This window comes from Chionomys nivalis, chromosome 10 (assembly GCF_950005125.1).
Source record: "Chionomys nivalis chromosome 10, mChiNiv1.1, whole genome shotgun sequence".
Classification (NCBI taxonomy): Eukaryota; Metazoa; Chordata; class Mammalia; order Rodentia; family Cricetidae; genus Chionomys; species Chionomys nivalis.
Genome location: NC_080095.1, coordinates 38617710 through 38689442, shown reverse-complemented (window position 1 = coordinate 38689442; position 71733 = coordinate 38617710). Strand labels below are relative to the sequence as shown.

The following is a 71733-nucleotide window of genomic DNA, read 5'->3' as shown; positions in this document are numbered from 1 at the left end:
AAATGAAAATATAAAGACTTTTTCAGAGAAATCAGATCTTAATGAATTATCACCAACATTCCAGAATAACAGAAAACATTCAAGAAAATATTACAAACAGAGCAACATTATAGATCTAGTAGATTCAAGTCTATATAAGGGAATAAAAATCACCAAAACTGATAATTGTGTGATTATAAAAATGTTTTATTTAAAATATTTAGGCCATAACATAAAGTGACTAAAGGTAAAAAACACCAATATATTGTGGGGATTCTGTCATGTGAAGAAATGAAACGTATGACAACCGACGGGTCCAGGACATACCGCTTGAAAATATGACCCTGTCCATAGAGGAAAGAGCAGCAGCTGCAGCGTGGACTCTACAAGTCCTCCACCTCTTCTTCCCTGATGGGCTGTATAACATAGCCGAGATTCTGCTGAAAGTAGATCCAAAGATTCCCTCCCATTGCAGAGGAATCTGCTCCTACCCCACACCAAGGGAAAGGCTATCCTTGTCGTACAAGGTTGACAAGAAGAATCTGGACAAATAACTCTTGCCGGGTTACTGATGATTGTCACCATTTGATTATATTCTTCAACCTCTGTTCATGCTTTCATATGTCCGACCATAAACACAAAGTTCCCTGTTTGTTTTATTAAAATTTGATTTTATATGTGTGGGTGTTTGTCTGTGCACCACATGTAAGTGGTGCCTGAGGAGGTCAGAAGAGGCCACTGAACCCCTTTGGGACTAGAGTTACAGATGGTTGTGACTGCCACTGTGTGGATGCTGGGAATCGAACCAGGGTCCTCTCCAAGAGCAGCCAGTGCTCTTAACCACAGAGCCATCTCTCAGTCCCCTACTCTGATCCTTTCCTTCATTTATGTAGACTCTGGGTCATGTCAAACTGGTTTTAAATAACTTCCCAAGTTTTGCTCTGACTATTCCCTGCGCTGGTTACTTTTATGAAGAAAAGTCAGTTATTCTGCTGGCAGAATAACTTAAGGGAGAGAGTATTTGTTTTGGCTTATGGTTTTGGTAGTTTTTTTCCATGGTGACACAAAACATCATGATGGTGGGAGCATGTGACAGAAGATGTTTACTCTTAGGTGAACAGGAAACAGGGACAATGTACCAAGAGTCATCTTTGGTCATCTGCTTCCTCCAGCTAGGTCCTACCTCTTACAGTCTCCAGAATGTTCTCAAGATCACATTGCCAGCTGGGGATCAAATAGGCTTTCAACATATGAATGTTGGGGCATTTCACTCTCAAATCATAACATCTCCATCACAGCAGGAAGTAGTGGGATACTGTGATAAGCTTCTTATGCTAAGTACTAAGAGGAGTATTACTTGAAGGCAGGCTGTTAACATGTGTTTTTTAAATCTTAAAGCAACCACTAAACATATAAAATGGAGGGATACATAGTAAACTAACAAAGGTTACATCTAAGTTCAACTGTTATGGGTTGGAGTGTATTTTCTGTCCCTTAAATTAGTCTGTTGAAGCCCTAACTCTCATTTCCAAGGCTGTGTAAGGATCACTTAGATCAGCGGTTCTCAACATGAGGGGAGAGACCTTTGGGGAGGAACAAACGATTCTCTCACAGGATCATATATCAGATGTTCTGTAGATCTGATATTTACATTACTATTTATAATAGTAGCAAAATTACAGTTAGGAAGTAGCAACAAAAATAATTTTAGGGTTGGGGGGGCCACCACCTCATGAAGAATTGTATTAAAGGGTCACAGCATTAGGAAGGTTGAGAACCACTGACTTAGATTATAGGGCTATTTTGAGGACTAATGGAGCAATCTTATTAATTAATAAAAGAGATACGGTTTCACAGTATATGTCTAATAGTTAATATATTTATATATGTTGTGCTGTATATCTGGGAAGATGTTAGCTGCTGAGGTTGTGGACCTGAATTTGATCTCTGGAACCTCTAAGGTGGAAGGAGAGAACCAAATCTCTCAAGTTGTCCTCTGACCTAGACACACAGAGTAAGTATATAAATGTGATAAATTAGAGAATAGTACTACCCACATATATGATTTTCTTGAGGATTATACCTTAGAGGATTGAGTTAATCCATATTAATATTTAAGTACTGAGTGCCCAAAAGATGATAATGATCATTACAGTCACATCTCTCTCCACCCAAAATGTAAATGGAGACTGCTCGTTCATTTCCTGGCTGCCCAGACCCAAATAATCACACAGAAGCTATATTAATTACAACACTGCTTGACCAATGACACAGGTGTATTACTAGCCATTCTGTTAATCTATGTATCACCACAACATCCTTCTCCTTTAGCAGCTACATGGAGTCTTCTTGACTCCACATACTCTCTCTCTGTATCTCTTCCAACCTAGCTATGTTCTGCCCTGCCATAGGCCAAAGAAGCTTTATTTATTAACCAATAAAAGCAACACATATACAGAAGGACATCCCACATCATTTCCTCTTTTCATTTTAATTAAAAAGGAAGGTTTTAACTTTAAAATAATGAAATTGCATATACAAAAGTTATCAAGCAAGAATTATAGTTACAATATTTAATCCATTTACATTTGGCAAATTAAGGGAAATAGTCTATCATCTATCCTATCTTTGTGAGTCTAAAGTTTTATACCTAATTTATCTTTTATCGTAACTAAGGAAAACTATAACTATTTGTTTTCAAATCTTCAAAGACCTCAGAAGGATATAATATTACCTAAGTAAACAGGAAGTTCATTGTAAGTAACTCCCAAAGTTCTAGAATTAACAGAGACATCTTGCTGCCTGGACAGTCATTCAAATTTCTTCTGTAATATTGGGGCATCCATCTTCAGCCTACAGGCCCATAGTATCTGGCAGATTTTTCCATGAAGCAGGAAATTTGAAGATCAGTTTTTCCTTGTAATGGCAAAGCTCATCAGTTGTTTTCTTCTGTGTCCTACAGAATGTCTTGACAGTTTCTTCTGTGAATCAGGAATCCTAAAGGACCATCCTGTCTTTCAAACGTTTAGCAGTGACTTTTCTGTGGGTCCTGCATGTTCAATTGATACAGTATACCACAAAACAGTCCAGGCAAGAGCAGTTTCTTGCCCAGATAGCTAGGCTTGTCACTTTGAAGGTAAATTCCATAATTAGTTTCTTTAATGCCCACTAACCTCTCTGAAGTAATTGGTACTGCCGGAAACAGGCATGTCTTACTGTTGAGAAAAGTCTAAGTTCTTAAAAATATTTAAATACCATATTCTGTAGGTCTTTGAAAGATTTGAATACCTATCCATCTGAAATACATCTCTATACATCTAGAAAACCTAACTAACACAACTACGAGTTTGACTATTATAGGTAACTATCTATTAATCCAAAAAGTTTAATAGTACATTACATTTTTTTGTTTTGTTTCTCAAGACAGCCTTTCACTGTAGCTTTGTAACCTGTCCTAGAACTAGCTCTTGTAGACCAGGCTGGCCTTGAACTCACAGAGATCCACCTGCCTCTCCCTCCCGAGTGCTGGGATTAAAGGTGTGTTCCACCAATGCTTAGCAATATGTTACCTTTTTTAATGAGCTGTATAAGCATAATACCTTAAACAAAAGTAGAAATATACATAAAACAATATTGATTTTAAATTTGTGTCAATAAACCCAGCCCATACCAATGTTAAGTATTCATTTCTATATCATATCCCCCTTTAAATGAGAACAGACATTTCTAAACAATCATTTTTGGAATTTGGTCATAGTTTTCTCCAAACTGCTTCTGGGTGTTTGTTGGATGAAGTATATTTAGGTTTCTTAAGCAATTCTTTCCTCTTAGAAGAACAGGTCGATGTAAAGCAATGTACAGTGTTACACCAGCAGCGGCTTCCTACAGCTCATGTCTGCTGCATCTCTTGACTGTCAGGAGGCCACCACAAGTGAGTGCACAAACCGGCCAGGTTTGTGTAAGCAAGCTCTACAATATTTGCAAACGGTGGAACTGCTGCAGGACACGTTTCTCAGAACATATCCTTGATGCTAAGTGATGTGTGACTGTGTTTTTAGTTGTCTAACTTAGTCTATGTATTTCTGGGGCAGTTCCTGACATACCGGAGCTCACTGAATGCTGGTTTCCCTTCCCTTATCTCCTTCTGGCTCATCTAAAAAGTCAGGTCCAGCTAACCTTTCATTACTTCTTCCATGCACCCACAGAGTTCCATCTTAGACGGCTTTGGCCCATACAGCTGAGGGTTCCTGCTATCTGCCCTTATGAGTGGTGTGGAGCTGTGTGAGAACAAGCCCCACCCAACAGAGAAGGTGAGTCATCTGTGTTTGGTACTTTAGCTCCTCCCCACCTGTCCAGATGCCTCCAGCACCACTGGAGAGTACTTCCAAGCAGAGCTTCAGAGTTATATTTCCATGCCAAGTTTCAATGGCAGAACAACTTGTATGTCTCCATGGGTAGAAAGTCAGGTATACATTTTACTGCCATTTCTAAAAAGACATCAAGAGAGGGACCTTCGTAGAGGGGTTGTGGGATTTTGTCCAAGTAAGTGGCAGCATTGCTTTTCAGTCCTGAGGAAGGGTAAGAAAGAAGGTGGAGGTAGATATGAGAGAACAGCTTGAGCGATGGACAGGTGGGAAAGCTATGACCTTTGGCTGCATGTAACAGAAAGCGACAACTCAGAGCTGTTTAAATACGAATGTTAGTGTGTGACAGAACAGAAGATTCTGGAAGGGATCTATCAGGATTGGTTGATACAGTGTTCAGGGATATCATGAGAGATCTAGGTTGTCCCTCCATTCTGCTTACTTTGCGGTTGGCAAGAGGATGCAGGGTTGTCAAATGTCATACTTAGTCTAATTCCTGGAAAAAGAATGAGAGATGGTTTCCTGCTGTGATTCGTTTTTCTTTTTATTTATTCTTCTCTCATACATTACACCCAGACTGCAGCCTCCCCTTCCCCCACTCCTCCCAGTTCTCCTCTCCCCCACATCACTGTTCCTTGTTTCTCTTCAGAAAAGAGCAGGCCTCCCAAGGCAACCAACCAAACACAGCATAACAAGATGCAATAAGACTAGGCACAAATCCTCATGTCAAGGCTGGACAAGGCAAGCTAGTAGGAGGGTAAGGGTCCCAAGTGCAGGCAAAAGAGTCAGAGTCACCCCCAATCCCACTGTTGGGAGTCCCACAAAAACTCCACAGGACGCAACCACAGCTTGTATGCAGAGGACCTAGTGCAGACCCATGCAGGCTCCATGATTGCTGCTTCAGTTTCGGTGAACCCCTCCCTTTACACCTTATACCCCATTACTGGTTGTTGTTGTGTGCCCAATATTGAAGCAATCTCACAGATACTGGGACTTGAGGTATTATGGGATGGATTGGATCCCTCTAATACCTCAGAATGTAGTTGTGCTTGGGGGAAAACAGGGCCTTTACAGAGGTGACTAACTTCCGGTGAAGCTGTGAGGATGGACGCTAATCCAACTTCACGGGTGACTTGGTAAAAAAGAAACTTGCACACACAGACACCAGGGGAGTACACACCCAGAAGGGTGCCCTTCTGAAGAGGCAGCAGAAGATAGCCATCTGCAAGCTAGGGCATGAGGTCTGAGCTCAGGCGTGGCGCAGAGGCAGCATGCTTGATGACGTGTGGGATGCTCGGGACCACAGGCAGTAAAACGACAACACAGGGGGAAAGGCCTCTGTGGAAAGGAAGCCTGTGATTTCTGGTCTCTGGAAATGAAGGACATGAATTTGCATTGGGTAAGCTGCTCAGTGTTTATCACGACAGCATTAGCAAAGCAACGCGAGGAAATGCCGTTGGGAAGAAGGAAGGGAACCGCGGGTGTTGTCCAGAGCATATGTGACAGGGAGGGTGGAGTAGGAATACGTAAATGTAGTTTATATTACGTCAGGGAGTCAGACGGATCTAGATGTCAATCCTGGTCTATCATTTGCCAGCTGTGTGGATTCAGGCAACTTTAGCGTTTTCCATAGTTGTAGTTTTTTCCATCTGTAACATCGATATTAAATAATGTATTAGGGAGAATCCGTGGCAGAAGGGATTTTTATTAACATCATCTAAGTTAAGGACCTTGAGCTGGGTGTGATCGCATATGTTTGTAATCTCCAGGATTTGTGAGACAGAAGCAGCAGATCTCTGTGAGATCAAGGCCAGACCCATCTACAGAGAGAGTTGCAGGCCAGCCTGAGCTACGTAGGGAGAGCCTGTCTCAAACAAACAAACAAACCATCCATCCTCCACCCCCAGTCCGACCAGTCAAGGACTTGGGAGGACAACAGCGTAGTTTATCTGAGTGGGCCCAGTCTAGGCTCATGAGCTCCTAAAACCAGAGAACCCCTGGTAGTTACACTTAGAGAGAAGCATGAACAGAACACAGTCCAGAGTTCCTATGTCTTTGCCTTTGAAGCTGGCAGAAGAAGCCACAAGTCAAAGATGGTAGGTGGTGTTTAGATGATGATGGAAGGGAGCAGGCAAAAACGCTTTGGCCCGAGTAACTGCCATTTTGGCTTCAGACTTCATTTTATCTGCAGGGTGAAATAAAGTTCAGGTTCCCAAGCCCTAGGGGAGCTGAGGACTTCCCAGTGGCTGACTACCCTCCTCCCTAAACCACAGACACAGTCATTGTGCTTCTCTAGTTCTCTAGAAACGTTCCGGCTCTTCCTTTTTTTTTTTTTTCGAGACAGGGTTTCTCAGTGGCTTTGGAGCCTGTCCTGGAACTTGCTCTGTAGACCAGGCTGGTCTCGAACTCACAGAGATCCGCCTGCCTCTGCCTCCCGAGTGCTGGGATTAAAGGCGTGCGCCACCACCACCCGGCTTGTTTAATTTTGTTGTTTTTCTTTTTTTTAATATTTATTTATTTATTTATTTATTTATTTATTTATTTATTTATTTATTTAGTATGCAATATTCTGTCTGTGTGTATGCCTGCGGGCCAGCAGAGGGCACCAGACCCCATTACAGATGGTTGTGAGCCATCATGTGGTTGCTGGGAATTGAACTCAGGACGTTTGGGAGAGCAGGCAATGCTCTTATCCTCTGAGCTTCCTAACCACAGCAGGAGCAAATGAATCTGATTGGTTCGACGAACAGGCTTGCATTGTATGTTGGCTGACAATGGTGGAGCACACCAGATGAGTTCCTAATCTTTGGTTTCTGATCGGTGAAAATACAGCTGTAACTTGGCAACAAATGTTGGCGAATTGCGTACTTATAAACCCCGCTTCTGCCCCTCCTCGGGGCTGTCAGGAGAAACAAGACTCCCCAGTTTTTGTCCTGCAGCGCTGATAGATCGATCAGTGACCTGCTTATGTGGTGGATTACTGAAATCTTTGGAGCCCATAGTGTCGTCTCTTTCCTCCCTCATGGCTCATACCGAGCCTGGTGTAGCAGTGATAAAGTCCAGGATATGGACTCTTCTTTAGAGTCTCGAAAAAGGAATTTAGTTTATCAGATGCCTTGAGTTCAGCCCAGAAGGGCCTGCATCCAATTTCATATGGAACCGTAAGGATGTGAACGGCTGTCTTGAGCCACTCCATGCATGGTGACTCATTACAGCGGTCATAGGAAATGGAAAGCGACTGATAGCAGATGGTTGTTGAGAGACATGGTGTGAGTGCTTTTCTACTTGGGGAGATGAGAGCAAAGGTCTGTGCCTATTTACTTCAGGTAGAGCACAGTTGACAGACCAAAGAAATGATCCCATCCAAGTCTAGATTAGTGGGTACTATGGCTACTTACAGGAGGCTACTTACAGGAATGATGTGGATGACCCAAAGGCAGCTGCTTTGTCAAAAAAGGAAGAAAGAAAGAAAGAAAGAAAGAAAGAAAGAAAGAAAGAAAGAAAGAAAGAAAGAAAGAAAGGAAGGAAGGAAAAAGAAAGGAAGGAAGGAAAAAGAAAGAAAGAAAGAAAGAAAGAAAGAAAGAAAGAAAGAAAGAAAGTCTACGTCTGCATGGGCAACAGTTAGAGAGAGGGAGATAAAATGAGTGATGTGGCATAGGAGGATATGGAGAGCCTCTGTCATCATGGACCACAACACAGACGTCTCCTGACATTCTTTAAGGCAATTCTGTGTCTATCACCACTGCTTCCAAGAACTGATCAGTGCACCACCCCCCTCCAGTTTCTAAGTCCCTGCCTCCAGGGAGGCTTCTCATATAGAGAGACAATGTCAGAGTTCTGGGGCCAGGGGAGGAGGGTGCATTGCTGGGAATCACTTGTTTTCTAAGTAAACACTAATACTCTTAGCCTCTTTGATTGCCGGAAACAAGAATAACAACCACAAACTTCTGGAAAATTTCCAGGGTATCTAGGATTAGTTTAGAGAAGATCTGAGCTGGAAATGGGGGACAGGAAAGAGAGTGGTGGAGATGAGAGGATGGAGAATTCGGCCATCCACTGTTTACTGAGCCGGATGTGTGCTGACACAGCTGAGAGCTGGGATTGTGACCCGCTTGGGAGGCAGGGAGACAGTCTCTTCTCTCTTCCCCTCCCTGCTCCTCTCTTCCCCCTCCCTGCTTCTGTTCTCTACTCTCTCTCCCCCTTGGTCTCCCCTCTCTCCCCTTTATCTTTCGTTCCTTAGAGATGGGGTCTCTTATATTCCAGGCTTGCCTCTGTGTAGCCAAGGGTGACTGTGAACTTCCTCTACGTCCTGAGTGTGGGGACTTCAGTCGGGTGCTACCAGACCAGTTTTATGCAGTTCTAGAGACAGAACCTGGGACTTCAAGCGTGCTAGGCAACAATTGTATCAAATCAGCTGCCTCCTTAGCTCTTTTATCTTGAATCTCTGCTCATGACGTCCATCTTTCCACAAAGATGGAGTTTTTGTTAGTCATAACAATTTATCTGAGGATTGTGGCAAGTGCTTCTAATTTCTTGGTTTAGCGTTTAGTAAACAAATACTTATTTGATTTTTGAATCTATCAAGCACCTGCCCTGTACACAGCTCTGGGTCACACCTGTATGATGTAAAGGGCTGGGCTTTAGGGCCGTGGAGTGGGCTTTGTTTTGCTTACATAGTCACATCTCCAGGGCTTAGCCAGGGGCCAGGGAAGATGAAGGGACTCAGTAAATATTTGCTTGCCTAGTGATTTAGTTGGGGGAGGCAAACTTGCTCCTAGTTGCCTCTAATTCAAGGTTGAATGAAGAAAGAGCCATTAATAAAGATTCTGGTAAGCTGAGAGTTGGACAGAGGAGTGGAGAAGTCTTCATGGAGGTGACTTTGGCTCTGAGCCTTCAAATTACCCCCAAGTCCCCAGGGTGTTCTGGAAGCAGCAAGTGGCTTGCTGTGCTCAAGCGTGATGCAAGAGGCAGTAGACCATGGATGAAGTGACTCGATCCAAATTATGTCTTAGGAAGTTCATTGTGGAGCCAGCCAAAGACGGCTTTTCTGGAGGGTGACAAGTGCTAGGACCGTAGGGCAGTGGGTCGTTGTGCATTCAGCAGAGTGACTCCCTGTCCATGGCAGAGAGCAAACAAAGAAGGATGGCTGGGGTGCGAACCCTGGGAGAGTGGCAGGCACCGTGAGGCTTAGCATTAACTGAATATCAGGCTTGACAGAAGGAAGAAGAGGAAGAGAGGAGGAAGCAAGAACTGGAAATACTTTGAAGCTTTGGGCCTTGGTGGCAGTGACATTTCCCCAAACAGGGACAGATTTGAAAGGAACTGAGGAAGAAACTAAGCTACATTTTGACATCTTAAATTATAGATGCGGGTGGAGTGTGCACACACGGCATCCAACCGAAAGCAGACACTGAAGCTGAATTGAAGGCATTTGGGAGCTTTCCGTGTAGATGGAGGGAACTGACACCACAGGAACAGATGAGACCCGTGAGAGAGAATTGTCACTGGAGCAGAACAGCCGTCTGATGGCTGTGCATACCTGGTGAGGATTTCCACATCTCCTACCCTGTGAGAGTCACACATTCATCAAGTTCAAAATGGAGCGAATCATTTCCCCATTCATCGGCCCAGTTCTCTTTTTGACTTCTCTTGTTACTCAGTCTCTGTGTCACTCTGGCTCCAAATTTGTTACCTTTGTCATCTCCCCCAACTCTTGGTGGGCAATCTGGTGTGTGTGTGTGTGTGTGTACGTGTGCACGCAGAAGCAAGCTCCGAGGTATTTGTGAGTTGCACTGAGAGTGCAGGAGCAGCCCACTACACTTGTTTTTGTTTTTTGTTTTTTTTTTATATGAAGATTGAGGATCTGAACACATATTGTGCAGCAAGCACTTCAACCACTCAGCCATTTCTCTAGCTCCCATTCTTCTAATTCTTTACACAAACAGTTTATCAACAGGCAATTCTGGAAATCCATAAAACAACAAAGTGGAGCTGGGCGGTGGTGGTGCATGCCTGTAATTCTAGCACTTAGGAGGCAGGAACAAGTGGATCTCAGTGAGTTCGAGGCCAGCCTGGTTTATAAAGCAAATTCCAGGACAGTAAGGACTTACACAGAGAAACCTTGTCTCGAAAAACTAACCAGCCAACCAACCAACCAAACAAACAAAGACAAAACAACCCCAACAGATCGGAGATACAGGTATTTATACAAAACTATTTTTATTTATTTATTTTTTGAGACAGGGTCTCACCATTTAGCCTTGGCTAACTCTGGCTAGTCTACATAGAAACTCTTTATGTAGACCAGACTTGCCTCAAACTTCCAGAGATCTGCCTGCCTCTGCCTATTGAATATTGAGATTAAAAGCATGTGCTATGATATCCAGCATTTGGAAAGTTACATAGTGTAACATTCTGGTCCTATTCCTATGTAAGCATAGTCCCAACTTCTTTCATGTATGAATAGTCAAATTCTACCCTTTAAAGGGTTATTTTTTATTGAAATGTAATATATAGAAATGTAGACAATTATAAATCAGTAACTTTTTTTTTTCTTGAGACTGGGTCTTTTTATGTAGTCCTGGCAATCCTGGAACTCTCTATGTAGATCATGCTGGCCTTGAACTCACAGAAATCTGCTTTCTCTGCTTTTTCAGTGCTGGAATTAAAGTCATGTGTCACCATGCCTGGCTTAAATCAGTAACTTTTCATGTCATCAAATAATCTCCTGCAACATCAATTTTTATCTATATTGCTGGGATGGAACTCAGGGCATTGTGCATGCTAAGCTCATGCTTTACCATTGAGGACAACGCAGTGCCATGACTTCAGTTCTGAGAGGCTGCAAGGAATTCTGTTTCATAGATGCTCCAGGATTCCATTAACTAACCCCTATAACATACTTCTTCTTCTTTTTTTTTTTTTTTTTTTTTTGGTTTTTCGAGACAAGGTTTCTCTGTGGTTTTGGAGCCTGTCCTGGAACTAGCTCTTGTAGACCAGGCTGGTCTCAAACTCACAGAGATCCGCCTGCCTCTGCCTCCCAAGTGCTGGGATTAAAGGCGTGCGCCACCACCGCCTGGCTTATAATATACTTCTATTTCTAGCCAGCAGCATTGTCCTTCTTATGCAGCAAATGCTACAGATATGAATAGACATATTTAGCATTTTTAAAAGTTCATTTTAATTTTTCCTTAGAATAATTTTGTAGCCAAAATTTATAAATATATTTTAAATACCTTTTAATTTCAGGATAATTTTAGGTTTGTGGAAAAATTATGGAGAGTCTACAATTTTTATATAAACCACACACACCCAGTTTTCCTTTGTTTATATCTTAGATAGTACATCTATCTATCTATCTATCTATCTATCTATCTATCTATCTATCTATCTATTTACACAGGTGTATTGCTCTGCTGGTTGGAACTTGCTATGTAGTTCAGATTAGCTCCAAACTGGCAATTCTTCCTTGACCTTCCAAATTCTGGGATCATAGGCATCTTCCACCATACCCACTGTTCTAGTTAGGGGTTCCATTGTTGTGATGGAACACCATGACCAAAAGCAGCGTGGGGAGGAAAGGATTTATTTGGCTTACTCTTTTACAGCACTGCAAACTACTGAAGGAAGTCAGGACAGGAACTCAACAGGAGTGGAGTTCAGGAATCAGGAGTTGATGCAGAGGCTGTGGAGGGTGCTACTTACTGGCCTGCTCCGAATGGCTCACTCAGACTGCTTTCTTTTAGAACCCAGGACCACCAGCCCAGGGATGACACCACCCACAATGGGCTGGGCCCTTCCCCATCAATCACTAGTTAAGAAAGTGCCCTACAGACCTGCCTACAGCCTGTTCTGACCGAGGCACTTTATCAGCTGAGGCTTTCCCCTCTCAGATGACTTTGTTAGGAGTGCAAACCTCCCAATCAAGCCAAATCACAAGAAGCCAAATTAAAGAACATCCAGGTTTAATGGGATTCCTGCACTCTTGGGTGGCCTCAAGGGGTACCGGGAAGCTGCAAATGCGACCACTGGGGGAGTGGTCAAGATTTTGGCAGCTGCTTTGACCCTACTCAGGGGAGGGGTCAAGTTTTTGGCAGGCTGCGTTGACCCTCCTCATAGGGGGTCAAGATTTGGTGGGTTCAGGGACCGGGCTTCCAAAGATGGAGTCCAGAGACCGCCACTTACAGACTTTGGCTGTGTCAAGTTGACATAAAACTATCCAGAAGACAGTATCTGCCCTCTTTCCCTTGTTCCCTTCCCCTTCTCCCCTGTTCTCTATCTCCTGTCTTTGTCTCTCTGTTTTTGTGTTTTCAAGACAGGGTTTCGCTGTAGCTTTGGAGTCTGTCCTGGAACTAGCTCTTGCAGACCAGGCTGGCCTACAACTCACAGAGATCCACCTGTCTCTGCCTCCCGAGTGCTGGGATTAAAGGTGTGCACCACCACCGCCAGGCGTCTTTGTCTCTTATTTTGTCTTTCTGGGACAAAAAAATCTCGTTGGTGCTGAGAACTTGGTCTTTGGGGTCCTGTGCTGATACTTTTTCTTTTACTGGTTTCCTCTCTCTCTCCCTCCCTCCCACCCCCCCCCCCCCCCTCTCCCCTCCTTTCTTTCTAGAGATTAGACTGGGGTTATGGGTTTTGGAAGGAAAGCACCATAACGTGTCATTCACATTAGACATCAAGCTCATGCGCTACCAACAGAACTGTTGATGTTAACTGTGATCCTAGCCAGGGTAATGCTTGCCAGGCTCCCCGCCATAAAGCTGCTTCCTTTTGGGCTCCTTTCAGTACTGCGTTATTTGGAAAGGAGCTGCTATGCACAGCTAGAGAGGAAACAGGGGTTCTGCGTCAAGAGAGCATATGTCTTCTACAGGAAATTTATCTTTCTTTACTTGCTAACTTTTTCGTTCACTTAGGATGAGAGTATTAGTATTTCTTTTATGCTTTGAGTGATAATGCAGTATGGCTTGTTTTTTGTTCAAGCCACGTACGCTTTTATACGTCTTGAGTAACAATGCGAAGGCAGGTGACCTACTTCGCCTTAATGTCAGCAGCAACCTAAGAGAGATGTGTGGTCTCTGTCCTCCTTTCCCTCCTACCCCAATTCCTAGTTTCCCGGTGGCCCGCCCACCGCAGAGCGGAAGTGGGCGCTCCGCGGGGCGGAAGTGCAGGGAGGGCGTGTGTCCTCTCTTAGAGCCCGCCCCTCCTTACCGTTGCAGCCCCACCTCACCGGCCCAGACCGGAAATGAGGTCAGAGAGGGAAACCCGGACTAGAAGCTTCAGCCCCGAAGGAGGCGCCGGGTGCGAGCGGCTGCGGCAGCCGGTGAGGGGAAGGATGTCCGTGAGGCTGGGCCGCGCCTGGCGGGCTCCGGGCTCCGGGTTGCAGCGGGGTGGCCCAGGGCACTGCGGGTTTGCGGCGAGTGACCGAGGGTGGCGGGGCCTTGCTGCCCTAGACGCGGCTTCTCAGCCTGGGCGCTGAGGGTCGGGCCGCCTCCGCGGCTACAGTCCCCTCCGCTCTCGCTGGGTCTTTGGTGGGCGACAGCGAAAGCTCAGGCTTGGTATCCCGAGCAGGGGTCTCCCTGGCTCTTGGGGACGTGCTGGGCATGGTGGAGAGTCCTCCGAAACACGGCTTTTCTCACCTCGGTGGCGGTACCGTGACACCCCCTCCCCTCCACCCCTTCGCTTGTGGGAACCCAGTCGCTAGGACCAGATTTGAGACAGTTTCTGCCCTAGACAGCTGACCCCCTGTCTTGGGTGAGTCCAAATGAGAAGTTGCCTCTTGCCTCCCCTCCTCCCGTCACTGATGGGAGACTAAGCTGGTCTTGGCTGCTTGTGGCCCACCAGCGTCCCGAGTGACTCAGACCAGGGTGTTTCAGGATAGGCTCCTGAAAGTAAGCCTGGAGGTGTGCCAGGGCTCGCTTTTCTCTGTCCCCCGTGAGACGCAAGACTTCTGCGCCAGCATCTGAGGACACTTCCTTTAGTACACTTGTCCCACGTTAAAGTTTGTGCAGTTCTGCCTGAGTTTCAAAGCCGTAGTTCTTTGTTAGAGACTTAGATTTGCTGCTGTTCCTCGTGTTTCTCTACTTTGGGTTTAGGGACACTTGTTTTCCAAATCCCATTCCTAGCGTTTTAAGCTACTACCGATTGCTGAACGGAAATGGTCTTCTTATGTGCAAGGCTTTTGACACTTGAGGAAGTGTGTTTGGGTGATAGTTTTTGGAGCTAGGTGGCCCCATTGCTCTTGCAGACGTGACCCATAAACCGGGAAACTTTCCCTGCCTCTGAATTTGTTGACATAGGGACCCCGTGGGAACCGTTTTTAGAAAGTCCTTTGCAAAATGTAAATCGCATGAAGGGATATTTGGTCTGAGCTCAGCTTTAAACTCTGATTATGGCCGAGATGTACTCTGGGCTTAACAAGAGCTGGGGAGAAAGAGCTGTTTTAGTATACAAAATTTAGGTGTTGTACAGATGGTATTAGACGTTCCTTTTGAAAATGAAAATTTGAAAATTGCCTCTACCACTCATGCCTTGAAAGTGTTGCTTCTGCTGGCCAGAAGTCTTAGAGACGTCACCCTGCATACCCGTTTTAGTTTCATTCCTGTCCTTCTTTAGTGTGATTGGCTCTAAGGCGCATAATTGGGGTGACCGGGATGAGTAGTCTTAAGTACTATGCTAAAATAATAATCATAATAAAAAATCAGTGCCATATTCTATGGTGTTCTGTATCTGGTAACTTCCAGGTGGCAGTTGGTACCATGGTAGTATCAGACGTAGGCTTTCTTTTTCCCGCCTCTTTCTGAGTACCTATGTGGGTAACCACAGATTCTTTATGAACCCTGCAAAGCCTTCCTGATAGCCGCCACTCAGGTCTTTGTCCCTTCCCTCCCGCAAGCATCTTTTGCGGGTATCCCAGACCACTGCCTGGCCTTCCATTGTGACTGATTCTGTCCAATGCTCCCTTAGCTCTCCCTACCATAGTGTTGAAGTTGTGTGATGAGCTGCCCCTCTCTGGTGAGACACTTTCTCGTGTTCAGGCAATCAAGGCACACATTTAATTGGAGGAAAGAAGCAGCTTTGTTTGTTTTTGTTAATGTCCCAGTTATCATCTGGTGAGCCATTGAATATGTCGATTTCAGGTATGTGACGAGGGCCAGACGCCTCATGTTTGTGGCTTTCTGGTGCATGGATGTTGGAAACAGTGGTGATTGCAGTGGATGAAAGAAGTCTATTTCCCATAGCCTGGCAGGGAGCCACAGTGCCATTATGTGCTTTATAAAATTACTGGAAAACACCAGGCTCTTCAAGCTTTTCTTCTTCTTTTTTCTGGCAGATGTGGCCTCATGGATGAGCTGGTACATGACTTAGCCTCAGCCTTGGAGCAGACATCTGAGCAAAGTAAGCTTGGTGAGCTGTGGGAGGAGATGGCCCTGAGCCCCAGGCAGCAGAGACGGCAGCTTCGGAAGCGCAGAGGCCGGAAGCGCAGGTCTGACTTTTCTCACCTGGCAGAGCATGCCTGCTGCTTCAGTGAAGCCTCGGAGTCAAGTCTGGATGAAGCCACCAAGGACTGCCGAGAAGTGGCTCCGCTCACCAATTTTAGTGACTCTGATGACACAGTGGTGAGCAAACGGCACCCAGCTCTCAGTGCCATCGTTAGGAGTAAGCCACATTCTTGGCATGAATCTGACTCCTTTACAGAAAATGCGCCTTGCCGGCCACTCAGGCGCCGGCGGAAGGTGAAGAGAGTGACGTCAGAGGTGGCCGCCAGCCTTCAGCAGAAGCTGAAAGTATCAGATTGGAGCTACGAGAGAGGCTGCAGGTTCAAGTCTGCCAAGAAGCAGCGTTTGTCCCGCTGGAAGGAGAACACTCCCTGGACCTCATCAGGGCATGGGCTGTGTGAGGCTGCAGAAAACAGGACTTTCCTAAGCAGAACAGGAAGGAAAGAAAGGATGGAGTGTGAAGCGGAGGAAGCGAAGCAGGGCTCTGACGAGAACATGTCAGAATGGTGAGATCGCCCCTCCTAAAGCAAAGGTCTCCCTGGTGAATTCTCCCTGGAGTGCAATCCCAGGCCTGCAATGAGTTCCACTCTCTTCTAAGCAGGCCATGCTAGTGTTGCCTTTGTAGGCTGGCTGCCTGGAGTCAGCTGGTTTGCAAAGTGCCATTCGCAAATCTGTTTCTCTATGTCAAGAAGGCTGTGTGTAACAAACAGTTTAAGCCTAAAAATAATTTCAAACATGTATTTTAAACTAGGAATTTGTCTTAAAAAATAATTTGCTGTTTTTTATACCATTCAGTTCATACAAAGCTGCTGCTATTTAGAATCAAAGTATCAGTGAGGGCTGGTGTTGACAGCTATGACAGAGAAAGCACGGGGTGCCAGGTCTAGGCAGTTTGTAAACAGATGCAAGCTAGGTTTGCTCTTTAAGAATCGGCCCACACCGTTAATCCCGGCACTCAGGAGGCAAAGGCAGATGGATCTCTGTGAATTCCAGGCCTACAAAGTAAGTTTCAGGACTGTTAAGAGAATCCCTATCTCAAAAGAGAGAGAGAGAGAATGAGAATCATGACTTTCTATACTTTGGGGCTGTAATTCTGTTTTCTGCTAGTTATAGTTTGACTGTATTGCATGCAATTCTTAGTTTGTGTGTCTGTTTGTGTACATGTGTTCTTGTGCCTGTGGAGGCCCAAAGTGAATGGTTATGTTTTCCTCTTACTTTTCACCTTATTTGTGGAAATTGTCACTAACCCAGAGCTCGCCAAGTGGCTTGACTGGGTGGTCAGCAAGCCCTGGGAATCCACCTGTCTCAGCTCTCACAGTAAGATTATAGACATGCTTACTCAGAGAGCACTTTACCCACTGAGCCATCTCATGAACTTCTTTAGTGCCTGTCTCTGAGTGGGTGGGTGAGTGACCGAGTGAGTTTGTGTATGTATCTGTCTAATCAAACTCAGGTCATCAGCCTTGCCAACAGGTGCATTAACCTACTCACTGAGCTATCTTGATCAGTCCTTGAGTGTTTCCCGATGGCAGACATTTAAGCTGTGTGCATATATAGTGTGTGTATAACACCGTGAGTCCTTTTAATCTTGTATCACATGATAAAGTACTCTGGTGGTTGCATGTTTAAAATGTCAGTGTAGTTTTGGTAACTCACTTCTCTCCATGTCAGATCACCCTGCAAACATGAATACTTGGCAGCCTGATACCTGAATATTATTACTAGAGTTAAAATGTGACCTCTCCGTGAGGATGCCTTTGGTGTCTGGGGCAGTTCTTTGTGACACACTGCAGGATGTTTAGCAGCTCTGCCGTGTTGCTACCCTTCTTCCTGTGTCCACTTGGATGCTGTCAGAGGTGGCCGTTAGGTGGGTGAGCACTGCGGGTTTGTTAAATACTCTGTATGGTAGGCACTGTACTGCGTGTCTGCTGAATAGTTTTATTTATTCCTTACAATTATGGTAGAACCTCAATTGTATTTTTAGAAGAGAAAACTAGGTTTAGAATTTGAGTAATTTGCCAGGGTCACCTAGTGCTCAGACAGAGTCAAACTGATTTCCAAGCTCATATTTCACCAGGTTTGGCTACCTGTTATGTTTTACAGTGTAGCACAAATAACCTTTTTTATGACCTTGTTCTTCTGAAGTTCCCACCCTCAAAGGCAGAAATAAAGCTTAGGTCCACCAACGCAAGGCTGTGTTGGTAACAATACAAGCCATGGAGGTCTGTGTGCTTCCTCCTTTTCTAAATGCCTTTTAATTTAACTTTGAAACTTTTTCTTACTAACTCTATTTTGCCAGTGTGTTCAGCTGTTTTGAGGTAGGTTTACAATTTGACTCTTGTAATTTTCTTCTAAGTTTGATTCTGAGTCCTGCTTATCTAATTTACATGTAGTTTTTGGATTATAAAGGTATTCTTCCCTCATACTCATACTATTTTTAATCAAACAAGAATTGCTTAGCCAACATGTAGCCTTTTATGATTCTGAAACCTGTTTCTGCATTCAAGGTACTGTAAGATCAGGCATTGACATCTTAGACTCTTAGAACTGAGAATGCAGACTTAAGATGGCCCTTTAGATTGTTGCTTGTGTCTTTTTCTTCCCCGGAATTTCTTGTTAAACTTGAAGATACTGTGTGTGCTAGAGACTGTCAACTGTCTTCTCTAAGCACAGCTCCCAGCACAGGGCCTGGGCCTGTGGTCCAGCAGTGATGCGTCTGTCTTCTGTCTCTTCCTATCCCAGGCTGTCAGGCTCTAGGTTCTAATCCGAGAACCAGGAGAAACTGAAGTCAACAGGGGTTCTCATGAAATTCTTCTTTTCACACTGGAGAGACCTGACTCTCCCCCTGGGCTTTCCCCCCGGCCAGGACTTCAGACCCTTGCAGAGATAGGGATGCCAAAGTTGTTATCACTGAAGAAATAGTGGGTGAAGTGGCAATGTGACATTGATCCTATGTGAACAGTGACTGGAGGGGGGCTTCTAAAAGGAGACCCTCTTGGAGGCTAGATAAAGGGCTCAGTAGTTAAGAGTACTTGTCAAAAAGCCTTGAGATCAGTTCTTAGCACCCACATTGGGTTACGTACCTGTAATTCCAGCTCTAAGGAGATCCAATACTCTTTTCTGGACACACACACTCACACACCTTAAAAGGCTCCCTTGTGCTCTCACTGCCCACTGTTAAGATTATTGAAACAATGGACCCAAAAGTTTAAACTTTTCCCAGGAATCCCATGCTGGAGCAGGGAGAGGCTGAAATCCTAGTAGTGACCAGAAGAGGTACTTGTCTTACAGGAAGGTATCTCACAGTCTGTGATACCTCAACTTACCTCACTGTTAAGTTAGCAAGGTGACGCTGTTACAGGAGGGTGTGGAAACCCTAGGAGATTTCTCTCCCTGATTCCAGCCAAACTAAATAATTCCACCTTCATTTATTCATTTATATTTCCAAATTTCTTTTAAAGTACAGGGAAACTAGGTGGTGGGTTTATGGTAATAGTAATGGACACACATAGAGAAAAAGTCTTTGAAATGTGTAATTGAATTATAAGGCATGGTTGCGCATTCTTTAGTCCCAGTATTTGGGAAGTAGAGACAGGAAGACCAGGAGTTCAAGACCAGTCTCAGCTACTTAATGAGTTCAAGACCAGCCTGGGCTATACGATACTCTGTTTTTAAAAATGAATAAAGAGAATCAAATTTTTAAAGGAATGTAAATCACTTCTTGACTTGTCTCCATTTATCTGTAGTTACAAATAGAAATGCCCTTGTATTTTTTCCCCTAAACACATTCTGTCGAGAGACAGGTGCTTCTTATTTTCTGGCATCAGAATATGTCCAAACTTTCCTCATCATTGAAGTAGAATAAAAGTTTTCAATTTTCAAGCTGCTCTTAATTATTACTTATTTTTACTCATTATTACTATATTATTTAAGATAGGGTCTTTACCTCAGGATGACTTGCATCTTGCAGTCTTCCTGCCTCAGCTTCCTAAATGTTAGAATTACAGGCTTGTGGCTTCTAATTTGTTTCACTTTAGTGTTGGGGGTTGAACTCAGAGCTTTGTACATGGTGGGCGGGTACTCTGAAACTGAGCCTCACCCAAGCCCCATTTTATAAGCAGGGCTAACATTAGACTGCAAATAGAAAATAGTTATGATTTGTGTATTACTCCTTGTTGGCAAGTTGATTATGTCAAAATTATTCTACCTTCTGCTTTAAAAGAAGTCCTTTCAAGAATCCCTGTGGCTGTTATTTAATGAAGCTGCCCGGCTGTGCCATTTTTCAGTCACATAGAGATCAAAGTGTTGAACTTTACTTCCTGTCAGTCATGTTGAGGGTTCTCACAATCAGCCCTGTAAACTTACTAACCTTGATCCACCTTGTAAAATTACTGAGATAAGAAGTTGATTATTAACCTTAGCCTAGTCTGTGGGTAGTGTTTTAAGAAACCATGTATTAAGTGCTTTGGATTTGGTAACGTGTATGTTAATTGGCTTTATTTCTAGTTTACTTAAAGTTGCTTATTGCTAGCAACTAAAAATTGCTAACACTTTAAAACCTTGCTGCTGTTTCTTTCTGTTTTTCTTTCTCGGTTCTGTTCTTCAGTTGTGTTCCAGCCAAGAATTGTGAGGGTTTAGAAATGGGTGTTACATAATAACTTTATTCATGCTTTGTAAAGATCAAGTTATTACTGTAATGTCTTCTGTGTATTTATGGGAGTAAATACTGTGAGATTTTACAAATCTTGTAAAATTAGTTCCTTCAAATATCATTACTTCGTTCAGATTTTCGAATATCACTTGTCCCTAAGTGATGAGCTTAGCTGGTGCTCTGTGCTCTCTGCTCTCGGGCAGTGCAGTGTATATGTAGCTCTTACATACAGTGTAGTTCTCTTATGAGCAGATCGGTCTCATCAAGAGCCTTCCTCAGGTGATGGATTAGAGGCCAGTCTCACAGAAAGAAAATAGTCCCTTTTCTTGGAAGGCAAGTGACAGATGGAGTGCTAGACCTGTCCCCTCCTTCCCCAGCCCAAGCTGACCTTCTGCAGCCCCTTGGTGCCTCTTGTTTTCTTATTTTTATAGAAAATCAATATCCTTTCTGACACAAACAATAGCTCAGAAGCGAGAATAAATGGGAGGAAGCTGAGATCTCTGTCCATCACCTCTCCCTTGAACTGCCCCAAACTCTTTAATTATGAGTGTGCTTTCCTCCAGGTGTTTGTGACAGTGAAATTGCTAAATGAGGATCATTTTAACCAAAGATTGGGTGATCAATAACATTCTATAGCAGTAGCTTGTTGGATCAATAGCATTCATTATTTCATGGTTAAGGTAAGTAGTCTCCTTTGCAAGTGGGGGTCATTAATCAGGGGTTACTGGGGCAGTGGAAAGAATATATGTAGTGTTGGAAGTTCTGTTTTTCTTTTCTGTAAACAGAGATGCCGACCAAGTAAATACTTACCTTTGCAGCTATTGACAGCGTTCACTGAAAGGACCTGGAGGACTAGCACAAACTGCTATATAGACTTAGTCTGTTCTGATATTGCGTCCTCAGAAACAGTCCCAAGACACTTAGGGAGGCACACGTGATATGACTGTATTTGAAGGTCTGTCTCTTAGAGCCTTCCAAAAAGAGCTTTGCTAGAAAATACAGATCTAAACAGTAAATATATAATATTAAAGAGCAGAAAATGAAAATGAAGTGGATCATTTCACTGAGTCCCGAGTTCTAGGTTTCTGCAACAATTAGGGCTTCCAGCATGGGCTTGATGTCCATTACCATTATCCCAAAGCTGAGAGAAATAAGCTGGAGCACTTCTTTAAGAGCCTGTGCTTCTTAGTCTGCCTGCTGTTTGGAATTCTGTGAATTTGTATTTTTTTTTTTTCTTTTTTTGGTTTTTCGAGACAGGGTTTCTCTGTAGCTTTAGAGCCTGTCCTGGAACTAGCTCTGTAGACCAGGCTGGTCTCGAACTCACAGAGATCCGCCTGCTTCTGCCTCCCAAGTGCTGGGATTAAAGGCGTGTGCCACCACCGCCCGGCAGTGAATTTGTATTTTAAAAGGCATCTAATAAACAACTTCAACTACCTACTGGAATACTTAGGAAAAATCAGACATTTGTACTAGTGAGAAGCCTCAGTGTGTGAAGCTGCTTGCCATCAAGCCTGAGAACGTGAGTTGGATCTCCAGGACTCATGTGGTGGAAGGAAAGAACCAGTTCCCCACAAGTTGTCCTCTGACATCCATACATGCACTGTGACACTCATACCCCACCATCAGTCATCAAGCAAATGTAATAGAAGCTGAAAATAACAAGAAAAAATGAAACATTTGCACACTCACATTACCTGAAACCAGGATTTGAGAGTTGACTTATCAGCCAGGTTTCCTCTGCTGCAGGCTGGTATATTGTGAAATGTAATCTCGTCTGCCCCCAAAATGCAAGACCTTGTGTGCATTCTCCCCAGGCAACCCTGGGTTCAGAAATGCAAATATGGCCAGAACATCTCAGGTGGTGTGTTAATAACTTCCTCCTTCACTTCCAACCTATATCTTTCAGTTTTCAGTCGATTGGGAAGTCTGGTTCTCTTAGTGGGTTTGGTGTTTGTGTGTAGGAGGCAGTCAGGGGAAGTTGAGCCTTCAAGCATACAGTTTAGTATTGCATGGCCAGAAAAGGAGAAAGTTCCTCTTTGTAATGCATTCTAGACTATCGTGTTTCATATGCCTCAGTTTGTTACAAATTGCTGGTGTGGGTTGGGGTAAGAGTCAGGTAGTGAGGGTAGGGAGGTGATCCAGTGTCAGTCTAGGAGACCTGTGTGAGTTGAAAACCCAGTAGCCCTGGGAATTATGTCAAGGCCTCCTTGTGCCTATTGGTGAGGGGTGGGTCTGGCAAAGGAGAATGGGCCTGAGGGCGTATATGTATATTTTCTTGGACAGATAGTAACCAGTGACCTTGGATAACTGGAAATAATCCCCAATTTGACAAATAAGATGACATGAAATTAAAAATCTGCACAGCAAAAGCAGTGATTATCAGAATAAAGAGAGCCTCCAGGATGGGGGAGATCTGCTAGCTGTTCTTCCCAGTAGTACCCAGAGTCTACAGAGAACTCAGAAAAGTAAACACCAAAACAAATAATCCCGGCAGTCAATGGGCATATTGTTTGAGCAGACAGTTCTCAAAAGAAGTACAAACTCTCAATAAATGAAAAAATGTTCATTATCCTTAGCCATCAGGCAAATGCAAATCAAAACTACATTGACATTCACTCAGTTTTTACCTCAGTCAGGGGTTGGGGGACACTTATACTGTCTTGGAATGTAAATTAATGCAGACACAATGGAAATCAGTATGGAGGCTTCTAAGAAAATTAATGAACAGCTATGCTATTCCTGCTTATCTACCTGAAGGAATTCATGCCAGCCCAGGACAGAGATACTTTATGCCCATGTTTGTTGTGACACTTTTCACAGTAGTCAAGTTGCAGACTCAGCCTAGCTGTAAAGAAAATACTGTTTGCAGACACAATGGAATATTATTTAGCTATTAAGAATAATGAAATCATATCATTGCAGGAAAATGACTGGTACCAGAGATCATGCTGAATGAAGTCAGCTAGGCTCAGAAAAACAAATATCATATGTATTCTCTCTTATATGTAATCTAGACATTTTAAAAAAGGACTTGAGCCAGGTGGCGGTGGTACACGCCTTTAATCCCAGCACTCGGGGAGGCAGGCGGATCTCTGTGAGTTCAAGACCAGCCTGGTCTACAGGAGCTAGTTTCAGGACAGGCTCCAAAGCTACAGAGAAACCCTGTCTCAACAAACAAACAAACCAAAACAAAACAAAGAAACAAACAAAAGGACTTGAAAGCTGTGGGGCAGCCATTTGGGAAGAGGAAAGGGCAGGGGCCCAGCATGGGAGGAAAAGCCTCTGGGAGGGATGATTAGGAGCTCGGTATGTGGTATACAATTATAAAGATATCATAATGAAATGTGGAATTTTATACAGTGATTTATGACTAAAAGCATGCTAAAACATGAAGTCAGAGGAATTGAATTAAATTCTGTCCAGTTTCATTTATTTAAAGGAGAAATATTACAAATAATTTGGGACATGTTCACTAAAAGAAAAAGAGGCTTTTGAACACATTCTGTAGAATGATAGAAAGGGGAACATTGGGCTGGAGAGATGGCTCAGAGGTTAAGAGCATTGCCTGCTCTTCCAAAGGTCCTGAGTTCAATTCCCAGCAACCACATGGTGGCTCATAACCATCTGTAATGAGGTCTGGTGCCCTCTTCTGGCCTGCAGGCATATACACAGACAGACTATTGTATACATAATAAATAAATAAATAAATATTTTAAAAAAAAAAGAAAGGGGAACATTGTTCTCAAAGTTCAGGGGAGGAACAAACCTTTGAAGACTGCAGTGACAATTAGAAGAATATTTTAGGAAGTATTCAGCAGGATACAAATAGAATCATTTTGAAGTAGGAAACAGAATTGGAAGGTGAGTATTCAGACAACCAGTATTTGGGAGAAAAACATACAAGGAAATTTAAGGTATAATTGTAATTACAAACTGAAGGACAGAATTGATGATATGGAAAACTTTGGAGTCTTCTCAGAATGCAGATGGAGGAGATAATGGTGAGAGAGAACATCAGGTCTGGAGGGTAAGAAATCAGCCCAGTCAGTGCATGTACTCTCCCAGTGAAGAACCAAGACATTGGCAAAGAAGGGCTTAAGAGATACAACTGATGGGGGAAAAAAATTACTGAATGGAAAAAAAAATTAAACCTGAGTTTAAAATTGATAACTAAAGAAAACAATTCTCTCCCCATACATGTCCTGGCAGTGCGTTTTAAGTTCTGCATTGGCAGTCTGGATGGGCCAGGTATGAAGACAGATCCTAAAAGGGATGAAAATACCATTGCATTCATCCCCAGTGATAAATGTGAGGGGCTGTTTTTGCTGGCAAAATTTAGAGGAGAAAAGCTTTATTTTCTTCTTACATATAGAAAAGATAAATTTTATGTGGAAAGGCAACAAAAGGCTTCAGAAATAGGGGCTGGAGAGAGGCTCATTGGTTAAAAACACTGCTGCTCTTTGAGAGGACCCAGGTTTGATTCCCAGCACCAACATGCTAGCTCACAACCACCTGTAACTCCAATACCAGGAACATCTGACACCCACTACTGGCCTCTACATACACCAGCATATGCATCATACACAGACATACATACAGGCAAAACACTCATACACATAAAAAGTAAGATTTGTTTAAAAAGGAAGTTTCAGAAATGTAGGTCCCTTAAAAATGAACCCTTACCCAACTAAAGGTGAATTGCTGTTAATGCTACAAATAGGTAGACAATGTTTTAAAAGGATGGGTGGGCTTCTCTGAGCTCAGCCACCAGCCTAGTGTACCCAGCAAACTACACAATTTCCTAGTCCCTTTCACGTGAACTGGCTAGGTTGCTGGCTGCATTTGTGATACCATCTAGATGGATTCAGGCTCATGATGACCTGTAGTTGCATAGTCTCCACCTCTACCCAGAAGCTTGGCAAGAAATAGAGGGGAAAAGTAGGGGTGTCTTGGGTCAGTGCATGTAGAAGTGACACTTTACTTTCTTCTCCTGGATTCTAAAATATTTTTAAAGTTTTTGTTAAATACATTATTGTGAAATTTGAAAAATTAACCTAAAAGCTTTTGTTATTGTAATACTCATAAGAGCCATAAATTTCTGTTTAGTTTTAAAATTATAAAAATTATATGTAAGAGATAATGTCTTAAGCTTCTTGCCTAATAAATGGGGACAACAAACCTGCATGATAACTTTATAGTTCAAGTGTGTGTGTGTGTGTGTGTGTGTGGTGTATTGTGTGAATGTGTGCACTCAGATGTGCACAGCTGGGTGTGGAGCCCAGAGGACGACATTGGTATCTTCCTTTATCGTTGCCCTCCTTAGCCTTTGGTCTGTCACTGACACTGGTGTTCAGTTAGGCTGTCTGGTCAGCAAGCACCAGTGTACTTCTCTCTCTCCACTCAGATGCCATTATTATGAAAAATGCTTCCAAGGACTGCAGTGGTGTATGTACATTTAGTGGTGAGGCCCAGGCTTCTGTCCCCGGTATAGGAGGGAGAAAATTGGAGGCGTTGCTAAATGACCCTGAGAGGGATGCTAAATTGTCTCTAGTTGAGAATGACTGCTGAAGATGTTTCTCTACTGAAATTGGGTTTTCACTTCATTGGCTCAGCTTTCTCTAATAAGCATGGATTTCAAATTGAGAAAATAAAAAAAACAAACAATTGATTTTTCCTATAAAATAAAGATACCATAGTTTTAAAACTGAGACTTTAGACTCACTTATAATTATAACCTTTAGTCTTGTAAAAGTACATACAATTCATTTTTGGAATTTGGAGAGAACACTTTAGAGACAGAAGCCATTGAGTCACTTCTGAGGATATAATGCTGGACTGTTAAGTGATGACCTGAGATGGTTATAGTAGACGAAGTGTGGGGGCAGTTTATGGGGCTCATTCCTGTGATCCATGCTTATGTGGATGTGAATATGTGCCTAATCATCTGCTCCACTGAGAGAGCCTCTAATTACAAAGAAGTTCCGGTGGGAAGCTTGGGTGTGTGTGTTGGATGATGTGTGATAAAGCAAAGTGCTACTTGTAAGTGATGTGTGTGCACCAACCACCTTCCTTTCATTCTAATAGGTGGGAGGCGCTGGCTCCGCTGGCTTTCTCTACACTTGTGTTATTTCGTTTGGTTGTGCTTCAGTTGCTTTTCCAATAATGCTGTAGTAATTAGATAATACAGCTGGTGGTCCAAACGCCAGGCTCTAATTTTGTGTCTCATTTAAAATGGTGATCATGCTGCTCAGTGAAATATGGAAATGTTTTTTAAGTGGAAAGCATTGTAGAGAAGTATGGGGTCAGTTAGACCGTTCAGTGGGTGAAAGTGCTTGTTGCTAAGCCTATGATCTGAGTTCTATCCCTGGATCACACAGAGTGAAAGGAGACAACCCATACGGCCAGCTAGATGGTTCAGTGGGGAGGGGTGCTTGCTACCAAGGTTGACAACCTGAATTCAATCTCTGGGTCCCACATGGTGGAAGACAAGAAGCAACTCCCAGAAGTTGTCCTCCTGACCACCATATAAGTGTATGCACACACATACGCAAATAAGTGAACCAGAGAACTCACCTTCTCCAAGTTGTTCTTAGATTCCACCAATTTCTTTTTACCCCCACCCCCACCCCCGCGACTCTTTTTTGACATTTTCCCGCTGTTAAAAGGGGATGCTTTTCCTAGTGTTGTAAGGCTAAACTCTAGACGTAGACTGTCCCTTATTAAATGAAACATATTTGTCTTTTGGAAAGCGCTCTCCTAATTCTTTATATTCCTCTCCTATTATTTTGACCCTGAGGATTTATCAAGTACATCATTTAAATTGCCATTGAGATGATTCTTGCTAGGCTTGGTGCAGGTACCAGCAGGGTCTGGTAAACATACAACTGGGCTAATGGGGGGAGAGTCTTTTACTTTCCTGTTAGAAACTTTTTTGTTTTCCTACTTTAGGATTGGATTGAGGGATTTTTGTGCAAAGTAATGTAGTTCTCTCCATTATTTTAGAGCGAGTCTAGGAAGAGTTTGTGTGTACATTGGTAGGTTTGGATCTCATAAGCCCATGAGAGAGGGGAGGACAGCAAAAACCAGGAGGCACAGAGGCTGCTCGAGCTGCTGTCTCTTTAATCGGTTGGCATTGCATTATCTGCTCTTTGTAGGCTAATTTTCCTTTTTATCTGAAGATTCAGAGACTAGATTCTGTCTTCCTATTGAGCTTCAGAGGACCACACATGAGATGGATGCTACAGAGGTGTGATCAGTTTCTCTGAGCAGGAAAGAGAAACAGCTTTTTTTTCCTTGTCCAGTCAGAAGGCTCCTGACAAAGTTAGAAAAACATTTGAGGGCTTGGCAGTGGGAAAGAATATGCAGGAGCCTAACATCTTGCATTCTTGAGCTTGTCTACAAAGGTGCTAAAAGAAAATTGTTTTTACTGAAAGGTATCAGCCATAGTCAGGCGTGGTGGTGAACGTCTTTAACCCAGCACTAGGGAGGCAGAGGCAGGAGGATCTCTTTGAGTTCCATGACAGCCTGGTCTATAGAGCGAGTTCAGGACAGGGCTGTGTAGAGAGACCCTGTCTCAAAAACAAAACAAAACAAAAGCTATCAGCTGGGCAGCCTGCCTACCTGTTGGTCTGTCTGCCTACCAGTGCCTTCCCTCCCTCACCCCTTGTTTCTTACTGTTTTTTTGTTTGTTTCAGATAGGGTGTTTTGAACTCAGCTATCTAAGAGGATGACTTTGAATTTCTGGTCCTCCTCCCTGCACTTCCAAGTGCTGAGATTGTGCATGTACATTCCTTCACCTGGTCTGTGCAGGGCTGGGGATTGAACCCAGGGTTTTATGTATGCTAGACAAGCTTTCTCCCTATTCAGCTACATCTCTAGCCTCTTATGAGTTAGTTTCCAATGAGTGTTAATTTAACATTTTATAGTTGATTAAATTATTCAGAAATCTTACAGTCTTGATTTGTTAGGAGTCATAATCTCAGAGATGGAGAGATGGCTCAACAGTTAAGAACACTTTGTCTTGCAAGAGGACCAGAGTTTGGTTCCCAACGCCCACAGGGTGACTTAACAACCATCTGTAACTGCGGTTCCAGAGAATCTGACACACTCTGCTAATCTCTGAGGGTTTCAGGCACATACATGCAGGCACAACATTCATATACATAAGATAAAATAAATCTTAATTTTTAAAAAAACAATCTCTGATCAAGAAATGAGTGAGAAGAGCTGCAGGACTGGACACCTTTGGCCCTCGTTCAGAAGGGACATAGCTGCCTCTCTAGCAAAGACTTCATTCTTGTTCTTGTGTGCAAGCATGCTTTGCAGCTCCCACTTTTTTTTCCTTCTTAGCAAATTGTACTAGCAGTTTTCTTTTTGAGTCCTGGAGAGATAGCTGAGTAGTTAAGAACACTGTCTTCTTCTTCTAAAGGACCCAAGTTCATTTCCCAGCAACCATACGGTTGCTCACAACCATCTGTAATAAGATCTGGTGCCCTCTTCTGGTTTGCAGTCATATATGCAGGCAAGCAGAACATTGTACACATGATAAATAAAATAAATCTTTAGGAAATAATTTCTTTCTTTTCTATTTGGTTTTTCAAGACAGGGTTTCTCTGTGTAGCCCGGCTGGCCTCAAACTCACTGAAATCTGCCTGCCTCTGCTCCCCGAGTGCTGGGATTAAAGAGACATGCTGCTGCCACCACCCAGCTAACAACGTTTTGTTTTCTTTTTTAACATGTACTTACTGTTTCATAACGCAAATTACTCTTGAGAGAATACACAGAATTAGAAAATGCTGTCATAATATACTGGTTTCCACATTGGTAGAATAATGATAGTTTCATGGAATAACTGTTCTATAGACAAAATGTTTTAAATCAAGAATATACATACCTCCCTTGGTCATAGTTTTAGAGTCCTGATGATGTTTTTATGACATCATTGTCATTACAAACTGCATATGGGAAACTCTTAGATAAGTTCAGTCCAAGTTTTTTCAAGAATATTCTCTTAAAATGCTGTTGACACAGTAGGAGAAAATGTTTATCATATTTTTTGATCAACAGATATTTTTAGAGCCTGCCCTTTTAATTTAGAATATAAGGATAAAATAGATTCCATGTAAAAATAATCATAGAAGCATTGTATGTTGTAGTGTTGCTGGTGACTTGAATTAATAGAATCTTGATAGACCTTATGATAAAACACCTCTTAATTTTTTTTGACATTAAAACAATGGGAACATACTTACCTTAGGGTAGAACTCATAGTACAGGGATCCACATGCTTTTTCTTTAATGAGCCACACAGGCAGTATCTGAGGACTTTGTAGGCTCTCCATTCTCTGGTGCAACTGCTTACGTTTGCAGACAGTAAGCCCCAGGTGATACATAAATGAATGAGCATGGCTGCATTCCAGTAAAACTTTATTTATATACATTGAAATTTGAATTTTGTATAATTTCTAAATGTCAGAATATACTCATTTTTGGAGTTTTTTTTTTTTTTCCCCAGCCACTTTAAACTGTAGAAACCATTTGAGGGCTTCTGCACTCATCTACATACCTCATAGGTCATACCAGAAGAAGAAAGAAAAGGAGAATAAGCTATTGATGCTGCTTCCTATGACCTTTTATAACAGTAACTCTAAGTGTATTGAAACTAGTTTAATATGCGAGAGTTTTAGCATTCTTCTCTTACCTTTGGAGGGGAAATGAGTAAACTTTACCTGTGTCTTCTATGTGAAATTTACATACCAGATTGACGAATGGGCTGAAGTGAAGTTAGAGAGACGATTGGGATGTTTCCATTTGAAAATGGTTTTTGACTGGAATAGCTGAGTTCTCTTGTGTTTTTTTTCCTAGTGAAACTAGCAGTGTATGCAGCAGCAGCGACACAGGGCTCTTCACCAATGATGAAGGACAGCAAGGTAATCTTGGTAAAACTTTAGAAGTGTTTTTAAAGACTTAGTGTTTTTTAATTTAAATTATGTGTATACATGTGTGTCTGAATGTGGGTATGTGCAAGTAAGCGCAGTCACCCATGGAGCCCAGAAGAGGGTGCCAGATCCCCTTAGAGCTGGAGTTACAGGTTGTGAGCTGTCTGATATGGGTATTGGAAACCAAACTCTGGTCCTTCGGAAGAGCAGTACACATTCTTAACTCTGAGCTTTTTCCCCAGTTCTGGCACAGTAATCTTGGTTCCAGCTTTGGGACTTTGTCTCAGTGATTGATTCACTGAGTGACTGTGAGTGACTGTTCAGTAACTGTGGAGTGACTTATTGATGGTGTGTGAGACCGGGAACTGTGGACAGTTCAGATTTCCTGAGCTGCTCGAAGTCAGATGGGTTTGGAGTTGGTCCCTGGAGTCTGTAGTTTTTACAGGCCCTGAAGTGATTCTTAAGGCTGGAACTTGTGAAAGTTTCTCTTACTTTTAACCAGTACTATTCTCATACATAATTCTTATGGGAAGGGTTGGTATGTTCTTTTTACTGAGGAATAACTTTTGCCTTATTTAAGTTTGAATGCCTGAAGACTATGATAGAGTCATATGGATAACCCTGTAGTGTCCTGGAAGAATATTTAATAAGTGTCTTAAAAAGTCACCAAGTATCCCACTTAAATGTGCATATTTTTTTTCCTGAAGGTACCCTGACTGATAGCCTTTACCTGTGTGTGTGTGTGTTGCCTTTTGATTTTGTTTGTTTTAGATGTTTTTAAATTTTAGTAAATGAGTGTTTTTGCCTGCATGTATGTAATGTGTACCACATGTATGCCTGGTAATCTCTTAGGTCAGAAGAAAGGCATTGAATCCTGGAAACTGGTGTTATGGATGGTCATGTGTCCCCATGTGGGTATTGGCAACTGACCCCAGGTCCTCTGCAAGAGCATCAAGTGCTCCAAACTAATAAGCATCTCTCCAGCCTCTTTTTTTTAAAATCACCTATTGTGTTATGTGCTTTCCATTGAAGCATTCCACAGCTGGGGATTAATATTCTTAAATATTTTTTATGTTTTGCGTATGTGTGTGTCTGAGCGTATGTATGTGCACCATGAGGGCTCGTGATCCTGAATGCGTCAGAAAACTCTTAAGATCCCCTGGAACTAGAATAGTGGATGGTTGTGAGCTGCCATGTAGGTGCTTGGAACCGAACCTAGGTACTGATCACAGTAAGTCATCCTAAAACTGAGCCATATTCTTAGCCCCAGGAATTATTTCTAACCATGGCCCCTTATACATTGCCTGGAATACAAGAGCCCCAATTAAGTTGATAAACCTAGGTAAGTGTAAGAGAGGGTGCAGTGAAGCCCCCAAACTAGACTACTCTGCGTAGACAAAAAGGTTTATCCGGGGATCAACAGCCAAGGCTGCCTCTAGGAGAGGGTGGCAGAGAGAAGCAAGATGGCAGGATTTTATCTGACAGTCTCACAAAACCTCTTCTACCTCAGCCAGTCCCCCCTCCCTCCCTTCCTCCCTCCCTCCCTCTCTCCTTCCTCTCTCTCCCATCCATCCATCCATCCATCCATCCATCCATCCATCCATCCATCCATCCATCCATCCATTTACTCATTCCATCCATCCATCCATCCATCCATCCATCCATCCACCCACCCACCCACCCACCCACCCACCCACCCACCCACCCACCCATCCATCCATCCATCCATCCATCCATCCATCCATCCATCCATCCATCCATCCATATTTCTATCTATCTATTTGGTTTTTAGGCTTGATCTCTCTGTATAGTCCTGGCTGTCTTGGAACTAACTATGTAAACCAGGCTGTCCTCAAACTCGCAAAAGATATTCCTGCTTCTGCCTTATGAGTGCTGGGATTAAAGGAGTGTGGCACCATGCCCAGCTACAAGTCCTTTTTTTAAAAATTTACTATTGGAACATGAGTGAATTCCCATACTGCATTAATTCATTGTCGGAAAACATAATCTAATGAGTTTATCTGTTGCAGTCATGTCCTGCGGAATGCTTCTTGATGGGAATGGAACGAGCATGTCATAGTGCGTAGAAACTGGCCATGTTTACCAGTGCCTGTCCTGAGTCCACCTGTGTCTCTGCCTGGTGAGGCACATTGTTCTCAGATTGTGCTCCCCAGACCTGCTCAGCTTCACGAGGGAACTTACTAGTATTTGGTTCAGATCAGAAACTTTGGTAGATAGGGCCCAGCAGTCTGGATGTCACCTGATGTGTATCTTCCTTCCCATCTTTTGTCATCTCCTCACTTCCCCAACATCCTGGTTTTCACAAGCCCCTCTGGTACTTCTGATGCTTGCTGGAGTTTGAGAACCCCTGTTTCCAAGTCAACTGTTTGCAGAGAGACACCAGTATATAACAAAGAGCATCTCCTTTGGTACTTGGTGGTAATAGCTATTATTTGCAGAATGTAGGGTCCATTGACCACCTTGGGATTTCCACATTAATTTTAATTAATTTTTTAATTAATTGATTAATTTTAAGAGTCGTTATTATTCTCTGTGTTAGTGGCTTCATGTGTTTGGCATGTGGAACCTGGTGTGTGTGTGTGTGTGTTTGTGTGTATACATATACATATGTTGGAGGTTGAAGGCCTCATGAACCTTAGATGCTGTTGTAATCGTTTACTTTATTCTTGTGGTTTGGAAAGGGGATGAGGTAGCAGACATGAAGATGCCTCTTTATTCCTGTCTTGTTGGCAGGAGTACACTCTAGTAGAAACTGAGCTGTTGTTATGGTAGGTAATTGGAAGTTCAAACCAAGAGGTTTGATATATGGGTTAGTTGGGACCTTACCATTAATGAGCAATGTGGCCTTTTTGAAAAGTCTTAGAGAGCTTTATTGTTTGTTTCTCTGGTTAGTTTTTTCCTGGTAGCTTGGATTTCTAGTTCAAAATGATTTTCTGTCCTATCAAAGAGATAGCAACCAAAACAAAGTGTGGGCATAATTTTTTAAAATTGAGCTATACATTTTTCCCCCTCTCCCCTTCCTTCAGGCATAAATTCTTTACTGATCTATTATGATAAAATATAAATATATAAAAATTCCCCAGCAATTTTTTAATTGAGAAACATTGCTTTGAACTCTTTTTATCTAAATGGTGGATAATGGTAAGGAAGGCAATTTGTTTTTTATGGAAAACACTTGGCCTTTGTCAGGTTCTGAGTTCACATTCTGTTCATTTGCTAGCTTCACCCTGACTTTTGGGTGTGAGTTGCCTTGCTGTAAGTTAGAGCTTGGGGTTTTCTGGAGAGAAAATATACTTTTGAGTTTTCCACATGGATTCTGAAGGGCTGGAAGGCTAGATCTTAGATTTTACTATTTAAGTGGTGAAAAACAGTCCAGCATTCATGTGGAAGTAGGTTGATGCCTTAGTTTTTATCTTAATGTGTGTCAAGAGGGACTGGACAGGTTCTTTTGTGGTTTGGTTTATTTGACACTATCATAACTATAGCATTAAGAAACCCTCCTGCTGTTTGGATTTTAACATGACAGCTCAGGACATGATCTGTTTCCTTTAGGGGATGATGAGCAAAGTGATTGGTTTTATGAAGGAGAATGTGTCCCTGGATTCACTGTCCATAACCTTCTGCCCAAGTGGGCTTCTGATCACTGCACTGAAGTAGAAAGAATGGACTCTGGACTGGATAAATTCTCAGATCCCACATTCCTTTTACCTTCCCGGCCAGCTCAAAGAGGTGAGTTTGGAGAGATGAAAGTCAAGGTCATGACTTTATGGTTCTCTTTGTGAAGACTCAACATGCCCTGCTCAATCACTTGCATACCTCTGACAGTGCATTGCTCTCTGAATTGAAGAGTTGGCTCAGGATTCTAGAGGATTCAAGGGTGAGTCTCAAAGCTCAGGGTTCTCCCACCAAGTCAAACCATGTAGACTCTGGGGACACATTTAGGATGCCTGGCATCAGTCACGTCACACAGCATATCCTGCTCTAAAGCTGACACAATACTTCCTGAATGCTCGTTGGAAGTTTGAAAGATCAGTTCTTATAAGGAGCATTCACATGCAAGAAATTATGGCATTTTTAAGTGGATGGCTTTAAAATACTTCTTTAAATGTATTTGTTTTAATGATCCTATTATTGTGTACTTTGACACAAATGCGTGTCTATTCCTTTGCTTCATTTAAGTTCTAAAGGAGCAGAACAGGGTGGAAAGGGCCCATAACAGGAGACAGAAGTGTGGTGATGGTGACACTTCTCTCTACTTAGCTCCATATGGTGACCAAGTCATTTCACTTTTTGGAATGTCTGGGCCATTGCCTAAGATGTGTGACAATGAACAAGACTGTTTTGTAATTTATTTAGCTCTGTAAATGTAGGACTCTCAGGAAGTAGCACTCAATCATTTATCCAGTTATCTGGTATTTGTTGATGTTTGTTGCTCTCAGTGGTACATCTGTGATCATACTGCTCAGGACAAAGATATGGGCACAGTAAGCCTTGTGAAGATGCTGGGGTAAGGGCTCCAGTGTGTTAGAATATCGTGCTTATGGATCTTGTACGTTCAACAACTGAGGCCCTTTTCTTTCCACAGGATACCATGCTCGTCTGAATCGGTTGCCAGGAGCTGCAGCTCGGTGCCTCAGGAAGGGGCGGAGAAGGCTGGCAGGGAAGGTGACAGATCTCATGGTTTCTCCAGTGCTGTGGGAAGGTGGTAGTCCCCATGGGATTTGCGTGCCCTACTGACATTGAAGGCATCACAGGACTCTCTGGAGTTAATGAAACCAACTGAAATGTTCTGGGAGTTAAGAAGGGTGAATGAACGTTATGTGGGATTTGAATGGATACAAACATGAAAGATAAACACTTTATCCTCATAAAAGTTCTGACCAAGCACTTGCTGCTGCCTCTATTGCGTATAGACCGCTGATTTGATCTCTCTCTTCTGCACTTGTGATTAACCCTATATTATTGTATAAGTTTTGAAAATCTCTTTTGGCTTTTTTATAACTCCTGAATTCAGGAATGTATTTTTCCTCCTAATTTGACTTTTTATTCTAGAATTGATTTAAAAGGAGAAAGCTAAACAATAACAAACAGAACCAAATGAGTACATCTACTCCCTTACACATCAAATAGCACTAAGCCTGCTTCACAGTAGTCTAAGAGCTCTTCCCTGGCCCCCAGGGACATCTACTTTTCTTCATTTCTGTCTTTTCCAGGGCCATTGATTCTTCCTAACTGTTGCTTTAGCCCACAAAGAAAGCTAAGGTTCAAAGAAGTAAGAAATGTGTGGCATTTTTTTTTTTTTTTTGCATCCAAGTAGCAGAATAGAGACTTGAACCTATGGTAACTTTATTCTTTTTGAACTAAATTTATTTTTATTTTTTAACCTTTTGGAGACAGGTTCTCCATATGAAGTCCAGACTGTCCTGGTACTTGCTTTGTGTCCCAGATTGGCCTTCAACTTGAAAGTGTTCTGTCTAACTTCTTGAATTCTAGTATTATAGGCATGCACCTAGCTCTTGATTCAAATTGTATTCCAGAGATTGAGAAATAGGCTAAGGCAAAGGTTCCCTAGCCAGGCAGGGAAGATGCTAATAAGGAAGAGTTGGTCAAACATTTAGAATGCCTGCTGCAATGTTTGTCAAGCCATGTGTGTGGTTGTCGGTCACAATCATCTGGCTACTGCTTTGTATTGTATTCTACCCAGAGAGCTATTTTCTGAAGTTTTTGGCATGGGGTGGTCCAAGAGGTGAGGTTAATGACTTTGTGTGTGTTTACCTCAGAAGACAGTTTGCAGGAATCACTTCTCTCCTTCAGTCATGTGGATCCTGGGGATTGAACTCAGGTCATCAGACTTGGTAGCAAGCGCCTTTACCTACTGAGCTATCTCTCCACCCAGATTCTTATTTCTTACCTTTAAGTTCCAATTCCAGTCTCTAACTAGAGAGACATTTGATCACTGGAAGAATACCACTATGTCCTTTTGGCTTACTCCATGTATAGACCATGGACCAATACCCTTGTAGGATTGGGGAGCTCACTCTTGACAGGGAGCTTCTGTGTAGATGGGGTTAAGGAAGGCAGAGGCTTGAGAGTAGACAGTGAGGTTTTACTTTCCCCTCCTATTGATAGGTAAAGTAATGGTCTCCCCACCATCTGCTGCCTTTCTTTAAGCTCAACAAAGGAAGCGCTTTCTGCTTCTGTGGATGTGCGTTAGTTCATCTTGAAGGCTCTCTTCAGTGTGCTTGAGAGGAATCTAGGGTTTATTAGACAAGAGCTAATGATCTCAAGTGAATAGGCTGAGGTGTACTTTTTAAATTGGTCCTCATCACCTTAAAGGTGATGTCATTTCTAGCAGAGGTCATTGCTCTCTTCTCCATGCTCCCCTCTCCAGTCCCTCTCTTCTCTTCTAAACAATGATCATAAATAATGAGTTTCATTCGCAGCTCCTTGCCAGCGAGCTGCTAATTACACAAAGTACTGCTTGTAATTTACACAGTAATAAACTATAAATTTAAATATTACGGCATTTTAAGTTAATAATTTTTCTGCTATAACAAATAGCTCATTATTCACCCATCTTTTCCCTTGGCCTCTCTACATTCTGTGTCTGATCTGGAGGCATAGCCAGAGAGGTGAAAAATACGAAGAAGGTAATGTGTGACCTTCTCCTTAGCGCCACCCATGTTTAGAATCTGACCTCAGATTAATTTTTCTAAAGCTGGTGGTTCTGTTCAGGTGTGTTTCCTATTCTTCAGGCTAACTCATACACATAGTCAAGTACAAATGCCAGGATACAGATGTGTTTGAGTATCACCGACACTCATGCCTGTGACTTGTGTCCTCTCGCCTTAGCACTTCCTCTTGTGTGTGACTCTTGTTTCTGTGCAGGTTGCTATGACAGATATCATTGTATATGCTCCTTAGGGAAGGGTGAGTGCCTTCTGCCACCCTCCAGTGGAGATGTCTGGTTTGCTGTGGTGTTCCTGGTATGCTTTCACAATGCAGTCCTGAGAGCCCTGGATTTAAGAATCAGTTTATACAGCCTTCTGCTTTTACTTTAAAATAATGTTCAAGGGACAGAACACAGTGCTAATCTTTGTGATTTTTGTTTGTTGTGGTGCTTTGTGGTGCTCGTAGCCTCGTGCACGCTAGGCAAACCCTCTACCACTGAACTGTATGTATCTAGCCAGGCTGCTTCTTTTGTTTGTAGCACAAGTTCTTTAACACATAGACATGCATTCAGCAGATATTCAGTGAGGGTTCAGTCAGTGTTTGTTCTTGGTGCTTGTTGAGCCTCTGTCAAATACTTCATGGAGCTTAGTGTGCTCTTTTGCTAAAACTGGTCCTGTTGCTGAGTGTGGTGACACACACTTCCAATCTCAACACTCGGAAAGCTGGAGCAGGAATTGGAGACCAACATTAGCCATACAGTGAAACTGTGCCTCATAGATAAATAAATAAATAAATGGTGCTGAATCTTCCAAAAAGGTTTTTCTGCTTCTTTATACTCTAGTACTCTAGGAAATATTTTTGTTCCATTATTATTATATTAGTACTCCACATCTAAACAATAAACAGCACATACACATGCTAAAACCATTACTTGGTATTATATTTATATTTCACTTATGTGTTAATTAAAAAATAAATGGCTGGAGAGAAAGCTCAAGCTGGCAAAGTACTTGCAGAGGACTTGAGTTTGTTTCCCAGAACCATGTGGGAAAAAAACCTCAGGTGCGGTGGCATGCTTGTAATCCCAGTACTGGGGAGGAGGAGGCAGGAAGGTATTTGAGGCTCACTGATCAGACAGCCTAGTCTGCTTGGTAAGCTCAGGCCACGAGAGACTCAAAACAATGTAGACAATGCCTGAAGAATAGCACCTCAGCCATTCATGCACACGCTTATGCCTGCCCACACGTGTACCGGCGCACACGCTTATACAAAACTAAATTTAAAATAGGAAAGAATCCCAAGTCCAACAAACAGTATTTATAATGACTTTTTAAGTTGTTTTGAGTCAGCAGAAACTAGCTAGATAATAGATGATTCTTCTAAGATGGACTCACATTAAAAAAATAGTTGCTGTTGGATTTTAAGATTGACACCACCTTATTGGCTGGCATAATTAGAAAAAAATTAAGCTTGGCGACAGCTTAAAATGTATATACTTGCTTCTGTGGTTTGACGACACTCTTGTTATTATCCTTTTAGGAGACCAGCCTAAGCAGTCTAGGAACCGAGAGGATAAGCCATATCATCAGTGACCCCTGCCAGAAAGAGTAAGTGCCTAAGTACCTACTGGCTGTCCTAGCCTGGTCCTTGGAGAAAGCGGTAAAGAAGGCTTTTTATAAAGCAATCTTTCTATTAGACTTCAGAGCCAAAAGAGGGGATCTTAAAGATTGGTGTTTCCTCACAGTTAAGATGGATGAAGTCAGGCCAGCAAGCTGGCTTGTGGCTGAAAGTGCTTACCACCTGTTGTTGTTTAATCCCCAGACCTACGCTAAGGTGGAAGGGAAGAACCAACTCCACAGAGTTGTCCTCTGACCCTCCCAAGTGTGCTGTGGCACGCACAGTAATTAAAAAATTTTTAAGATGACTAAGGTCTTAAATCATGACAGTTATTTCTTCCTATTTTCTAGAGTATTTTTATTTATTTTTTTACTTTGCTGCCTGTTATATTTCTAGGTGCTATGAGTCCACCACTAGATACAATAATTTAAATGCATTTTTCTCTCTTAATTTTTTTTAATGGTCATTCCAAATGTCTGATTGTTTCTGTTCTCCTTCAGACCTCTTTAAGGAGAACTATTTCTGTCCCTGTTATTATGGTGAATGCAGTCGGAAGCATGACTGTAGCTACACAGGAATCATTTGCCTTGCTTCGTCTCCTAAACAGTTGGCTTTGCTCTGTGCTTTGCCTTCCTGCGGGTCTTCCTTGGCAAAAATTTGAATATCTGCTGAGTAAATACATACGTGTCGGGGCTGGAGAGATGGCTCAGGGATCAAGCATAAGGACCAGAGTTGGGATCCCCAACACCCAAATGAAGAAGCAGGCAGATGTGGTAGGCCTGCTTGTAATATCGGCACTTGAGAAGTAGATCCCAAGGAACTCTAGGTTCAGTGAGAGACCTTGCCTCAATAAATGAAGTGGAGAGTAAGCCAGGAAGACATCAGCCATTAACCTCTGACCTCCACACACATGTGCTCCTGTGAACTTACACTCCTGCCTTCACACATACACACATGCACACATATCATATACAACTACCCATGTAAAAATAAGTGCCCCATATTTGTCTATTTTAAAGAATTTGTATAATTTATTCCTTAATCGTTATGGTCAGTGCCCAAGGGCAGTCCTGTACACATCTAACCTCTTTTTCTCACTGCACAGCTGAGATGAGGCTGTTGTCTTAGTTGACTGTCCCTTGTCCGCCTTCTCCACTGAAGAGTCCCTTCGGGACACTGTCGTTCACACCTAGCTGGCGTCCTTCTTCAGCTGCTTCCCTCCCAGTTCCTTCTTTGTCTTCACTTGAGTATCCCACCTTTTACCTTCTTCCCTCATACTTTTCCTATCACTTCTTTCATTGTTTTCTTTCCTGTTATTCTCTCTTTAGTTTCTGGTTACCATCAGCTGGGAAAAGAGAACGAAAGCAGGTAAGATAACTTTTTGGGTCATCTTTTATCATTCAGTTTCCTTTTCTTTAGAAAGAATAAAGCATTGGCTTCTGATTTTCCTCCCATTTCTGCTTGTGCACATGAGGTGAGTAAGATCACTTCCCGATCACTCTTGACTTTTTTGAGAGCTGTGTTCCAAGACTACCCTTGCTCACTTGTAAGAACTGTGGCCAGTTAGATTAGATTCAGCTGCATTTGTCAGCTTCTTAGTAGTAACACACTTATGTGTCCATGTGGATATATGTACATGTAAGCTCAGGTGCCTTCAGAGGCCAGAGGGCGTCCGATCTGCTGGAGCTGGAGTTACAGACAGTTGGGAGCTGCCTGACATGAATGCTAATGAGAACCAAACTCAAGTCTTCTGGAAGAGCAGTGTTTGCTCTTAACCCTTGAGCCCATTGCTTTAGTTTTGAACTTTTGATTAAAAATGTAAAGTGAGTCTCATGTCTCTGGTTTAGTTTGCTGTGCGAATCCTGTGCTGTGACTTCTGAGCACAGGATGCAGAGGTTGAGCTCCTTCTGGGGAAGTGATCACGGCCTTAGAGCCTTTCCTCTTTGTCTTTTCCTTTTCCTTTGTGGAGGCCTTAGTATACTCAGACCTTGAGTGGGTCTATGATTTAAAAGTGACTCACAGTCGTTCTTGTTAGGTTTATATATGTTTGAAACCCTTTTAGCTTAGAGGTGAGGGTAGTTCTTAGCTGTGAAATTGATGGAAACTGATGGACAAAATTTCTCAGGCTTCCTCTTGCTCTTTGGTTGACTGGTTGGTTATTTTAGGGCTACTTAGCATTTTATTATGTTACACAGTTTATATTTGCAAAGTTCACTGGGAAGTTTTTGTTTCACAGTTAACTAGAACAGTGGAAGATAAAACCAGTGTGTGTTTATGAGATGGTTTTAGTTTGTGTATTTTAAGTTATATATTAATGAATGCATTAGGAAAAAAATGTAACTATGTCAGGCTTATCTTGTGGAAACAGGATAAAGCTGAGTAAGAAATTGGTGTAATGCAGGTGGTAGGCAGATAAAGAACTGGTCATGAGGTGGCATGCAAGAGATTTGGGGACTGTTAAAGTAGAGTGTGGATTGTATTTGCTTCAGAGCATGCAAAGGCAGGACTTACGCCCATCATTTGCTCCACATCCCTTATGTATAAGTGAGGAACAGTGCATCATGGGTTTCTACTATTTTCCTGAAGTTGCAAAGCTGTGTGGACTAGCTAAGTTTCTGTTTTTTAAGCTATGTTTGAAGTTACCACTCAAGTTCTTTCAGACTTAAGTCATTAAGGTACCCATTTTTCAAAGGACTGTTTGCAGGAAAAGCACAAAGAAGGCTAGCAAACATAAAGTGAAGTGCTTTGTGCACAGTACCCTGTTTGGCTTTGTAATTTTGGTGCTAAGGATGGTATGCTAACATATGCACTCTCAGCCACCTTTTAGGGTCAATAGGGGAGAAACTGAAATTACTTTATGACCTGAAAAACAGTACCTGAGTTAGCACTTCCAGTAACCCATAAGACAGGTAAGATGGCCCTCGAGAGGAGGCTAGCAAAGTTCAGAGGTGATGCAACTTCTAAACATAAGCAAATCAGTGTGATTCAGTTAGCTCGTCATTCCAAGTCTAGGCACCTTCTGTTTGCACTGTACTTACACTGTGTGCTGGGGTGTCCTTGGAAGGGCAACGTCATGTTAGTCCTCTTGGGAAAAGGCTGATAGTTAGTGGATAATCACTAGGTGTAAGTTCCTGGACTATCCATTAAGAAGTACTGTATTTTGCCATTTAAGTGATTATTGCTTAAAAGTTTGTTTGATAAGAAATAGTTTTAACCCTGTCTCGAAAAACCAAAAAAAAAAAAAAAAAAAGAAATAGTTTTGCCTGCTATATGCTGGGACATCATGGACATAAGGTTAGAAAAGTAAAGCTTTATTGAATGATATCGATGCTTATGGTAGAAGGGTTGGACATAGTCAAAGAGAGCATGTAGGCTGCTCTTTGGAATCAGGTCTCCTTCAGTGAAGCCATACTAAAACAGTCTAATTTATCCCCACAGTTTAATCCTCTCTCCCCCCTTTACTCCCTGGATGTTCTTGCTGACTCTTCTCATCGAAGGTGTTCCCCTGCACACTGCTCTGCCAGGTAATTGACTCCCAGTAGCGATTATTTTCTTTTAGAAAATGCTGTGTTCTTCTTCTTAACCCTTGAGGTTATATAGTATATGTGCACAGGATCTGATTTGATCCTTCAGAGGTGAGTTAATGTTTCACAGATGCAGAAACAGGCTGAGGGTGGAGGAATTTATGTCTTCTGGCCCATATTTTGCATTATTTCTGCTTCTAAAAGCCCATCTTCAAAGAACATTATTAATGTCCCTTGCCATGACCTGCAAAGCCCTGCATAATCTGATTTCTGCCAACATGGCCAGCTTCCTTTCGTACAGTTCCGTCCATTCTCTGAGCGGAAAGATTAACAGTACTAGAGAGCTTCATTTTCTTCTTTAAAAATGGCAGCCTTTCCTGCCTTGGACCTTTGCTCTCGTTCTCATTGTCTGGAATCCTCTTTGAACCCCTGGATAACTAAGGGGTCATCTGCAGCACCATCTGGTTACTCTGTTTGTTTCCTCCCTAATTCTTACCATTGTCTGTACTGAATATGTGAACTAATTTATTTAAAATTCTACCCCTACCCCATTGTCTTCTCTAGGGTGCAGAAACCTTGTCTAATTCCCTGATAAATCTCAGTATGTGCACTTGGCACTTGTTAGGTTTTTCTTTATGTATATATCACATTTCTCATTATGGATTCTCTTAATTCAGGTGACAAGGAAGTGGGTATGGTTTGATGATAGCATTTCTTAGCAGTGTTACTGTGCATAGAACAGCTAACAGTCTTGTTATTTTTAGTAGCATGAAGAATTTCTTTCCTGATGCCTTTTGTTTTGTTTTTTGTTTGTTTTGTTTTCTGAGACAGGCTACCACTTTCACTGTGTAGATTGTCCTGGAACTCTGTAGACCAGGCTGGCCCTGAACTCACAGATCTGCCTACCTCTGCCTCACAAGTGCTGGGATTAAAGGATATGGCACTACACCCAGCTTCAGATGCTTTTTTATTAGTCAGCTCTTAAGTAAGTGAGCTCATAGACTTGTGCTGTAGCTGCAAAAAGAAGTAGCTATTCCTTGGACATAGTTCCAAAGAGTTAGGATAATGAGCCCCGATGCATAACCTACTGCTAGATCTTAGTGTTGCTAAGAATGTGGAATTGGGAGGTGATACAAACTTCCACTGTAGGTCTTTACTCCAATGTCATGCTATGTGTTTATCATTCATTCATTCAGCATTTGTTGACTCCCTACTGTGTGCAAGGTTTTTTGTTTAGAACTGAAGCTCTCAAGAGAAAGTCAGATATGGAAACTGACAGCTATAATAAAGCTCCCCCCCCTCCCCCCGCAACACACAGAGGTGGGGCTCCTAATGCGGGCCCATGGGAGGTTTTCTAGATTGCAGTCTAAAGAAGAACATGCCTCTGTTTTGTCTTGATAATAAAGTAGTAGTCATGAATGTTCTATGGGAAGACAGATGAACAGCACCACATAAATCCAGCACACAGAGTGGATTCCCCTGCTCGCCTTCCTCCATGTCTGCTACCTGAACTATACTTAGGGCAACATCAGCATTGCTCTCTTCTTCCATTAGAAGCCCTCCTGTGGCCAGTACCCAGAGCTCTATTCATGATACTTATGCATCCTGTTCTTCTGTTGTTATTGTTGCTCTCTTGACTAGCATCTATTGCTGGCCCTGGAAACATTAAGAAAACTTCTAGTGCTCGCAGCTCAGGGGAGTGCTGCTGTTGTTTTGAACTCTTGCTAGAAGCAAAAAAGAGAGGATGGTGGTGATAACTAGTTGTCTTTGTCTTGTCTTTAGGTAGCAGTCGTAAATTAGTAGGCTGGATAGTTTCTTTGAAGTTGGGGGAAAAATGTTTGAGTTAGCATTCATTATTTTATTCTTAAAGTTTTTCTTTGTTTTAAATTGTATCTCTGTTTGGCCTAGTACCACAAGTATGCACATTTTGTGTGTGTTGTATGTATATTCTTTCCTGCTCCTTCGCAGTTTTCACCTAGTGAAAAACACAAGAAGATTTGGAAGGTGCTACTCTATAGAATGAGCAGAGCAGGTATCCTCAGTGCAGGTTTCAGAAAATATGAGTGAGAGACACTGAGATCTTAGGGATAGCTCTCAACCCTTTAGAGTGATGGGGTCCTCATGCAGCAGGGTCACTGAAGCAGGACCTGTCTAACTCTACTTTGGGGCACGTGTACAGTGTGTTCTGGAACCATGCGTTTTAAGAAGTATGGACCATTTAGCAAAAGCCTTGCATCGAGAAGAGGTGTAAGGAGCAGAGTGCTGGAGAGGAGGCAGCTGAATGACTGCATTAAAAAGTGTTTCGAATGGAGATTTTATCTTTTCCTTGTCCCGTTTTATTTGTAGTAAGAAGAAATGTCTTTCAAAGCATCTGGGCAGCACTGGGAATTTTACACCCATCATTAGAACGATTTGTGCGCGTGTGTGGTGACTGTGTTATCATTAGTGGTATAATTTTATTTTGCAAAGAGAGAAGTGTTTCCTGTTTTATCACAGCTTTCCCTGAGGAGGGCTGCTGTATTAATTTGCTGTATTGCCTCCTGGCTGTTCCCAGGCTGTTTTTCCTCTTCATCATGGAATTTTTAATGGCCCTCATGCCTCTTGGGAAGCATGTGAGAAAGAGTTCCTCGGGGAGTGCTTCCCTTTTTCACATGCCTATAATTACTCTCCTTTAAGAGCACAAAGAGTCTGATAATCATGCCTGGGCTCTGAAGGGTGCCTCCTGTCAGGGATCTGAGCCGAGCTCCTTCCTTGCTGGACAGTGTCATCTGCACTCTGCTCGCCTTCAGCATCTGAACACGGCCACCTCAAAACCATACAGCTTGGGATTTCAGAATAAGCTGAGGCCACTGGGGTGTGGTGAGTGACCTCAAGTATTGTAGTTTAGCACTTCACTATAAGCAAATAAATAATGAGACCTAATTTAAAGTAACACTGTATGAATGTGTCATTTGGCAGGTGAAAAGGGCAGGAGGGAGATTTTTGTGGTTGTTATAACATTCAATAAATTTGTAGGTTCTCTCTAGAAATACTTCAGTTTGCTGGTAGTTTTCAACCCTGACTATTTGGGAGTCATCTGAGAAGCCTTAAGAAATGTATTCATAGGCACTAAGGGAGAAGGCTTAATTGATAAAGTACTTGTTGTACAAGCACTGGGACCTGAGTTTGATCTCTAGCACTCACTTTTTTCTCTTCCTTTCCTTTCCTTTCCTTTCCTTTCCTTTCCTTTCCTTTCCTTTCCTTTCCTTTCCTTTCCTTTCCCTTTCCCTTTCCCTTTCCCTTTCCCTTTCCCTTTCTTTCTTTCTTTCTTTCTTTCTTTCTTTCTTTCTTTCTTTCTTTCTTTCCTTCTTTCTTTCTCTCTTTCTTTCTTTCTTTCTTTCTTTTCTTTTTCTTTCTTTCTTTTCTCTCTTCTTTCCTTTCTTTCTTTCTTTCTTTCTTTCTTTCTTTCTTTCTTTTCTCTCTTCCTTCCTCCCTCCCTCCCTCCCTCCCTCCCTCCCTCCCTCCCTCCCTTCCTTCCTTCCTTCCTTCCTTAAGCTAAGCACCACAGTTTGCATCTATAATTTCAGCACTGGGGAGGCAGAGACAAGAGGATTCTTGGAGTTTGCTAGTCAGACACTCTAGACAAATCAGGGAGCCCTAGACTCTGTCTCAAAAGTTGGAAGACAATTGAGGAAGATGCCTAATACCAACCTGCAGTCTCTATGCACATATAAGAGCACCTGATGTAAATGTACACAGAAAAGCACATATGTGAACACTCATATGCACACAAATTAAAAACAAGAGTAACGATCATCCATGATGAGCCTGACCTTCACAGATCAAATGTTGTTGGTCTGGGGAAAAGCCCAGGCGTTGATGTGATCTTTGAGCTTCTGAGGTGACTACTATGCAACCAGGGTTAAGAACTGTTGCCCAGAGTCCTGGTGGTTTCATGATTGGCCCTATCAGGGAACCTATTGTGTAACGGGCACAGGTTCCATACTTTGATATTCTGAGCATCATTCTTCATGGAGGCAGACTACTGGGATTCCATTAGCTCCAGAGATGCTGTTCTGGTGAAGAAGAGTTATCTAGCATGGCATGCGGCACACAGTTCATGAATGAGGGCAGGCTGAGTTTCATTGGCGTGGAGGGATGCATAAACATTTGACTGTCTGGGTAAACTCCATACAGCTGTTTTAGTTTAGTTTTGTTTGCTAGCATGCTAGCGTTGGCATTTGCTGTTGAAGTAGTAATATGCAGTACTAAGAATCGTTGCTCTGCAAACAGCAGATGGGGTGGTTGATGTTCTGCTAGAGGCAGTGGTATTGCAGATAAATTCATAATGAGACCAGAGCTATAGGCAGCTTTCCCCAAAATGAGATTGTGAAGAACCTACCCTTAACATACTACCTTCAGAAAGCAAGTAGAGACTACCAGTCACTGCTTCCCTCTGACACATGTTATTGGCTTGCATATTTGAGTGCTTTATGGCGGTTTTAGATTTCTCTGATTACTTTGTCCTTCCCCCTGATTTGGAAATGCATCTATTTCCAATTATTCTCTAAGTTCTGAAATAGGAAGCACTGTTCTAGTGTCCTTTTTCCCCCTAAATAGGCCAGTTTCCTTGCAAATAAGCTTTTCCATTTGTAAAATCTTATTTTCAACTGAGTAAGGATAGCAGATTCCCAAGCATGTATTCATATAATAAACATGGATTTTACTGAGCGAACAAAAAGTCTCAGCATCTCTCGTTGTTTTCATTGCTCCTGAGAATTGGGCAGAAAGCATTAAGAGCATGGGAATGAATAATGTATGGTAGACTCCGATCAGTTTCTTGGGTTTACCTGGACAGAGCTTAACTTCCTTTGTTCCTCAGTTTCCACATGTTAAAAGTGCAAAGGTTTTCTTACTTGACTAGCAAGGATTGAAATGAAATAGTGTATGTAAATATTAAGCAGCCTGACAATCAACATTATTTTGGGGTTACTTCCCTATCCTATTCTTAGGATGATTTCAGTTTTAAGACCTTTGAGCTGGCTCCAGACTTATTTGCTAATGAGATGCTGCACAGATTTCAGGGCCTCAAGTTGACTCTAAGAAGAGACATTTGGACAGTGCTTGGGTAGAAAGAGAGACCTTCCTCCCCATTAGAGAGTTGAAATATGATGGGCCTAGCTCATTGTAATTCATTTTATCTGTTCACAAGCATTATGATCTGCATATCAGAGTTGTGTGCCCAGCTGGCTATGCCACTTGACAAGGAGTTTCAAAGAGCAAGAAGAAGACTCAATTCATGCTATTAATTTTGACCTTTGGAGCCATAATAAACAGCCTCAGGTTTTACCCCAGGGCTTGGGGAAAGGAACCTTTTATTAATCCTCTGTCTGTAGTAGCCCCCCCGCTCAACTCTTTAGTGTCTTGGTTTCAGCCATGTGCGAGGAAGGGTTTTTCTGTAATGGTATCCATATATATCCATAGGTTGTCCACGCCTGTTAGAACCTCCTGCTGTATACACACAGTTTTGAAGGGGCTTGTTTACAGGGGCTCTTGGATGGCTGCCATCTTACTGCGTGTGTGGAGTGATGAAAGCAGTTTCTGTTTGTCCTTCCATTGTAATATATATCTTCCCAGCGAATGCCAGGTGATTCTGCTCCTGTGGGTGACATCCTGCCTTGACCACACCAAGGGAAGAACTTAGAGGCAGTTTTAAATGCTGTGAGCCCTTTGCCACAGGCTGCTAAGGGTTAGGCTTAAAGGGAAGGCCGTCGGGGAGTTGTCAGGGTCTTTTCTTGCTAGTTGAACGTTGTCCCTTGTATAATTGTGAAGTGGGTCTGTCCCCTTTGTGTCACAGGCCTGTGCAGGTCGGTGAAGGAAATTCTTTCCCCAACTAGGTGTTTAATAAATGCCAAGACCCCGAAGATATGATTACAGGTGAGACAGGGTTCTTCCTGCTTCTCCACATGTAATTTTCCTCTCCCTCATTTTACCCAGTGCTTGACTTGTTCCTTGATTCATTCACCATGAATCTGCCCTGTGTGCCTCAAGCATAGACTTTTAACAGGGCAAGCCTCCATAAATTTTTGTTGAAAAAAAAAATTGAGGTGAATGAATTTGTAATTAAGGAGAATAATTAGAATATATGCTCTATGACCTTTGGTACTCACTAACACCCATTATCCCTCAGGTGTTAGCTAAGGGGAAAATAGAGCAAACAAATGCCTCTTGTTGTTGTTTCAAACACCAAAAATGAGCTTTTGCATGGCTTTTAAAGACAAGCAGTTTGAAGGTGAACTGTTCCTTAGATTAGCTTGCCATTGGCAGACAAAGACTGCTTTTGCTCCTCTGAGCGACTTGCAGTATCTTTGTTCTAAGCCAGAAGCAGTCACTTGAGTTATTTATTTATTTATTTATTTATTTTGCCAGCACTGGTTCTATTAAACATGCATGTATTTCTCTCAAAGTATTTTTTCCCCCTAAAAGTACATTCCTGCCCCTGGGACATAGTAATCCGCCCAGTTTCCTAAGTAACGCCACAGTTTGGGCAGCTCACCTGACCCTTCATTCTCTGCAGAAAAAATAAAGTAGGAATGCTGTGTTTATATGAGGATATAACGAGTTCTCTTTTCATTAATTGTTAATCTTACCATTCACCTTCACAGGAGAAGAATTTACTGACTGCTTATGAAGGAGTATATTTGTTAAAGTGTATTATTTATTAATAATTATTCCTCTTTCCTACCCTTTCCCTTCTTTAAGTGTGTAAGTATATTGTGTGTGGAGGTTGCATGTTTATGTGGTGTGTGTCTAACTGCTTGAACATTAAATCCAGAAATCACTGTTGGCGTCTTCCTCAGATGCTTGCCACTTATTTTTTATTTATTTATTTATTTATTTATTTATTTATTTATTTATTTATTTTTTGCATTTATTTCTTGTGGAGGGGCATCTGGGCCACAGCACTCATGTTGAGGTCAGAGGGCAGTTTGTGGGAGTTGGTTCTTTTCACCACGTGGGTCCTGGGGATCAAATCCAGGTCATCAGCCTTGGCAACAAGAACCTTTACCCATTGAGCTGTCTCACCAACCCTCCAGTGAACTGTAGGAATTCACTTGTCTCTGCCTCCCTAGTGCTGGTATATAAGTGTTGGGCCTGGTCTTTATGTGAGTGTTGGGGATCCAAACTCAGGTCTTCATCAATATGCAGCACACACTTTACCAGCTGAACCATTTCTCCAGCCCCTAGCCTTTGGCAAATGCTGCCACAATTCACAGTAGGAGACTGTGCCACCAGTAGGAGAAATACGGATTCCAACATTCATACTGTGAAAGAACTGCCTGTCCCAAGTTCTCACTGACCTCTGGGCAGATAGTCCTGAGACCCAGGCAGATGAAATGACCTGTGGGCAGATAGTCCTGAGACCCAGGCAGGTGAAATGACCTCTGGGCAGATAGTCCTGAGACCCAGGCAGATGAAATGACCTCTGGGCAGATAGTCCTGAGACCCAAGCAGATGAAATGACCTCTGGGCAGATAGTCCTGAGACCCAAGCAGATGAAATGACCTCTGGGCAGATAGTCCTGAGACCCAGGCAGATGAAATGACCTCTGGGCAGATAGTCCTGAGACCCAAGCAGATGAAATGACCTCTGGGCAGATAGTCCTGAGACCCAGGCAGGTGAAATGAAGCAAGAGGAGACAGTCTCTCTCTTTGGGTTCTTGGTGTCTAGACTGGGAACTATATTTTTATTATTTAAACCTGTATTTATTTAATTAACATCTAGCCTAAGATTTAAACCTCTGTTATTGACTGGGTTATCACAGTGCTATCAGAATTACCTAGGAACACATTTCAAAATAAAACTTTTACCAGTTCTATATACTAAATGCAGATCTTAGCCAGATATGTGTACTTTATGAAAGCTTCTTACATGGTTCCAGTAACCATTTATCATACAGTCAGGAGTGGTGTTTTAACCTGTTAGACACACAGGTCTAACTTCCAAATACTTTGTCCTTGTTCCCGAGTGGCTGGGATAATCCTTTCCCCAACACATGCGGTTTGTAGCACAGGAATGCTCACATCTCTGGTTAGGTCTTGTAAGTTCTCTGCCTCTCTTACTATGGTAGGGCTCTGCAGGCCAGTGAACTTGACTCTTACCTCGCATTTCTGTGAATGGAATGTGTTGTTTTGTTGTTCTGAGTGACTGGGACTGACTGTCACAAAATAAAATAGCGCACACTGGTAAGCAACACATTAAAGAAAAGCCGGGAATCAGATCCCCATAAGTGAATGTGGGTGGGAGCTCAGTCTCTTTATTTTTATTTCTTCCCTTAAAATATTTTTACATCCACTTTTGAATTATTTTGGAACAGCCAACCAGCCAGACACACACACACACACACACACACACACACTTTCTGGTCCCCTGTGTTTAGAGCACTCAGCTTCTCCTCTGGCTTGTTCTGGGTCCTTCTTCGTTTTTGTCATGTTCTTCCCAAGCACTGGACCTTGGAACACCCAAGCCCGTGTGCCCCTAATACCAAAGAGAGAGACGTGTCTTGCTGTCCTCTTGTCATAGTTTGACCTTTCCTTGTTCCTTCTTCAACTCCTGACAAGGAAGGGACATAGAACAAAATCTCTTTCATGTTTTTGGCCTACTTCCTGTGAAGCAGTTCTCTAGTTTGGGCTTCAGTGTTATAAGAGGGAAAGCATGTTTATACTGAGACTTAGGACTGCACATGCCTTCTCGTTCTCAACACTCCAGTCTCTCTGTTACTCACTTTCTGTTCCCAGAAAAGCAGATCAGACTTGTTTGGAAGGTAAGGTCTGCTCATCACTGTGTTCCTAGTGTTTAGTACTGTGTGTGGCACATAGTAGGTGCTCAGTAAGAATTTAGCAAATGTTGGAAGACACAAAACAACTACTGAGTCAAAAGAAATAATTCATAGAGAAATAACAAACTTTATAATCAGGCAAAATGATCACCTAACATTTTTTTTTTGCTTGGTTTGCTTAGGAATCTTCCATTTTTTTACTCAGCTGTAACTAGAGTTCCAGAAGTTAAAGGAGTTAGAATGTTCCAGGTAGCAGTTAGAAGAAAGATGAGGGTTGTTACACAGAGAAACCCTGTCTCTAACAGCAACAACAGCAATGATAGGTTTAGATCATTTAGTGCAGCAGCATTTACCCTCAAGTCTTTGTGTTGCTTGGCAGAGATGGGGCAGGAGAGTGTAGACCCCTCTGACGTCTACAGTGAGTCCACAGTAGCCCCCTATTGACATATAATGCACATTCTAATAAGTGGTACTTAATTCCATTTGCTAAAAAAAGTATTTTTATAACTGCTATATTTTCATTTAAAGTGGTTAGAATTTAAGCATTTTGGTACATTAATAAATTCATATTTTTACTTAAAGCATATTCCTTGAAAATGTAAGAGAAGTAAGTTGGCAATCTGGGCCTTTCATCATATTACAGACATAAGCATGCAGATCTTGGAAAGTGATGGATGTGATATAAATAAATGCCACTCAGCAAAGTCTGCATCTGTCTCCTAACACTTGCCATCCAGTTCGTTTTATGTGTGTGGGGTTTTGCCAGCATGTGTATCTGTGCATTGTGTATGCAGTACCTGTGGAGGCCTCAAGAGGGCTTCTGATTCCTTGGGATTGGAGTGACCAATGGTGTGAGCTGCCAAGTGGTTGCTGAGAATCCAATCTTGTCTTCTGCAGGAGCAACCAGTCTTCTTAACCATCATCTCTCCAGTCCCCAAATGCTGGATTGTTTGTTTTGTTTGTTGTTGTTTAGTTTGAGAAAGGTATCTCTGTATTGCTCTGGCTGTCCTGGAACTTGTAGACCAGGTGGTTCTCAAACTCAGAGATCCACCTGCCTCTGCCTCTCAGGTTCAGGGATTAAAGGCGTGCACTACTACCGCCACCTAGCTGTAAATGCTGTTTTTAAAGTAATTTTTTTTTGTGTTTTCTTTTGGGAAAAGAAAAAAAAAAGATTTAAAAGTGAAACTTGCCAGGAAGAAACCCAGAATCCCCTGCCCCTCTCTCTCCTGTCTCTCTTCCCATTCCCTACTGTCCTGACCTAAGAACTACTCCCAATACTCTGAGAAGGAAGTTGGTGAGTTTTTTGTTGTTGTTGCTTGTTTTTTTTTTCTTACCAGAGATGGGTTTGTTGGTTGAAATAAACTTTATTTTTATCTTTTTAAAGTTAAATAATTAATTATTTTCCTAGCCCGATTACAGTTTCCCCTTCCTTCCTCCCTCCTCTCCTCCCAGTCCCTTTCCCGGTCCACTCCTCCTTTCTCTTCAGAAAAGGACAGCACCCTCCCCCTTGTATATCAGCCAGCTATGGCATATCAAATTTCGGTAAGACTAGGCACCTCCTCTTCTGTTAAGGCTGGATGAGGCAGCCTAATAGGAGGGAAGGCAGCCCCTGCTCCCACTGTTAGTAGCCCTACAACAAGAAGATACACAACTGTAAGATGCACAGAGGGCCTAGGTCAGTCCTGCACAAGCTCTCTGGTTGGCAGTGCAGTCTCTCTGAGCCCCTCTGAGCCCAAGGTGGTTGATTCTGTGGGTTTTCTTGTGTTTCCTTTACCCCTCTGGCTCCCATAATCCTTCTTCCCCCCTTTCCACAGGATTCCCTGAGGAAATCCTGTGGTCCATCTAATGTTTGGTTGTGGGTGTCTGCATCTGCTCTCATCAGTTGCTGGCTGAAGCCTTTCTGATCACAATTGGATGAGGCTGATCTATGTGTACAGCAGAATATTGTTAAGAATCATTTTATTGACTATTTTTTCTGATCATGTTTGGTTCTATCCTAGGTTTCTGGGCTATCCAGCTTCTGGGTCCTGGCCCTCCTGGCATTGTCAGAGGTGGCCTTCCTCCCCTGCTATATAGGTCTCAGGCTGGACCAGTCATTGGTTGATCACTGCTATAATTTCTGTGCTACTTTTACCCCAGCATATCTTGTAGGCAAGACAAATTATAGGTCAAAAAATAGTGGGGCTGGGTTGCTATCCCAGTCCGTCCATTGGAAATCTTGCCTGGTCACAAGAGACGGCCAGTTCAGGCTCTGCGCCTCCCACCGCTAGGAGTCGTAGCCAGAGGCTACCTCATAAATCCCGAGAGTTTCCATTGCACATGAGTTTCCAGCTAGTTTCCATTGCACATGAGTTTCCAGCTCATCCCAAAGATGCTCCCGATTTCAGTTGTCTTTCCTAGTACTCTCACCCTCTATCCTTCCCCTCTTTGTGTTCCCATGCCCTCCCCACCATCTGTGTACCTCCCACCCCATCCACCTGTGAGGTCTGTTTTATTTCCCTTTCACAGTGAGAGTTATGTGTTTCCTCTTGAGTCCTCTCCCGCTTGTTACTTAGCTTGTTTGGGCCCATGGATTGTAGTATGACTAATATCCACCTGTGAGTACATTCCGTGTTTGTCTTTCTGGGTCTGGGGTACCTCACTCGGGATAATCTTTTCTTTTCTAGTTCCATCCATTTTCTGGCAAATTTCATGATGTCATTTTTTTAACAGCTGAGTAATACTCCTTTGTGTAAATGTATCACTTTTTTTTTTTAAATCTATTTTTCAGTTGATGGACATCTAGGTTGTTTCTAGTTTCTGGCTATTACGAATGAAGTTGGTATGAACATAGTTGAACAAGTGTCCTTGTGGTATGATTGAATATCCTTTGGATATATGCTGAGTTTTGAGGTAGGTTGTTTCCCTATTTTCTGAGAAACCACCATGCTGGTTTCCAAAGTGACTGTACAAGTTTGCATTTATTCCCACCAGCAGTGGAGGAGTGTTTCCCGTGCTCTATATCTTGCCAGCAGTGATTGGTCAACATCCTTGTGTTTTTGATCTTAACTATTCTGACAAGTGTAAGATGGAATGTCAGAGTCATTTTGATTTATATTTCTCTGATGGCTAAGGATGTTGACCATTTCTTTAAATGCTTCTTGGCCATTTGAGATTCCTCTGTTGAGATTCCTCTGTTTAGATCTGTACCCTATTTTTTAATTGAAATTGGATTTGAATTGGGTTATTGGAATTGAATTATCTGGTTTGTTGATAGCTAGTTTTTTGAGTTCTTTATATATTTTGGAAATCAACCCTCTGTGAGATGTGGGGTTGGTAAATATCGTTTCCCATCCTGTAAGCTGCCGTTTTGTCTTTTTGGTGTCCTTTGCCTTACAGAAGCTTTTCAGTTTCATAAGGTACCATTTATTAATTGTTGATCTTAGTGCCTGTGTTATTGGTGTTTTGCTCAGTTTTCTCCTGTGCCAGTTTGTTCGGGCTGTTCCCCATTTTCTCTTCTGTTAGGTTCAGCGTATCTGGTTTATGTTGAAGTCTTTGGACTCTAGTTTTGTGTAGGTGATAGATTTGGATCTATTTGCATTCTTCTACATGCTGCCATCCAACACCATTTGTTGAAGATGCTTTCTTTTTTTCCATTATATATTTCTGATTTCTTTACCAAAAATCAGATGTCCATAGGTGTGAGGATTTATGTCTGGGTTTTTAATGTAGTTTCATTGATGAACCTGTCTGTTTTTATGCCGATACTGTGTGGACTTCATTGCTCTAGCTCCGTAGTAGAGCTTGAGACCGGGAACGGCCGTACCTCCAGAAACTCTTGTATTGTACAGCTATCCTAGGTTTTTTTGTTTTTTCATATGAAGTTGAGTATCATTCTTTCAAGTTCTGTAAAGAATTATGTTGTAATTTTGATGGAGATTTCATTGAATCTGTAGATTGCTTTTGGTAAGATGACCATTTTAATATGTTAATCATACCAATCCATGAGCATGGGAGATATTTCTATTTTCTGATATTTTTTTCAGTTTCTTCCTTCAAAGACTTTAAGTTTTTGTCAAACAGGTCTTTCACTTGCTTGGTTAGAGTTACACCAAGATATTTGATATTATTTGTGGCTATTGTGAAGGGTGTTGTTTCCCTAATTTTCTTCTCAGTCCATTTGTCATATAGGAAGGTTACTAAATTTTTTTTTTTTTTAGTTTATTTTGTATCCAGCCACTTCACTGAAGGTATTTCTTAGCTGTAGAAGTTACTTCATAGAATTTTTGAGGTCACTCATGTGTGCTATCATGTTTGTTTTTTTAATAAGCTTACAGTGAAGAGAAAAGATGCTAATGCACACCTGAAGTCCCTGTGGCAGAGCATGACCCAGTTTGGGCCCTTTCTTGTGGAGAGGTGGAACGCTGGTCTATACATGTCTCTGGATCAGAAACACAATACTGTAGTGTTACTTCCTTTTCTGTCTAAATCTTGGCACCAAAGCATTTGTCCATCCATCCAGACAGAAATCCTGTGTACCTTTGGTGCTCTGCTACACCAGACATGTGTGCAGGCACATGTACACAGATACATGTGGGTGTCCATGAAGGTCAGAAGAGGGCCCTGGATCCCATGGAGGTGAAAGTACAGGCAGGTATAAGCCAGCTAATGTAGGTACTGGGAACAGAACTTTGATTCTTTGTAAGAATAGCAAGTGCTCTTAACTCCTGATCTCCCTCTCCTGCTCTACTTCTTTTTCTTTAATGGGTTATAGCTGTTTATTTTATAATTGTGCCAAAGTATAAATAACATAAAATTTGCTATTTGTAGCGACTTTTTAGGGTTCATTCTTTCTACCATTTGTTTTGTTTTGTTTTCCCAGAGACAGGTTTTCTCTGTGTAACTTTGGAGCTTGTCCTGGAACTTGCTCTGTAGAGCAGGCTGGCCTCAAACTCACAGAGATCCACTTGTCTCTGCCTCCCGAGTGCTGCGATTAAAGGCATGCATCACTACCGCCCCCCGTACCATTTGATTTTTAAAATTCTTATTCCTATAAGTTCTGGGTGCCATATACTTAATAAGGACCATCTCCTGCCCTGTGCTGAGGTTGGTAGATCATTGAATAATTAAGAAAGAAGTGTCAACATGGCCCCTGCTCTCAGGACCCCTGTTCTTAATCTCAAGGAGATTAAGCCTCATTAGGGAAGCATGATGTATGTTCACCAGTCAGATAATGATTCGTGGCATGTAATCCCTGCAGAGTTCAAAGAAAGCTTTGTATAAAAGTGATACTCAGCCTTATCAGGGACAGTCTGTCCATACTGCAGAAAAGGAGGAAGTCAGGGACTTGGGGAACTAAGATACTGTGTCAGCTATTTCAGTCTTAAGTCTGTTGTTTTCCAGAGAATCTGTTTTCTAGGGTAGAGCATTTGGGTGCATTACTTGTGAAATAAACTGAATATCCTAGCAGTGGAATATGTTATTGATACATAATTTATCTTTGAAAGTCACAGGAACCAAATATTTAACTTGTGATATAAACACATATTAAAAATCCAGATTATCAGGGCTAGAGAGTTGATTCAGTGGTTAAGAACACTTGCTGTACTTGAAGAGGACCCAACTTTGATCCCCAGTACCCACAAAATGGCTCACAACTGTCTGTAACTCCAGTTCCAGGGGATCTGAATCCCTTCTCCAGCCTCTACAGGCATCATGCACACACAGGATATACATATATACTTGCAGACAAAACACTTATATATAAAAAATAAAAATTTTTAAGTCCAGACTGTCTAGTGGCAGCAGAATTAACTTATTATAATTCTGTGTAAATGTCTCTGTTCACAGGAAGGGCATTAACCCTTCGATGCATTAACATAGGGAATAGGTATTTCATTAGTGAATTTAGCTCAGTTGCAGTTAGAGTTTTCATGTGAAAGCATTGTATAAAAAAATCACATAATGAAACACATACTTATTGAAACTTGAATATCTGCTTCTTTGCAATCTGGTAAAAGGTTGAGAGTGCCATATATTGTGGGCTTTGCTTAATTCCGAGTCTGTTCAGAGACTGCAGTGATTAGTGGCGAAAGGAGATGCCTGTTTTGTTGCCATACATCTATATGAGTCAAAGATTTCATCTGGACAGTACAGTGTCTTACAACAAGTACCACAAAGTAAACATCTTCTTTCTCCTTTCATTTCTGCAGGCAGGCAAAGGTACACTGGGGACCACCATGTTCACGTGACATTAAGAGGAAACGGAAACCTGTGGCCTCAGCATCTTTACCTAGCTCTAGTACAGGTGATTATATATAGTTGTCATTCGTAGAGCACCTGTTGTGTACTGAACACTAAATGATTGTTTTATATACTTTCCCATGGAATCATGATAAGATCTGTATTCCTTATCATAAGAAATTGAGGTGCTGAGAAGTAATCTCCTCGGTTCTCTCTGACTGTGGAGTCTGCATTTTCATTCTCTCACTTGGCCTTTGTATTCCTGCCAGCTGGTCCCAGTCATGTGAACCTTCTCTGTAGCACAAGCAGGAGGTGAGGTCCATGCTGATGAACATCCAGCTGGATAGCAGTTTGGTCAGTAGTCAGAGGTTATCTGGGTTCATTTAATTTCTGCTTTAAAAATAATTTTTATGGCCAGGCACCTTTAATCCTAGTACTCAGGAGGCAGAGGCAGGTTGGTCTCTGTGTGTTCAAAGCCGGTCTGGTCTACAGAGTGAGCCAGAGCAACACAGAAATCCTGTCTTGAAAAATAAACAAAGGTAAATAAATAAAAATAAAATAGCAATTTTTATTTTACATATACTAGTGTTTTACTTGCTTGTGTATCTGTATTCAGTGTGTGTGCCTGGTGGCTATGGAAGCCAGAAAAGGGTATTGAATTTCCTAGGACTATAGTTATAAATGATTAGAAGCCATCAAGTGGGTGCTAGAAATAGAACCTGGACCTTTGGAAGAGTAGCCAGTGCTCTTAACCACTGATCCATCATCTCTCCAACCCCTGTCCCCTCTGTCCCTCCCTCCTTTCTCCCTCCCTTGGCTATTTTGAGATAGTGCCTCACTATATAGCTCTGGCTGTCCTGCACCTCACTGTGGAGATTATAGACCAGGCTGACCTTCAACACACAGAGATCCATCTGCCTCTGCCTCACCAAGTTCTGGGAATAAAGGCGTGCGCCACCACTCCTGGCTCCTCTGTTCACTTTCTTAGTTGGTTTATACGGCACATTGTATTCTCATTGGTTATGTGTAATAGTGTGTTCATTTTTACTCATCATGAGATGTCTAATTAAAAACATTTTCAGGTTAAACTTTTTTAGTTTCTATATAAAATTCATGCCAGTTGGTAGAAGCTAAAATAGTGACTATCTTTGATAGGAGAGTGACCAAGAGAAGACACAGAAAAATCTGGGTCTCTGGAAATGTTCTCCATTACAAATCAGACAGGGGTGACATGGGCATTTATATATATATGTAAAAGTTCTGTACACTTTACATATATATATCTCACATGTTATCAAAGGTTCAAACCTATTGTAAATTACTTTCCTTAGGTAAACTATAGATTGAACATCCCTAATTTAAAATCCAAAATCTTAATCAATTCAATGCATGAAACTTTGGAGCACTGACATGCACGTGTGAGTAGATTCTCTGCCTGACTGTGTGGGGTGAGTTGCGGTCAGAAGCAAGCACAGTAAAATAGCATGTGTGTGTGACCTTTCAGGCATTTGGGAAACAAACCAATCTAAACCCAAAGCACCTGGACCTAAACAGCTTGATTAGAACTTACTTGCCCTGTGCTAGGTATTACACATTTCAGGTCAGTTAGCTGAGTGAAGACAGAGACCAGACAAGTGTGGAGCCAACCCCCTTCCTTCTCCGTGCGATTGTTCAAATACCCTGAAATAGACCTCTTCGAGCTTCTGTTTGGAGTGACTGCTAATCGGTGGCTCATCTGAACAATCTTAATCACAGACCTAATGATTATGTGAATTTTTATAGTGGTTCCCACCTGCAGTGGCTCTGAGCTAGGCACTTTGTGTGCACCTCTGCCTCAGCTGTCCAGGATAGATGCAGTTCTATTCCATTGATAAATGAGCAGACTGAGGTATAACCTTCTGAAGTCAAGTGTTAGTTCCAGGGTCAGGGCAGATGTTTCCCCGATGCTCTAGATTGACCCTTTAAACTTCCAGGTGTCCTTTGTATGCACAGTAGGATTGATTATTCCAAACTCTAAAACTCGGCTCTTCAACTAGTCTGTACTATTTAAAGAATTAAAACGAAACCTTTTCTCTTAGCTTTTATTTTATTTTTCCCTCTTTGGTCCTATTTTTTCCTCTTATTCCACACCCCCCCCCCAGTTTTGGGGATCAAACCTAGGCCCTCGTGTCTGTTGGCAAACGCTCTACTGCTGAGCTACAACCCCAGCCCTGCTTTAATGCTCGATGAGATTAGAACCATTGGGAAGAGCTGATTTCACATTCAGAGCAGGAAATGTATGTAGTATATTGAAGAAGACATTAGCTGTTTCCACGGGAACCCACTCCTCGGCTCTCACTTGTTGACTAAGCCCTGCTTCACTGAGCACTTTCTTTTTTTTCTGCTCACAACCCGAGTGCCCCATGGAGGTGAAGGACACAGCCTGAGCCTGTGCCATCAGTCAGGAGAACAAATGGGCTTGCTCTGCCTACCATCGGGCCATCTCCGATTCCACCTCTTTTATAGAAATGAGTGATGAAGAGAGGTGCGTCCCGCTTTGCCGCTGTATTAATACACATCAGAGGCCAGCTCCTGGCACTAAATCACACAACTGCATACATCTGTTATCAGTTCTTCACCAGTGTGATGAACAAGACTGCAGATAGAGGCTTCCTTGTGTCATTCTTTATAGGATTTTCCTAAAAGAATAAATAGCTCAGATCTCTGCCAACACTCTCCCCTGTCACTGTGATGAATTCAGCTTCTTTCTTAAGCATGCAGCTACAAATCTCTGCCCTTCCCCCACCCGTAGAAAGTTTCGAGTTGAAATTGACTGAATATAAAGATCTTAGTAAGGCTAGGGGGTAAAGAAAGGAAGAGATACACACGTCTTCCTTGGTTTATTTGTTTGCTTGCTTTAGTAGTACAAAGGGCTGGGGAAAGGACCCTTCCAGGGTCATTAAGTAGTGCCTTCTTCAACTATAGCACTGTTATTTTCTTGTTTATGTCTCCATGTCCCTTCCCTCCCTGGCTTTATAGCATGCAGAGGTTAAAACTGGTATCCCAGGACAGGAATTTTCCAGAAAGCCTCTACCACATGCTGAAGTGACCTAGCTAGCTGTATTAGGCTCTTAAAGAATGTATTTCTTTTTTGGTGGGTGTGTGACTGTTTTCTTCAGAACTTGAGAATAAGTGGCTATAAGAAATGTAAGGCGGTGATGACGCACACCCTTAATCCCAGCACTCAGGAGGCAGAGATAGGCGGATCTCTGTGAGTTCAAGGCCAGCTTGATCTATAAGATCTGGTTCCAGGACAGGCTCCAAAGCTATAGAGAAACTCTGTCTCAAAAAAACAAAACAAAACAAAACCAAAAAAAGTAAGGCACTCAGGCTCGTATTGAACCAGTGTGCTTGACGTGATTTTCTTCATCAGAGCCTTTGACATTCAGACTCCTCCTCCTGAAGGTAAACCCTGGTGTTTTGAATAGGGGATCTGGGGCCACTGAAGATTCCATTCAGAGCCTGGATGGTTTGGGCTATTCCTAAAGCCTTTTTCCAACTTTGCATTCCCCAGGATTACAGCCGTCATTCAGAAGCTGTATCACAGATGGTGAGCACTAAGCCAGCCATGTGTTCAGATGGGTGGGAATTTTAATCTGTTTGTTTACTGCTATCTCCCAACATCTAAAAATTCACCTAACACTAGAGCAGACTCACTTCTTTTTTTTTAAATTTTTATTAGCATTTATGAAACTAATGGTTGTTACTATGACAGCTCATGTCTGTAGATAATATAAATGATATGCTTTGTTCATCTTCAGTCTCCTATCATTACTTCTCTCCCTCCCACCATTCCCCTTCTTTATCCCTGAGCACTTACTTTTACTATTGTTGTTTCCTTAGTTACTATTTTGACATGCATAAAATACATATAAATATAGATAACCAATTGAGTCCATTTAGAGTTGCTCATACGTACAAGTTTTTAGGACTTATCACTTGCTATTGGATAGCCACTTAAGGGTCTCATCCTGGGGGGGAGACTAATTATCCGTCTCTCAGCAGTCATTAATTTTCTGTAGTTCTTCATCTAGGGATGGGACCTTTGGCTTCCATCCATGTTGACATGACAGTTGGTGTTGTCATTGTTCAGGTCTTTAGGCAGCCATATTGCTGATATTTTATGGATGTAGCTTCCTTCTCTTATATAGAAGATGTAATCTCACAGCAGATGTCCTGGTCTTCTAGCTCTTGTGGTCCTCCACCTTCTCATAAGTCTCTAAGCCTTAGATGTAGGAGTCGTGTTGTACATAGTAACCATTACAAGATATCACCAACAGTGCAGTAATGGTGCTCATATCTTGGGAATAACCAACAGCTGTCTGACTGGTCTTAAGGCCTGGTCAATAGGAAGAAATTCGTGCCTGGTGTTCCCAACCTAGATAATCACATACGACTGGTGAGGTTGTGGAGCCTGGAAGGAGCCTACTGCTGTCACTCTGTTAAGCCAGTGCATTCTTAATACTTCCCTCTCAGCCGTTACCAGTGAAGCTCTTTTTCCAGTTAGTCAAAACTAACAGATCAGAATGTGAGAGAACTGACCATGGGGCGTCTAGCTCCAATGTATCTAAATAAAATTATCTTAAAGTCGTGGCAGTATTCTCCATATTTTTCTAACCCCTTGGAAAATATCTAATTGCTATAAAAGAATATTGATACATAAGGTGTAAAAGAAAACAATGCGGCTAGTACGAAAACTGTTCCCACTGAAGAGAGTGGGGACATTTTTCTTCAATGGGGACACTCTCTTCAGTGGGGCCAGTTTTTGTACATTTTTGTCTTGTTTTCTTTGATCATTGCTTTTGTCTTTAAAGTAGTTTTAACAAATAGATGTATCTCTAAAGGATACGTTGTCTGCGAACCTTGCACAAAAGAGTTTATATTTTACAAGATTCACCCAGTTCTGTTTCTGAGATTCATATGTGTTTTGTTGTGCAAAATCTCTTTGTTTGGCCAGCGGAGGTGGCTCACACCTTTAGTCCTAGCACTTGGGAGGCAGAGGCAGGCTGATCGCTGTGAGTTCGAGACCAGCCTGGTCTACAAGAGCTAGTTCCAGGACAGGCTCCAAAACTACAGAGAAACCCTGTCTCGAAAAACAAAACAAAACAAAAAAATCTCTTCGTTTGACTGTCACACATGATTTCCCCTTGTATGAGGAGGCCTGTGCCACAGCTCAGTGATCTTGATTGTATTGGATTGTGTCCTATTTTATACCATTGTCAAAAGCACTGTGTTCTGGGAGAAGATGGTGCAGGCATTCTTCTGGGTTACTTCACACTCATTTAACGGTGGTCTCAGAGACCAGACAATACTGGACCTTGGCATAGACATGATTGGAATCCCTGCACATTTCTGGTAAGATGTAAGATGTACATCTATTGCAGTTTCTCAAGACAGCCATCATAAAAAAGCCATGAGCTCTCCTAACGCTGCACTGCATTATATCACCTAAAATTAAAAGCAGAAATTTTAAAAAAATTTTAAATTATTATCATTTTATGTGCATAGCTGTTTCGCTTTCATGTGTGTCTATGCACCATGTGCATGCAGTGCCCACAGGCGCCAGAAGGGCTTGGATAACTCTGGAACTAGAGTTACTTAACGTTGTGTACTTCCACAAAGGGGGGTGGGGATGTGTGTGGCAGGAATAACCCAAGTTCTCTATAAAAACAGCCAGTACTCTTAACTGCTGAGCCATCTCTCCAGCCCCTAAAGCAGAAGTTTTCCTATATTGATGTGTGCAACAACATTGGTCACGGTAGAACAACCCAGATGTCAGTGGCCAGTGAGCAACAAAATGTGGTTCTTGCACACATGGAGTGTCACTCAGCTTGAGCCTTTGGCACTCAGAACCTTGCTGTCTCAGATAAAGGCACAGTGAGTGAGCCAGACAGACACAGAAAGACAAATAGTGGATGATTCCACTTTAATGAGCAACCTGAATAGTAAATTAATTAATGACAACAGAAGGTAGAGAGGTGGTTACCGAGGTTGGGAGGAGAAGGGGTGGGGAGTTAGTGCTGATAGTGCACAGAGCTTCCACCGCTCCACTGGAGATGATGAGAGCTTTCCACATCACCTCTGAGCTCCATGCTGTTGAACAATGCACGTGTAAATTTTATGGACATTGACCATCATAGAAAACAACAACAGCCAACAGCTTTTCCAGGATAGACTGTCACTGAGGTTTCTGATTATGTAGTAAGGATAGGAATAGCTCTGTGAAGTCCTTTCAGTTAAACTTGAACAGCTGACTACCGCTGTGCTAGTGTGTGCAGATACGTGTTGTGCTGCTGTGGTTGAGATGCCAAAACATTTGAAAGCTACTGTTTCTAAGAAACGTATATATAAGCTGCGGTAGGGTCATGTTGTTTAAGCATTTCTAATGTTAACTTCCAGTTCGAACTTGACATTTGAGTTTATTTGAGGATATAAGATAAAATAGGGTAAGTCCTTTCTATTTTTGTGATGTGGTTTTTGCTTGTTTAATACTGAGCAAAGGCAGTACTGTAGCGCCTGCACTATGGGACAGTTTGCAAGCCGGGAAAGGGGCTGGAGATTTAAACACATACACACAGAGACAGAGACACGGGACATGGGTCATCCTTGAAACAAGAATGCCAACTTTATTGTGCTATAGGGATCCTTAACTGATAACCACGCCCCAGCTCTTGGGATTTTCAGCTGTAAAACCCACCAGGAACCACTCCCCTGGCATCAGAAACCATGCTCGGTGCAGCTGCAGGCACAGGAAACAAGTTGTTTGCTCCGTTCACTCCAGCAGGCAAAGGGTCTGAGACAGGCAAAGAAAGTCAAGGGGCCAGGGGTCTGCAGCCCCCAGTACTGGTCATGGCCTGTTGTATTTGTTTTTGTGACCCAATCACTATTAGAAAAATACCAAGGCTATATTATTGGGTAGACTTAGTGAATGTAAAAGAAAAGTCTAGAATCTACTGTATTTTACTATATCTAAGTATATTTTTACCCTTGGCAGAGTGAATGATGGTTTGTCCTGATCCACTCAGGGGCACTTGGAAAGGTGAAGTGGGTTGCTGTTGGCATTCGGTAGACAGGGTCCAGAGTGCTGAGTGTTCTGGGTACACAGCACAGTCTCTGTACCTTCATTGACTGTCCAGTCCAGAGTGTCTTGAGAAACTTGATTAGAACACCATGCCTGATGCTGCCTATTTCCTATTGCTCTCCTTGTTGTGTTTACTTCTAACATCATCATGTTGAGGAGCAAATGCAGCCCAGTATTTGAGCTTGAATTGCTATTTTTGATCTCTCTAGTTTCGTTTCCTGATCCATAAAATGGGGATGACAGTGCCTACTTCTAACAGTTGTTAAGAAATTTGATATTATGCAGGTGTAATGGCACATGCATATAATCCCAGTGCTTAGGGGCTAAGGCAAGAAGACCGTGAGTTTGAAGCCAGCTTGGGCTACATTGTAAGACATTATTTTTAAAACTACACATACATACGGGTTGGGGAAAGTGAGGTAGGGAGTCCTGAGTATGATGTCGACAGCACAGTGCCTGTCTCCATGAGTAAAGTGGCCTAGTGCTTTCCTGTATCTGTTCTACTGAATTTATTTCTGGAGAAATGATTTTGTAAATTCCACTTTTTTTTAAATGAAGAAATTAGTAAACCTTATGAAGCCACTTAGGTGAATAGGGCATGAAATATAAAGATTAAGAAATGTATTTCTATGTCCCTCTTACCCTAGTTTCTTACACTAACTCATCTCTCTTTCCTTCTTCCTTTGTGAAACACAGTGCACCCAGATGTGTCGGAGCTAGCCACCCCAGCCCAGAAGCCTCCCCACTCTGAGTGGTTGGACGGGACCTCTGCAGCAGAGAAAGCTACTGCCTCAGCTCCAGCCACGTTTTTCAAAATGCCACATGAAAAGAGTTCTGGATGCAGCTAGAGCCCACTGGCTGATGGGTGTTGAAACTTCGTATTATACAGCCTTGGTGTCCTAATTGGCACCCCTGGTCCTTGCGCCACCAGGACCCACTCCTCTTCACATGCAGCGGTGGCTCTTTCTTTTAGAAGATATTATTTGGGGAATCGTTTTCTGTAAAGCAGCGGGGCAGCAGTTTTCTTTGAGGAGGTGGGGCATCTTCTGTTGTATCCCTTACTCTGTTGTTAGCCCACTGCTCACCTTCGCTGCTTTCCTAGAGCTGATGCTCCCGGGCAGCTGTGTCTTTGTTCTAGAAACAGCGTTTGCATCCCTTCTGCATAGAGCTTTTACTATCACCAGTGAAGTCCCAAATTCACAGCCAATTACAAACACATTCCTCCATGGAATGTGTCTGTGCAGTACGGCTTGCCATCGAGCCTTTATTTACTCTGTGCCAGTAAGATACACCAACCAGGTTCTCAGTTTGGGGCCTCAGAAGAGACACCAGCATGAGGGGTTGGGAACTTCTTCCCCTGGGCTTGCACATGAACTAAGGGATCACTGGCAGCTGCGTTGTCCTTGACCTCATCTTCATGGTCTGTGTTCTGCTGGCAGAGGGCACATCTAAGCTCAGAGGTTGGTGTACTAAAATTCAGATGGAGGTTTAGGTGCGCAGCAAAATAGTCAGTGGCTAGTGTTTGCTCTAGCATTCTGATCCTGGCTTAATTATATTCTGAGTGGGACTTCACTGTTAGTTATTCTATAGAATAATGCTCTGTTATCTGAGAAGGAAAATGTCTTTGGGACATGCCTCTGTGTGGCGTGTTTATGACTGCTCGGCTGCATGTAGAGCTGTATATACGGATGTGCCTGAAGTCAATGCTACTTTGTCAAAGTGAGGAATATGTGACTGCCAGGAGCTGCTGGGGAAAAGCCACATTTCCCGAAAGTATTCTCAAGAGCACCTGTCATTCAGGGGCCTGCTTGACAGGGTGCTCTTACTTTGTATCAACCGAGTGCTTTTACTCTGAAGTACACAGGAGCTGATGTTAAACCCTCACTGCTTTGGTCACATGGGACAGAACACCTCTCCCTTAGACAGGTGCCAGGTGGTCCAATGTCTTGTTTTCCCAAAGTGTAATTGTCCCTCCCACACAGTGTAATTAATGCGAGGTGGGCAGGCGGTCAGAGTGTGAGTCTGTATGGAAAGGGGACTCTGAAGCTGGTTTTATAGATTCTGTGGAAGGCTGAGAATGTACCAGCTGGCCGTAAGAGAGTGGTGAAGGGAGATGCAGATAGAGATCATATAATGGAGGGTAACACCGAAGCCTCCCCCCCAGAATCACCCTGATTCTTAGAAGGAGTGACTGTCCTATGGGGTGTCACAGCTACATCCACAGAAGGTAGGGAATGTGGCACTGTTTGATGGCTCGGTGATGAAAGTGGGCTGTGTTGTGCATTCTCACCTAGACTTAATTCTGCAGTGGCCTATGGAACACGGTTCTGACATCCTGGCTGGGGCTGAGGGAGAGATCTACTGATGACACTTAAACCAGTTCCTAAACTTCATGCAGACATTGGTCCTGATGATGGCTTTTGAGATCGCCACAGTTAGGTGCAAAGATATTCCTGTAGCTCTCCTTTGTGGTCCATTGCCAGGTTGTCCTCTCCTACCTGGGATTTAAAGTAGTTTATATATACATATTTATTTACACTTTAAATATCTCAAATCTTTAAATATCTTAAATATCTCAATTTACCAATTTTCAGAGGTAAAGGCAGACTTGCATATTGTATTCAGGCATATGAGTAAGTCCAAACAAACTATAGACTTAGATGCCTTTGGTTTCTCTGTGTTTCTCATTGGTATCCCTGGTCAGTCTGAGACCCATGTCAATAATGTTTTTTCATGATTGTTTCATTTTCTTTTTTGGTTGTGAATTTCTATACATTTCTGAATAATTTTGACAGGGATCAGCCAAGATTATAATATCTACCTGTAATGAATGGGAATAAAGTCATTTACCTGAGAAAATAGAATATTAAGTGCACAAATACTTTCTAATACAGGGTTGTAAATTACGCTCATTTTAAGGTACACATGCTTAGGGAAGCCATTTATTCTGCTATTTCTCTGTCAACCAGCTTCAGAGGCTAGCTTTAGTATCAGCTGTATTTTAAAACTTACATTTAAAATTTTTTATGACACAGTGGATAATGCCATAAATTAAGATCTGCTTTTCAAGGAGAGGTGCGGTTTTGTTGTCAGTATTGAAGATCACCAGACAGACCTTAAGGATGCACTGGATATGAGAAGTTAATGATGCCAAGAGCCACGGTTCTGAGTTCTGTTAAATCCTTACAGACTACACAGATGTTTCTGAATTTCACTGTTGTGTTTTTTTCTAAAACAGACAAACATGTTATCTACTTGCATGACGTCCATTCACAAGTTGTTAGCTTTGCGGAGGAGTTTGAGGGGATTTGAGATTATGTTTAAGATGCAGCAGTTAAAGGAGGAGCTTCATTTGTATCCAAACCTCTGCATAGCTCTTTGGTCAGAACTGCTGGGAAGAGGAAGTCATTGCTGTTTTTGTGACGCTACATTTAGAGGGACAGAATATAGTTTTCCTGAGTGGCATGTGCTTAAGCCTTGAGTTCTCTAGAAATCAGTTGCGGTGAAAGACTTTAGATGGCGTTGGCTCTTAAACAAGACCAGTTCTCACAGCAGATGACCCAAAGTAAATAAAGTGTCTCAATCTTTGGTTCTTTGAATGAGATTTTTTTTAAGTAAAGTTCAATGTGTATAACGAGTAATTTAACTGTCTGTCCTAAAAAGATTTATTAAGGTTTGCATTCGAGGATGAGAGTCACTGAGCATATCTGTCCATCTATATCTACCTACCTACCTATGTATCTATCTGTCATCTCTATCATTCATCTATCTATCTGTCTATCATTTATTTACATCTACCTTTCTATCAATCTCTCCAAAATTTCCTTCCATGGTCTAGGAAGTTCTGTGTTACCCTGAGTTAACACAAAGCCAGTGAGAACTAAGAGTTGTAGGTACTAGGAGGAACTGCCAGGCCACCATGATCATAGCTGGTTCTTCAGCTCTGGGTAAAGAATTATGGGGATGCATGGCTCATTTAAGGTCTTTGCTCTGTTTTGGCATGATTGCTGTGGTTCTGAGCAGTGTGCTTTATTTCTCCCCTTCCTGGGCAGAATCTATGGATACACCTCAGCAGCAGCTGTCTTCAGTGTCTTAGGAACTTTGTTTGAACCGAGAGTGGAGCGGCTGGCTCTAGCAGACACGACCGCTATCTTGTTGGGGGCATAGCTTAGGCAGTGGGGAAGTGGAAGTGTTTCACTCTTGTCAGCCTCTTCTTTTGCTCGTCACCATGTCCTTATTTCCCTTTGCTGCAGTTAGCAGAGTTACAGCTTCTAGCAATAGCCAGGATGTGATTCTACCCCTTCGGAAGAGAAGCAAAGCCAAGGAGCGGGACTGCAGGTGCTAAACACAAATGGCTTGGTATTCACTCCTGTCTTAAAATCTGAAGAAGAGGAAAGCCATGCCTGGAAATGGCAGTGTGGAAGAAAAAGAACAATAGTGCTGAAGAGTGCGGAGTGTAAGGTTTTTATAAAAGGAGCCTAGCAGTGTAAATTTAGGCAGGATAATATACTCGTAGATGTGGGGAAATCTCTTGGTAAGTTAGCAGATTTGGAACTAAAGTTTTCCACTGTGGTATGAAGATGAGGCTGACATTGGAGATACAAAGGGGCGCCATCCTAGGTAGAGGGAAGGAAAGGGATGCTCTGAGCAGAGCCCCAGACTGGTCCTTAGACAGGCAGAGAGGATGATGTTGAAGATGCTCACATGGGAAGCAGCGTCTGACCTACTGAGTCAGTGCCTGGGAATGAGGTCCAGAAGCCTAACAAACCCTGCAGGGGATCCAAATGCAGCCTGAAGCCTTGGCTGCACAGGTGTTGCCAGTTAAGCAGGCTCCTTGGCAAAGACAGATTTGTGTGTGATTCCTTTCCTAAACTCTCAAAAAATGGCTTTGTTCCCATGGGTTTCCCTCGCAAACACCTGGGAAAGGGTGATAGAGACCATGATAGAGGATGGAAGTGACTTGACACAGGAGTCCAAGTGTAACAAGAGTGACCGTCACTTTTCAGTTATCAGTGTAAGATGGTACTTATTTACAGCCACCTGTGAGTTTTATGTGTTCAGTAAGTCAGTTTAAGGAAAAGCCTTACACATTTTTTTAGCATAGTGATGTACATTTTAATATATAATTCAGAAAAAAATTAAAAGAACCAATACTTCAGGTACATAGCAGGCATATAATAAGCATCTGCTGAGGTTGGTAATCTCAGTACATCAGTCCACCCATTCTCATGTCTGCTTTACACCCAACTAATAGGGTGTGAAGGCTTGAAACCCAACAGTAATGCCCCACTGATTTGTTTGAGTTACAGCGTCAGCACTTCAGAATATGATAAGCTCATTTGAAGCTTTCAGAAAAAATGGACATTGTACTTGACGATTTTATTCATAGTAATTAAGATGGGTCCTGACTTACTCCAAAGCCCACAAACCCAAATTCTCCCTTCCAGAGAGATGTATGATGGAGTTCACTGTATTCGGGAAGGTGTTCTGAAAACTGCCTAGCACTAGTTCCCTAGACTCTGCCAGTTGCACCAGGCGGTGGCGGCGGCGGCGCATGCCTTTAATCCCAGCGTTTGGGAGGCAGAGGCGGGTGGATCTCTGTGAGTTTGGGGCCTGCCTAGTCTACAGAATGAGTTCCAGCAGGACAGCCAGGTCTGTTACACAGGGAAGCCCTGTCTTGCGGGGGAGGGGTGTCTTTATGGTGGCTCATGCCTGTGATCCCAGAATTGCGGGGCAGAGGCAGGAGGATTCTAGATTGAACTACATCTAGAATAAAAGCAAGCTTTGTCTTTTAAACAAACAATTGGAAAAGTTTTCTAAGGTTTTAATGCAAATGTTTTCTTTCTCTGAAAGGTAGTTCTGACCCTTGTAGAATCTTCAGATGTTTAAAATTGCAGAATGAAAGAAGATATTTTTTTAATTTATTTATTATTTTATTATATATACAGTGTCCTGTCTGTATTTATCCCTGCAAGTCAGAAGAGGGCACCATATCTTATTATAGATGGTTATGAAGCACCATGTGGTTGCTGGGAATTGAACTCAGGACCTCTGGAGCAGCAGCCAGTGCTCTTAACCTGTGAGCCATCTCTCTAGCCCAGAAGATAATTTTGAAATAGCTTCTGAGTAGCTTTTTTAACTACAAGCTGAAGCCACCCCAGCATCAGGGTAACAGTTAGTTCCTACTGTCCAGGATCTCAGCCAGTGCCCCTCCTCTTTGCAGTGTTTGCAAAGCAGCCATTCCAAACCCTGTTAACCTCAGCCTCTCAGCAACTAATCTTGCCCTCCCACCATGACTTATTAGCAGAGCGTCCTCCTCCCTCTCAACCACACTTCCTCTCAGTACCCAAGTACCTGTGGACCTGTCTTGCCCAGGTCTGTTGCCCTCAGCCCTTGTGTTTTGTGCATTGCTCGGGCTAGCTATATATAGCCTCTTGTTATAGACATTTTTGCATTTTAATATGCTCAGAAACTACCCCCCTTCAAACAAAATACCCCTCCTTCAACTCTGGACCCCTGCCCACCACTGAAGTATGGTTCCTACTCTGTCTTTAAATTCTGTTTTTTGTTGAAGCGGGGTTTTAGCCCTGTGTGCACATGCAGATCAATTGGGAGTTTTAAAAGTGGTGATGGTTCAGCAGGTGAAAGGCATTTGTCACCAAGCTATGCATAATTGTGTGTACATGTGATTAAAACCAGATGCATTATAGAAGGGGACATACACAGTAGATGACTTTGTGACCCAACCTGTCAATCAAAGCACTGTTGCCAGTAAGGTGTTTTCTCTGTCATTGTATCTTCTAACTTGTAATTCTATATATAAAAAGTATTGATTTTTGTATGCTAATTTTATTTCCTGCTACTGACTTGTTCTACTTGTGGGAGTTAATTTTACCATTAATCCACTGGAGTCAAAAGAAAAAGAAAATCTTCCTAAATGCACAGGGGATTGAATGGAAAGCATGAGAGAGAGAGACTAAGAGAATTTCTTCCATGGGAGGCAAATAGACAATGGCATCTTTTGCCCTAAAAGTGTTCAGCAAGCCCCAGTGAGCTTCTGGCGTGAAGACTGAGGTGAGCCACCGCAGGTCAGGCGTGGGATGCTCAAGGAAGAGGGGTCTCAGCTGAAAACTCTCACAAAACCAGCTCCTTCCAAACATGATGTCTGCTAGTGTGGGTAAGTACTAAATAAATCAATGAACTATTACAAACTAGTTTACCTTTCTGCATCTTGACCCTGGTGGAAGAAATGTCATTTTTTACTTAAAAATGTCTAGCAAGTTGTCTTTGGCATAGGTTTCTGTTCAGTGTA

At 42.4% G+C, this 71733-nt stretch overlaps 1 protein-coding gene across 7 annotated transcripts; it reads left to right on the top strand.

The window, feature by feature from the left end:
* The first annotated feature begins 13597 nt into the window (after positions 1 to 13597).
* Gpatch2l (G-patch domain containing 2 like) lies at positions 13598 to 71203 on the top strand. 7 transcript variants are annotated; one of them, XM_057782574.1, is made up of 10 exons: positions 13598 to 13662; positions 15673 to 16344; positions 30354 to 30418; positions 34001 to 34177; positions 35034 to 35113; positions 38660 to 38727; positions 40157 to 40211; positions 42176 to 42261; positions 57271 to 57365; positions 65118 to 71203. In XM_057782574.1, exons 2-10 carry the CDS (start codon positions 15683 to 15685, stop codon positions 65267 to 65269), a joined length of 1440 nt encoding a protein of 479 aa, XP_057638557.1. In that variant the 5' UTR covers positions 13598 to 13662; positions 15673 to 15682; the 3' UTR covers positions 65270 to 71203. The 7 variants fall into 7 exon arrangements, with proteins under 7 accessions (XP_057638557.1, XP_057638558.1, XP_057638560.1 ...); XM_057782575.1 differs by lacking the exon at positions 40157 to 40211 and adding an exon at positions 40066 to 40105; XM_057782577.1 differs by lacking the exon at positions 57271 to 57365.
* The last annotated feature ends 530 nt before the right edge of the window (positions 71204 to 71733 follow it).

What these genes read in the sequence shown, in the direction of transcription:
- Gpatch2l (XM_057782574.1), top strand. Translation starts at nt 15,683, where the DNA reads ATGGATGAGCTGGTACATGACTTAGCCTCAGCCTTGGAGCAGACATCT. An exon ending in GACGAGAACATGTCAGAATG is followed by an intron (nt 16,345 to 30,353) that starts GTGAGATCGCCC and finishes TTTTTTTCCTAG; the next exon opens with TGAAACTAGCAGTGTATGCA. An exon ending in CAATGATGAAGGACAGCAAG is followed by an intron (nt 30,419 to 34,000) that starts GTAATCTTGGTA and finishes TGTTTCCTTTAG; the next exon opens with GGGATGATGAGCAAAGTGAT.